Source organism: Neopelma chrysocephalum, unplaced genomic scaffold (genome assembly GCF_003984885.1).
Source record: "Neopelma chrysocephalum unplaced genomic scaffold, ASM398488v2 Primary Assembly neopelma1_74, whole genome shotgun sequence".
In the NCBI taxonomy this organism is placed as follows: Eukaryota; Metazoa; Chordata; class Aves; order Passeriformes; family Pipridae; genus Neopelma; species Neopelma chrysocephalum.
This window is the reverse complement of record NW_020897735.1, coordinates 806,260-876,150: the sequence shown is the minus strand read 5'-3', so window position 1 is coordinate 876,150 and position 69,891 is coordinate 806,260. Positions and strand designations below refer to the sequence as shown.

General features: G+C 53.7%; 3 protein-coding genes and 1 pseudogene across 7 annotated transcripts in view; all 4 read right to left on the bottom strand.

Annotated features, from left to right (window-relative positions):
- The window catches only part of ARRDC1 (arrestin domain containing 1), a 39,914-nt gene extending 31,043 nt beyond the window's left edge, over positions 1-8,871 (bottom strand). The window contains exon 1 of the mRNA XM_027687880.1: positions 8,713-8,871. Within this exon, the coding sequence (XP_027543681.1) occupies positions 8,713-8,830 (118 nt within the window). The 5' untranslated portion in view covers positions 8,831-8,871. The remainder of the gene's footprint in view (positions 1-8,712) is intronic.
- Positions 8,872-25,485: 16,614 nt separating this feature from the next.
- LOC113969797 (glutamine synthetase) lies at positions 25,486-50,974 on the bottom strand. 5 transcript variants are annotated; one of them, XM_027687970.1, is made up of 7 exons: positions 50,956-50,974; positions 31,523-31,698; positions 30,817-30,978; positions 29,022-29,168; positions 28,055-28,182; positions 26,816-27,015; positions 25,486-26,254 (listed from the first exon to the last, which is right to left on the bottom strand). In XM_027687970.1, the coding sequence occupies exons 2-7, from the start codon at positions 31,686-31,688 to the stop codon at positions 25,933-25,935; spliced, it is 1,125 nt and encodes a 374-aa protein (XP_027543771.1). In that variant the 5' UTR covers positions 31,689-31,698; positions 50,956-50,974; the 3' UTR covers positions 25,486-25,932. The 5 variants fall into 5 exon arrangements, with proteins under 5 accessions (XP_027543771.1, XP_027543770.1, XP_027543772.1 ...); XM_027687969.1 differs by lacking the exon at positions 50,956-50,974 and adding an exon at positions 33,390-33,414; XM_027687971.1 differs by lacking the exon at positions 50,956-50,974 and adding an exon at positions 31,849-31,872.
- On the bottom strand, positions 47,322-49,283 carry LOC113969763 (annotated as a pseudogene).
- Positions 50,975-69,837: 18,863 nt separating the features above from the next.
- Positions 69,838-69,891, bottom strand: part of NELFB (negative elongation factor complex member B) — an 11,956-nt gene continuing 11,902 nt past the window's right edge. The window contains exon 13 of the mRNA XM_027687680.1: positions 69,838-69,891. This exon is cut by the window's right edge and continues 353 nt beyond it. The gene's annotated coding sequence lies outside the window, so the exon portion shown is untranslated.

The window sequence follows — 69,891 nt, the reverse complement described above, 5'->3', positions numbered from 1 at the left end:
GTGACCTGTTTGGAGAGTGGAGTGCTTGTCTGCCTTCTAGATCCTCACTTTTCTTCATCTCATCCATGAGAGACGAGTCTATGGCGCTCTTGGGTGGGATGGACTGGGATGGGACCAAACTGCAGGCAGGGCCTGCAGCTGCCAGCCTGGTACAGGAACATCTCATATTTAGGATCTCAGCAAAGTCCAGAAGAGCTTTACTCGTCATCCCCTGCACAAGACAGGTCCTAATTTACTCCATTCTTCTCAGGGTACCTGGGCAACTTAAACTGAGTTTTGTGAGCCCTGAATTTAAGTAAGCTATGCTCTTCAAAGCAAAACAAGGCTGTACACACAGAAGCGGTCAGGGCATCCCTAATCTTCAGCATTTGGCCCCTAGAACAGCCCTGTGGGAAGGGAATGCAAGTCCCAGATGCCCAGTGTGCAGCCAGACAAGTGGAGTGGAGCAGAGTCAGCAGCTCACCCCAGCTCACAGGAATGCTGATGGATGCCAGGACCTGCCAGCACTCAACACTTCAGCCAGCCAGGGACCACAGCCACCCTTCCTTGGGCTCAGCAGCACTGAAATAGGAGTGAGGAACCTCTTTTTTTATAGCTTGCCCAAAGTGAAATAGGTTTCCACCCAGCACTTAGCACTACTTTAGGCCAGAGCAGTTAAGATATTCTGGTACACTCGACTTGGCTGTCTAAAAAAGGAAGAACCGGGCAAGGAGCCCCACCACGACCTACCACAGAGCACTGCAGGTCCCAGGAGGGGTGTGCTGGATGCTTTGAGACCAGTCAGGTCCTGGGTGTAACCAAACTACCCCTTCAAACTCATTAACTCCACCACTCTTTCCCAGCAAATGCGAAGCCTGGCACCCTTTCCCACCTTGCTGGCAGAACAAGCCGAGCTTCCCATGGAGCAGCCAGGGAGGCTGAGCCCTCTGATGTCCTGGGAACACACCTCTGTGAGCGACCACCGCCAGCTCCACTCTGCTCTTCCCACACCCCAGAGCAGGTTTGACCTGCTCTTTCTCCCAGACAGCCCCTCTGCCCTTGCCACAGGAGCATCACCCCTCCATCCTGGGTGGAAAAGCCACTGCAGAAGATAAACAGCCGACTGATCAGGTTTCCCTACTCACCACAAAGAGTTTGATTCACCAGAGCCTACTCCCTTTTCAGACTCTTTCTAAATAAAGGCTTCAAAGAGTTCTGGAAATTCATGCTTAACAGGCTTACAGTAATACCAGAGCACAAGGGCTCCTGTGGGCCAGACTCTGCTGCAGGACTGGGTCACGCTCATTTTCTTCTGACACTTTTAGATACCCTTTTCTAGGAGTTAAGGCTAAAACAGGTCCTGCTCATATTGGCAGATCCTCGCTGCCACCCACACCACGCTGGACACTGCTCTCCTGGTCTCAGCAGCACACAGCCCTGCAGATGCAATGCAGAAGCTCAGGAGAGGAGATCAGGTTCCTTCACCCCCTCCTGAGGCTCAAGGGATGCTCCTGGGCATGAGCTCCCCAAAACCCACTCCTCATCTCAGAGACGAGCACTTGCAAAGTCAGTTCAGTACCTGGTGGGACAGGAAAGGCCTGTCACATGCTGGGCACCCCACAGCTGTGCCTGGGGCTGGAAGGACTCAGCACAGACAATATTGCCATAACCCAGTGTCCTGAGAGAGCCTCTGCCTCCACGGCTCTGAGAAGGACAAAAGCAGCACGTTCAGGACTGTTCAGCCATCCTGGGAACAAGAGTTTCAGTGTGAGGGGCTGGAGCCCACAGACAGGGAGAGGAGACAAGAAGCATGGAGAGAAGGAACCACGTGGAATTGCACCGAGGTCCGTCCGCCCTGCTCCAGTAGCTGAACTCGCAACTCAGCAGATAGAACTGCTGAGACACCTCGGAATGATTTAGTGCTGCTGCAGCTCCCAGGCACGAGCCCGGAGCCAGCTCCCCTCCTCCCAGCAGGGGAGGTTTCAAGTGCTTTTTCCTGAAGAGCCTTATTTACGAGCAGTAAAGCAACCCTGCATTTAGTGCCTCCTCACTCCGCCCAGGTACCGGCGCAGGCAGGTTCTCCGGTGGGGAGGCAGGAAGGCACAGCGTGGGATGGGAGATCCCAGCCCCACCTGCTCCCCACTGGAGATTTCACACACCACACTGAGATCTGGAGCACTGCTTTTGCACATCTCTGTTGTCAAGAAATCCCCCAACCCCAGCATCTTTAGAGAAAACAGCCAGAATCCACTTCACTCTGCATAAGAGCTGCTTCTATGATTTCCTTTGATGCCATTCAACGCAAGCAGCTGGATTCTCTATTTATAGCAAGATCATCAGTTTGGAAAGATGACTTATGTTCTTGTTATTACCAGAGCACCAGATACATAACAAATCCTCGCTGTGCTGGGAGTGCTACAAGGGGGTAAGACAGTGCTCCCAGTCAGGCTGGGCACCTCAGAGGTCCAAGCAGACAGAAAAGAAACATCTGGGACCTGAGCTGAACCCTGCCAGTTTTATCCTGTTCTTACTGCATTTGGGAGCATTTGGGAGCATTTGGGATTCAGGTGGGTGTGTTTGGGAGGGATGAACAGTGAGCTGCTGCAGCAGTGTCACCTCTGGCCTGAGCTGCTGGAGCCAGAACCACCGAGAACATGGTGCCGTCAGCAAGAACAAAGGAGTGGAAGTCATAAGCATTAGTGCTCCAGAAATGATTCATGCTTCTTGGAAACAGCTTTTGCTAAGGATATCTGATAAGCTCCAGTTTTTAATGAAGATTAAGGTGCACAGAGATCAGGGTGTTTTCAAACTTGGTCTCCAAATAATTCCAGGTTGGCACATCTTGTCAAGGGGGTCGGAAGCAGCATCCATCCTTACCTCGGGACACCCCCATATCCTCTCTGCTGCCATCAGCCAGCACCTCAAGGTCCCGATACACCTGTGGGAGTTTGCTCAAGCCATGCAATTCAACCACACAGCCCTGAACCAGTACTTGATGCTGGGCAAAACAATACCCAGCCACAACTACCCATTTTCTGGTGAAAGGCCTCTGCCCACAAACTTACCCGCGGCAGAACACCTCGCTCACACCTCACACTGGCACTCCATCACCTAGTTTTAATTTGCCATCAGAGAGAGTTGGGCACGTGAGTTGCTGTTTAAAAGCCATCACAAGCAGACAGAAGCCTGAACATCTCTGTGGTTTGAAGCCATTTCACCTCTGTTTCAGATCCTGGACACGACCCAGGGACTCCGAGCACACACACAAGGCAAAAATCAGCTGACTGGCAGCACTCTGGTCCTTTGCTTGTTTTCTCCTCTCCTAAGCAGTTTCCATTTCTAGACAAGAGATTTGAAGAGTGACAGATTTTCAGAGCAGCACAAAGACACAATTACCTTCCATAGCAATTCCTGTTGCCAGATTCCAGAGGTCACATCAGTAGCCTAAAGACTGTAGGTTGGGTATCTCAGCAATCAGCCCTCAAGGAAAGAAGCACCAAATCAAAGCCCAGCCCCTGGCATGCTTGCCAGGCTTTCAGGAGTGGCTGCCAGGAGCAGGAGGAGGAAAAGACTTGCCCCAGTGCCTGGCAGAGCACCTTTCTCTATGCGCTGGCACAGGTCAGGTCTGCAGCAGCACAACCCAACCACCTTGCTTCCTTCTCCTCTTGGAAGAGCCTGAGCATCCCCTCTCCAGACAGCAGAGGATGGTCCACATGTCACAGAATCATGAAATATTCTGAGCTGGAAGGGATCCACAAGGATCATCAAGTCCAACTCTTAAGCCCATGTGGGGATGAAACCCACAATGATATTAGCACTATTCTCTAACCAACTGAACTTATCTCAGGCTCCATCCTACTCTTACTGGCCACAAGAGCCTCTAGCAAGTCAAGTGACATCTCTGTGTCTTCTACAGACCTACTTCTTCCCTGGGGATGACTTTCAGCACAAGATATCCCACTACACACACCAAGCAGAGCACACCCATCCCTGTACCCACATCTCCCTTGGCAGAGGGGTTGGCCAGAGCCAGCACCCTCCCTGGCTGCTCCTCCTCACCCAACCCTGCCAGGGATGGGGAGCTGCCTCAGGAGGAGAGGGATGGAAACCCACAGGCTCCTTTGTCCCAGTCAGGAGCCTCCTCTGCCGCCGACCTGACTCCAGCCCTGAAAGACAAGCTCCATCTCTGACAGCTCTGCGCTGCTCCGGGGAAGGAATAAGCGCTCACACCCCGTTTGTCACACTTGGAAGCAAATCAGACAGACACAACTCCACTCCACTTGTCCTCCCATTTTGTTAAACAAGGGATGGGAGGCCGTGGCACGTCTCCTCGCCAAGGAAAGCAGCAAACAGGTTTTCAGCTGAGCACAAGTGCTGTGCGGGCAGGGGGAGCGGCAGAGAGGCAGTGACAAGAGACACAAACCCACCTCGTGATCGGTTATTGACTCCAGAGGAGCTGGAGCTCTCTCAGCAAGCCAGCCAGGAGAGCAAAAATCCCTCTTTTGTTCCCCAGCCTCAAACAGACTTGACCACACAGCTCCCTGCTGTCTCGCTCCACACAATGAGAGAGAAAGTTAATCCACCTCTGCTATAGCAGGAGCCATCCTGGCTGCCGGAGTGATCCAGGAGCATTCCCGCACAGCAGTGCCAGCCTCGCCTCATCCTGGCACCCACCACTGCTAGTGGATACCAGACGGCTCGAGGACCTCACTGGGCACTGCCACGATTGCCAGGGATAGCAGCAGCTTTGGAGCTGCTCCTGCTTTCCAAACCCCACAGGCCCTTGCTCAGCTCTTTGGGTGCTGTGCTCCCTCCCCACACCACATCCCAAAGCAGGGACCAGCCGTGGGATCCCTCCTGCCCTGATGGTGTGCAGGTGACCTGTGCTGCCAGCACAGAGATTTCAAACCCACCTTTAAAGACAAACTTCTGGCTCAGGATAGAGCCAAGTTCAGACTGCTAAGGAGGGACTGATTCCATCCTTTCCCAGGCAGCCCAAGCCACAGCCTTTCTGCAGGAACAATATTTTCCACTGTATCAGAGGTCAAGTGGTAGGAGGAGGGTGGCCAACATAGTCCTTTGGTGTCACCCCTTCCCCTCAGGAAGGGCACAGGTTACACACACGTCAGAACTACCTTGCATGTTAGCCAAACCCAAACTTCTTCCTACTGCCCTCCTAGGGAACAAAAGTCATCTTTTAGTTTGGGCACATGACTCAGGATTCGAGTGGCCTGCTCCCCATCCCCCTTCACCACCAGCTTTCTCTGTTTTCCTTATGAGAAGTGAGAATATTTACTACATTTAAGATCAGAGAAGGAAATTATGATTCATGGGCTCTCTGCTCTGCAGAAATGGGAATTATGTATCTGTATTTCGAGAGCGTGAACAGACACAGGTACTTGCGTCTGGAGCTTTGTAGTTCAAGGGAGTGATTTTAAAGTCAAGTCATCCCTGCATAAACCTGGACAGCTAAATAACAGAGCAGGGAATAGCAAAGTGCTCAAATCTGTTCCGGAAAGCACTTGCTGTTTTTTACTCTCAGTGACCTGGCAGAGAAGGCTGTTATTTTAACATTACACTTGTTGTGGTGAGAAGCCTCACTGAACAGACAGAGGGACCGAAATAATCCCCACAGCCCCCTGGAAGCCACAGAGTTGAGAGGAAAGTGCTCCATCATCCTTGAGCAGCACAAGCCTTTGTTCCTGCACGCTCCTGCCAGCAACAGGGATTGCCTGCCCTGCTCCAAACAAACTTCCCTCCTCCCTCCCCCCAAATTAACTCCATCTCCAGCTGTCCCTGCGCAAGCTTCCTGTAAGATTAATGATTCTTTGTACACCCATGTTTGATGATTTACCCAGCAAGCCAGGCACAATGATTAGGAATTCCGAGTTTCCATCAGCGCTCTCCCCTGAGGCTCAGAAGTTTTCTGGGAAGGTCCTTCACCCTGGCACGGCCAGAGGGAGAAGTGTGCCTCCCCAGAAGGTCCATGTGGGTCACCAAGGACCAGTGACGCTGTCACAAGGTCAGCTGAAGATGATGTGCTCCTGAACAGCCTTCATTACTAGTCAGCAGGGCTGGCCCGGACGCCAGCGTAAGTGGGAGCATTTATGATCCCCAAAGGTGTGTCTCCAGCTACGCTGTCCTGTGAGCCAAGATTTCTGGTGTGTTTAGCAAGGCAGAACTGAGCTCTGTTTGTTTGCATCGTCACCTTTCAGAAGGTGCAATTTTCAAGAGCCATAAGTTACTGTGTGAAGAGTCATCTACAGGCTCGTTCTGCCTGTGATCTCACACACCAAAACCCTGACACCTCACCGGGCTTGCCTGGCTCAGGAAATGGAAAGTACCAAACCTTGGTGCTGTGGGCCAGAACTGCCAGGGGTGAGGACTCCTGGGAGCTGTTTGTTACTCTGAAAAGTCACAGCTGGTCACAGATGTGGGGGTATATAGTATGTAAGACAAGCTGATGCCACCCACCTCTCCCCACACCCCAGCAGAAAGCCAGAGGTGTCAGAGGTTGTGTGATCCCTGTGGAGCTCAAGAGGTTTGACTACTCCCTTTAAGATCTCTTCCCAGCATGTTAATTGCTGTTAAAGGGTGTTTCAGCAGCTACATGAGCCTCTTCCTCTGATAGTGAGACATTTCCTTCATCCAGAAGCAAGGAGAGGAATCCAAGGGATTTCCCAGCCCCTGTGTGGAGCATTTAAACACCAGAGACCGCAAACTACAGAGCAGGAGGGAGAACACACAGCAAAGAACCACCTTGCACTTGGCAGATATTGGTTTCATATCCCAACATCACTTAACTGGGTGAGTTCACACACAACTTATGGAAAGTTTTCGCCCCAGCTTGTGAAGCCAATGTACAGGAAATTCAGCCTAAAAGAGCTGCTCAGGTCACCTCTGCACAGCAGAAGCAACAGCCACATGGAACCCACCTCAGATTTTGGCTCCTGCCAGCTTTCTAGAGCCCTGCTCAGCTGCCCCAGCTCTAACCAAAATCTCTGCACTAGCACCAAACACCAGATCCCACAGCCAAACCCCTCCTGGGTTCAGGGACTAGACCAGACCCTGATGTTTCACAGAATCAAAGCAATAATGAAGCAGAAAGAAGGTCTAAAACAGACACCTTTCCCTCTCCCTACAACAACCGGGAAGCACACCAGGAAGCAAAGGAGAGCTGGTGTACAGCAGAATCTGGCAAGTCCTCTCCAAAGTAGGAGCTGTAGAGGCAGCAGCAAGGTGTAACTGTGGCCAGGGGCCAGCACAACCAAACTCTCCAAGGCCAAACGCTCTAATCTCTCCCAGGAAGCACCTTCAGGAACAGGGGTGGATATCAATGGGATGGGCCGTTAAGAACATCTTAGTTAAGATGTTCTTAACAAAGAAGATCGTTAAGAACATCTTTGCTGGAGGAAGTACCTCTGGGAGTACTCTCCAAGGAGATAAACGCTGGATCCACAACTGTTTTGCTCTGACAGGAATTAAACAGGCTACAAGTTTGCACTTGTCCTAGATACTTTTTTCCACCACAAGCTTTCAAAAAGCAGACAACTGGGAGAGTTGCTCGCAAAAGCAAGACACAGGCAAGCGTAGGCACCATCATCCAGGCTGACATCTCTGTTCAAGACGCATTCCGTTTTACATTATTTGGTCTTTTTTCCCCCCCCCAATAATTTGTTACAAAGGAAGAATCGCGCACACGAGAGAAGCAAGCAAGACCTCAGGGAAAACAGCAAATCGGTTCGCATTTCCACAGCACTGAGCGCAAAGCTGACTTGCAAATGCAAACGACTTCTCTAAGGCGGGGGAGGAAGCTTCCAGTTTGGAAGATCCGAGCCCAACAGCTCGTTTCCCCGCAGCCCATCCCCACCCCTCTGTCCTGATGGACTGCACCAGCCACGAGCAAGGCCTGGGTCTCACTTGGAGCAGCAGCCACCCCGCCCCACAATACCAGGAACACAGCCCCAGGAACACAGCCCAGATCACTGTGCCCGGCGGGCACTCTCTCCCCTGGCACACACAGGACCTTGTACACAGCCTGGGCATCTCCCAGACTGGTTCAGCCACAGCTAAAAGGGCCAAGTTCATCCGAGATGTTACACCACGGCTAATGGTGCCTGCGAGAGGGTGGGTAGGTGGGTGGGCAGCCCTGCTGCCGGGACACAGCATCGCCCACCTCCTCCCTCCTGCCGGGACACAGCATCGCCCACCGGGACACGGCATCGTCCACCTCCTCCCACTGCCCTGCCGGGACACATTCGCCTGCCGGGCTCCGTGCAGCCCAGCGACACCAGGACTCGGTGCCGATGCCGGAGCGATGCCGGCAGCGCGGGGAAGCCGCAGGGCTCCGGGAAGGCTGGACAGGGAAGGCAAGGACCGGGCTCCTCCACCACCTCCCGCTGCCACCTCGGGCACCCACCAGCTCCGCGGGCTGCTGTGGTTGTTTCGGGAGGGGTGAGGGGACGGCGTTTGCTTATTTACGGGACGGGAGCAAAAAAAAGTAAGAGGAAGCAGAGGAGGAAATAATTCAGCAGGTTGCTCCCATCAGCCCCTCCCGGGCCGCCGCATGGCAGGAGGGGCGGCAGCGGCTGTGCCAGCCCCGGAGCCCCCGGTACCCACGGCGGGGAGGGGGAAACCCGGCTCCTCCCGGGCTCCCACCCCACGGCAGCCCGTGACCCTCCCTGGGGCACCCGCACCGCCCCGCGGGCTGCGGGCACGGCAGGCCCGGCTCACCTCGGTACTGCAGCGAGCCCGAGAGCCGCACGGTGACGGTGCCGGCCAGCGGCTCCCCGGGGCTGTACACGACGCGGCTCTCGCCCAGGCGGATCTCGAAGAGCTGCACCTTCCCCATGGCCGCGCCGGCCCGGCCGCTGCGCTCCCTCCGCTCCGCCCGCAGCCTCGGCACCTGCGGCCCCGGCTGGCCCTGCCCCGCCGGGCGGGGCCCGCACCGCACCGCCCCCGCCGCCCGCACCGCCCCGGCCCGCCCCGGCCCGGCCGCGCTGAGGGACGGGCGGGTCAGGGGGATGGGGAGGATCTGAGAGACCGGGAGGGTCTGAGGGGAGGGGCGGACCTGAGGCAATCGGGAGGGTCTGAGGGACGGGAGGGTCTGAGGGACGGGCGGGTCTGAGGGGCGGGCAGGACTGAGGGACCGGGAGGGTCTGAGGGACGGGAGCGTTTGAGGGACGGGCGGGACTGAGGGACAGGAGGGTCTCAGGGAACCGAGTGGGCCTGAGGGACAGGAAGGTCAGAGGAGAGGGGCGGATCGGGGGGACGGGGAGGGTCTGAGGGACGGGGAGGGTCTGAGGGACCGGCAGGGTCTGAGGGACGGGGCAGCGCCGTGGCCGGGCTGTGCTGAGAGGGAAGGGCAGCTGAGGGATCCCTGACTTGTGTGAGGGAAGAGGCCGGTTGTGGGACTCGGCAGCTGATGGATCCCTGACTTCTCTGAGGCAAGGAGCTGGTTATGGAGCCAGGCTGTGAGGGAAGGAGCTGGCTGTGGGACTGGGCTGTGAGGGAAGGAACAGCTGATGGATCCCTGAGTAAAGGAGCCAGCTGAGGGGTCAGGCTTTGAGGAAAGGGGCAGCTGATGGATCCTTGACTGCTATGAGGGAAGGAGCTGGTTGTGGGTTTAGACTGTGAGAGAAGAAACAGTTGATGGGTGCCTGACATCTATGAGGGAAGGAGCCTGTTATGGAGCCAGGCTGTGAAGGAAGGAGCCAGTTGTGGGACTGGGCTGTGAGGGAAAGGGCAGCTCTGGCAGCCAGGCTGTGCTGGGAGTGAAGGGGCTGGTGGCAGGATTGAGCTGTGAGGGATGGGGCAGCTGATGGATCCCTGACTGCTATGAGAGAAGGAGCCAATTGTGGGGTCAGGCTGTGATGGAAGGAGTAGCTGATGGATCCCTGACTGCTGTGAGAGAAGGAGCTGGTTGTGGGGTCAGGCTCTGACAGAAGGAGCTGGCTGCGCAGCATGGGGCCATCTTGCCTCTTGATGATCTCTGCTCCCTCTAATCTCATTTCCTCCCTGTAATTCTCCCAGCCCAGCTGTCACCTTTCCCCCCCTCCTGTTTTTATAACCCCAATCACTTTAAGTGAGGCAAGAGGCAAATACAAGGGACCTGATGGACAACTGGGACTGGGGCTGAGGAGTCAGTGACGGCCCCAACACTCACTGTGGATCAGCAGGTGAAGGCCCAGTTGGGGTGTCCCAGGAAGCTGAGGGTGAGCAGCACTCTCCATCACACTTGCCATGTCCTCCCCTAAATGCTGCTTGATTGAATAAAAACCATCTGTAAAACCCCCACCAAAGGCAGCGCTGGGGAAAGGCACCACCCGGCCGCTGGCGAGCAGGCTGTGTACACAGGCAGAATGAATAAGTGTAAAAGGAGCTGTTTATCTGCAGAGCACACCCAGCCCGGACCATCCCACAAACCTGCAGTGACTCCAGCCTGTGGGACCCTCCTTGCTGCCTTAGAGTGGGTGACACAACATAAAACCCCTTATAAAACACCAAAGGAGTTTGTGTGCTCCGGGCACACAGGAGTCCTGCTGGGAAGCCCTTCCAGGCCCTCCCTCTGGTGTTTAAGAGCCTTGTTTCCAGCCTGCATGTAGTCACAGGCTACAGACACCCAACAGGCTTGTGCCAAGGCTTCCTGCAGCTCATCTCCTCCTGCAGGGCGTACCCTGGGATCCATCCGCACTCCGCTCTCCTTGTGCTGCCCTTAGCTTTTGTTTTCCCAGGCTGTGCACGCCAATTTGCTCCAGTCTGTTTTCTTTTTTGTAAGACGAGCCTGCAGCCTCCTTTCATCAGTGTCTGCAGCCCCTGTTTAGCTCTGCCAGCAAAACCAAACAAATTACAAGAAGGGCTGAAAGCACCGTGAGCTACAGCAGATTTCAGTAAATCCACTTCCCCCAGGGAAAGTGGGAAAAGATTCAGGGTTTGGTGGACAGTTGGGGCCACCCCATCCCTGGGATAGCACCAGGACCCTCTCCCCAGAGGAACACAGCACCTGTGACAACTCAGGGTGAAAAAAACCCCTCCACCAAAACCAAGCCCCTCGTGCTGTGCCACAGCTTCTCACAATGAGATTTATGTGCCTTGTTTGCAGAGAAGTTAATTTTAAGCCCTGCAAAGTTGCTCAGCCAAGGTCACAACGTGAATAAAAAGGATTCCTGCACCAGGAGCTGAACAAAAGTGCCCTGGGCCTGGCTGTGCACGCTGTGGTACAGCTACAGTACTGCAAGAGAGGAGATGTGTGCTTAGACAAACAGGGGCCCTTGTGCTGGCAGGGCCAGCAGTGCTGCCACAGCACTGATCCGTCCCCCAGACCATGGCTGTGCTGTGTGTAGCAGGTGTAAGGTGTAACTCCATGGAAAAAACTGGAGCTCAGGGAGAATCCATTGTGGCCTTCCAGTACCTTAAGGGGGCTTATCAAAAGGAGGGAGAGGGACTTTTTATATGGGCAAATAGTGGCAGGACGAGGGGGAAGGGTTTTACACTGACAAGGGTTAGATTAGATGTTGGGAAGAAATTCCTTTCTTAGAGGGTGGAGAGGCCCTGGCGCAGGTTGCCCAGAGAAGCTGTGGCTGCCCCATCCCTGGAAGTGTCCAAGGTCAGGTTGGATGGGGCTTGGAGCAACCTGGGCTAGTGGAAGGTGTCCCTGCCCGTGGCAGGGGGTGGATCAAGATGAGCTTTAATGTCCCTTCCAACCCAAACCAATCTGGGTTTCTGTGATTCTACAATTCAGTGTATTTGATGCCTGCAGTGCCAGAGCACACACTGTTCCTTGTACAGGCCTGGTGATGTTCAGTTCTGGAGGATTTTACTCACTGGAGTCAAAATGTGTGTTTGCATTCCTCCCTCCCTGCTCACCTGCCCGTGCCCCAGAGTCATTCCTCTTATCTGCTGTGTGTGGAGTCACTGGAGATGAAATTCAGAGAGGGGAAAAAAAAGCTGAGGATGTTTGGTAAACTGCAGTGATTTGCTTTCTGATATTTTGGGCTACTGTTTTGCTTTAAAAAAATTGTTTTGAAGAATTTTGTTGATATGGTAGAAAATTTCACTTCCTCTGCATTCTGTCTGCTCTCCCTTCCTCCTTTTTTCCTTATTAAAAGGGAAATTTAAAAAGAGAGAAGAAAAACAAATGTCAAGCCAACCTTTAGAATAAAATTTTCCTTTCAGATGTCACCACATTCCCTTAACTTCAAGGAACATGAAATTTCTTGATAAAGAACACAGTAGTTATTAAAAAAAAAATCAACAAAACTCCCCCAGCAGCACCTGAGCTGAGCTCTGCCTGCAGCACAGAGGAGCTTCAACCGTGGGCACTGGGAGAGCTGTGAGTGCTCTCCCACGGGGGCAAAATGTGCCTAAGAAGGGCTCAGCTGAGGGGGCAAGTGCTGGACTACCAATACATGTATTGTTAGATTCAGGCAAGACTCCAGCTTTAAGTCACAGGCATTGTGTTGTGACTCAAATTTGTTCCTCTATGGGCTTTCCAGATGTTTCCAGCTGTGCCTGGTGACACAGGAGGCACAGCCCCACCTGACCGTGCCTCAGTTTCCCCCCTGCCGGGGCTGAGCTGAGCGAGGGCCCCGGGACTGCTGAGGGAGAGGCGCCGCGGAAATGCCGGAGCATTCCTGGGCCGTGACTGATCCCGGCGTTAACGATGTGAGCGCTTCTGGTTGAGGCAGCGGCACGTTACCCCCGGGGCAGTTGGTATCTGGCAAGGTCATTTCCACCTGCCTCGGGGTCTGTGGCTGCAGGGGCGAGGGGTGAGCCTGGCAGGGACACCCATGGCCCCTCCTGCTCTCTTGCCCCGCTGTTACAAGGTGAGGAGTCTTTCTCTCAGCCCTCAAATTTTCTTGCTTTTGTTTTTCCAGCCTCTCCCCCATCCTACTGGGGGGGAGAGAGGGAGTGGCTTGGATGACCCCACCACACCCTGTAAGGGCAGGCACAAGAGAGCCTGTGATGGAGGAGGAAATTAAGCAATTGGCTGTTAGGTTTAAGCTTCCCGTGGACTAAAATACACAGAGTTGAACAGCAAGCCCACAGAGGGCCCATTACTGATGTCCCTGTGCTATATACACCACTGATGAGAGCTGTTCTGCAGTCCTGTGTCTGTATGTAAAATCCATAGCACTGATATGTTTAGATTACACTTAAGTTTATTACCTGCCCAAATAATTTCCCTGTTTCAGCCAGTGCCTCACAGCTTCTCAGGTGACCTGCTGACCAGTCAACTACGTCATCTGATGCCAACAGCAACAATTACTCATTTGAGTCAGGCACCTTTCAGCAGTTCAAGCAGACTTGGTACCCTTCAGCCACACCTTCCCTCACACCAGCCCTCTCCTCACAGGAGGCCACAGCCAAGGGCCTCCATCTCCCTCCTCTGGGATCACGGGCTCAGCTCTGTGCCAGTGAGGCAGATCAGGGGCAGCTTCCCCAAGGGCACAGGGTGGCATTGGAGCTGGATGTGCCACCATGGCATATGAAGCTCTGGGATCTCCATGTGACAGAATTCTAAACATAAAGAACATCTCATTCCAACCCCCTGCCATGGGCAGGGACATCTTCCACTAGCCCAGGTTGCTCCAAGCCCCGTCCAACTTGGCCTTGGACACTTCCAGGGATGGGGAGGCCACAGCTTCTCTGGGCAACTCTGGCACAATGTCCCAGGTCTCTGCTGCACCTCCTCACTGTTCCTGGAACTCCATCTGCCTGAATCACCCCATGGTCTCACCAAGCTCACCAGACATGAGAACCACCAGCCCCACCACAGCCCCTCTCCTGGGAGGATGAGAGGGGAGCAGCCAGTGATCAGAAACAACCCACAGAGCAGAGCTGGGAGGCACCGGTGCTCAGGGGCTCTGTGAGGGGGGCAGGCAGCACCTTTGGGCTTCGTCTTACGGATTCTTCATTACTCTGTCCCAGGCCTCATTCAAGGAGTAAGAAAAACCTGAAATCTAAGAGGCTCTAACAGCATAACAAATATCATTGCATTAAGTTCATACTCTGTGCCTGATTGTGGAATAATCTGGCTGAGACATCACCAGAGGGATGAGACTGCCCTTCACCGTGTGAGAGAAACCCTGTCATGTCCCCTGGCAGTTTGTTTCCGCTGCTCATCCCCCCTGTGCCAATGTACACGTCTGCTTTTCACTTGGACTTTGGCAGCCTCAGCCTCTGCTTCTTGTTCTGCCTCTCTCTGACATTGAAAGGTCCTCTGGTGCCAAACCATTCCTCCCAGTGATGGTGCTCACACACCAGAATCAAGACACCCCACAATTTCTGTGATGAACTGAGCCAGTTGAGCTCTCCAAGCCTCTCCCTGTAAAGCATTTTCTCCAACCTCCTGTTATTTGTGCTGGCTGGTGTCTGTGCAAGCCCACAGACTGGCATTTGTGTATGGATGGAAATCTGTGTGCAGGAGCAGCCTCCCACCCACAGACACGTGCACAGACAGGAGCTGATGCATTACAGCTTATTTATCCCCCTGCACACACAGAGACACACAAGCCCTTTTGCTCACATCACTGGGGACCAGATGAGCACCCATGGTAACACAGAGTACTCCTGACCTGCTCTTCTCCCCCTGCATTATCCCTCATCCCTGGGACTCCTAAGGCAGCTGCTCACTTTTAATCTTTGCTCCCCAAACCATGGAGAAAGATGAGGGCAGGGAGAGTGAGCCCCCAGCTGAGCCACTGTGGTCCCATGGCCCAGCTGGCACCCAAACCCTGCACGTGGGTGCTGTGGTTTGATTAGTTAATGCCCAGCCAGCACCTGGCGAGCCTCACTAGAAAATCCTTAGAGAGAGGCAAGGCATTAATTACTATTATTATAAATCTAATTGCACTGCCTGGATTTCTGATCTCCTCCTCTGGAAGAGTTCCCGTTCCTCAGCGTGGGCCTGGGGAGGAGGGTTGGATGGTGAGACTCCTGTCCTCCCTTCCCCATGGGGTTCAGCATCTGTGGGGACAGTGGTTTGTTTGCACTCCCCCCAGGCTCTGGGAACAGGAGGATTCACTCAGTGATCCCAGTGGGACCTCTCCTGAGGAAAGGATCAAACTGAAACCACAGGCTGGCCTCTCACACCCCCTCACCACGCAGGATTTGTGTTCCTCCCTCACTGCAAAACAACGTTTCACAGAATCAGGGAACATCCTAAATTGTAAGGGAACAAGGATCATTGAAGTCCAACTCCCAGCCCTGCACAGGACCACACCAAGGATCACATGGTGTTTATTGGGCTCAGGTTCCACAATGCCAGGGAAGGGCAGCAGTCACTGTTCAACACGTAGGAGCAGGCTGAGGGCAAGGGATATCCTCAGGGAAACACTGTGCTCTGGGAGCAGGGCAGCCCCATACCCAGGCATCTGCCATCCCAAGAGGTGCCTGGGCAGGCAGTGAGGTCACTAACCCTGCCTGACACCACCTGAGGTGCAAGACAATTGTATCCTGTATTTGACCTGGCTCTCATGCCTTCCTCCCCTTCATTGCCCAGTTCTTCTGCTTCCCTTTTCCCATGTAGCAGGTTCCTCTAACAATATCACAGCACAGCTGGCCAGGACAGTGACCCACTCTGGCCAGCAGCTCTTCCCTCACACATCCTGCAGCACTTTCACCTAAATCCACTGAATTTTCCCCAGAAACGGCTGAGGAACACACCCACATTGTTGGTTGTGGGGGAGACAACAGTGATATCCGAGACCACCACAGCTGCCAGCCAGAGCAGTGGATCTCTGTGTGGCTCAGCAGTCCTCTGCTAGGACTAATTTGCTCAAACAGCCCTGATGTCCCAATTCCAGCTGCTAAAAACCTGTGGGATGGACTCTGCCCTACATGCCAGAGACAAAAGTCACCAAGAAATCCCCCTAGAAATCCCCCAACCATCCACACAGCCCAGGAGGAGGAGATGGTGCACAAAGGTCACATCACCAGCCCAGCTTGAGAGCCCTGGGGTGGGGCCTCCCCACAACACCCCTCCTCTCCAGCACCTGGTTGCCCATGACAGCTCATGGAGAATCCCACTCCCTCTCCCAGCACACATCTCCCCACCCTGCTGCTGAGAAAAACACCTCATTTTCCTGCTCGTCATCAGTCACTTCACGTGTCCAGAGCAAAATACATCAATCCCCAGCATGGAGAAACATGTCCCAGCAGCTGCTCCTGCAGGAACGCAGAGAGCAACCCTCTTGGCACATCATGGAAGAGGATGTCTGAGCCAAACCACGGCTTGGTGCAGGAGCAGATGCACCCAGGAGACCAAGACTCAGGGTGTCACTGACCCCCCCCTCCATCTGCTGCTGCAAGCGGCTCCAGTGGAATGAACAGCCCAACACCTGGTGACACAGCTCAGGGTGCCCTTCTGAACAAACTCACCCCACCATAACTGAAGGTTAACGTGTTACAGAGCCCTTCCCCGTCACCCAGCGCCAGGGGAAGGCACAGGATGGCACCCCAGCACTGCTGACCCAGGGACACCCCCTGTGATGGACCAGAAAGCCACCTCGAGCCAGGCATGCAGGGGAAGGAGTTAATCTCTCAGCCCAAGCTGCCGCTGAAGCAGAGCTCTGCCCGAGGGCACCATCAGCCCTGCACATTTTTCTTTGTGAAGTAATGCTTTCCACAGCAGTTTGCTGGCTGGCTGCATCGGGGTGGGTGCTGGGTGGAAAAGCTGGGGGAGCACAGGCGTCTCCCACCACCACGCCTTGGCTGTTCCTACCCCTGCTCATCCCACTCCTCAGCGGGGCTGTCCCGGGGTTGTCCTTCACCAGATATTTCCCTTTCCCCACGTCATTATTTGGGTTTCCATGAGCTAATACACCAAACTCAAAGGTCGTGGGTCACCTGTCACGAGGCAGGTGAGTCACTTCTGCCAAGGCTGCCTTGGCCAGAGCAGGAGGCAGCACTGAAACGTCCTCCACTCCCAGGACATGATGCCAGTCCCAGCCACGCACGGGCACAGTGCTGGATACCACCCTCAGCCTGTGCCACTGCCACCTGAGCTGGTGGTAGGTAGAGAGGCTGAGAGTGGGTCTACAATCCATTCTCACCAAGTGACCAGGCAGCAATGATGCTTTTGCAGTGCTTTGTGGCCCTTCTGTCGAGCCAGTTGGCAAAATCAAACCCGTTCTCCCCAGGGAGGACACAAGAAAAGGACAGAGCAGCTTGTGACAGGTTCTGGGACACTGCTCCTGCCTGCAATCCCAGGTCTCTGCAAGGAGGATAACTGCTCATCCCACCTGCACAGGTCCACTGTGGGTGCAGGGTGGGGACAGAGAAAAAACAAACATGATTTTGGTGTGGCCCAGGAGTGGACCTGGGTACAAAAGTGCCTTGGGGAGGCATCCAGCATCACCATGGGGGCACTGATGGATAAAGCCATCAGTGCATCCTCACAGCCCTGCCTCCACACCTCCCACACTGGTGGGAGCTGAGTGTGATGAGCTTCTGCACATCTGTGCTGGTTTAAAGGTAAACCGGCAGGGGAAATGAACCCAACTCAAAAGAGATTATAAGTCAGAATAACAATTTAATAAAAATAATACAATAAATACAATTATACAGATGAACAATTGGTTTTAGCCCACAAAAACCCAGATGTATAACCCAGCACTCTGGGGCACGAACAGAATGTTGTTCATTGGCTCCTGTGCTGAGCCCCACGTGGTCCCCTGAGTCCAAAAAGTAAAAGGAGAGGAGAAAAACCTGTTGGTGCAAGTGGTGGTCGCAGTCCAGTCGAGAGTGGTGGTCGCAGTCTGGTTGAGAGTGGTGTCGCAGTCCAGTAGAGGTTCTGGTCCTTCTCTGGATCCCATGAGAGGTACCAGAAGTTCCAAGACCCCAAGATTATACACCCTCATGTCCAGGCAGGAATACCCAGTACCTCCCTCAGGGCAGGGAGTTCCACAATGGGTGTGAGGGCAGGAGCATCCTCCTATCTCACAGGCCTCTTAACACCCAGTTTATAGCCTGAGGGGTCAGGTGTGCTCTGGGCAGCTGCTGCAAATGGTCTGTTGATAACAGTTTCTGGAAAATGGCATGGAGGGTGTAGAATACACAGTTTTGGGTTACACCCACACAGTGATGAGCTGGTCCCAGCTGTTCTAACTAGGACAACATCCCTGTCCACTTCTCCCACACTGTCTCTGGGGGAAAACCTGCCAAGGCACTGTCACCCAGTTTTCCCACTGGGACAGTGTGAGCTGAAGACACTGTGCCACCCCAGGGGCCTGTCCCAGCACAAGGTCCCAAAGGGGCTGAGTCAAGCAGCACATCAGAGGGCCTGGCGAGAGCCTCCAGCACCCAGGGGAGGTATGAGGGTGCAGCCTGGCAGAAGGAGGCAGAGAAACACCCAGTGGGTGCAGCCAGGAAGGCCTTGAAGAGCCACATGCAGAGATGGAAGAGTTTCACACGTTGAACTGAAAGCCAAGAGCAGATCAGAGTGTTCCAATGGCACAGCGAGTCAGAAAGCACCAGGAGGCAGCTGAGGGCAGAGCAGCAGTGAGAGATAGACAAGACCCACCAGCCTTTCCCTTCCTCTAAAGGTTGGGGCAGTGGGAAAACACGTGCTGAGCACTGCAGAGCTGGTTAACAAGCCATGAGACCCTTGTCTGGGGACAAGGAGAGAAAAGACATGGAATGGCTGACTCAATACAGCCAGGATAACTGCTAACAGCATGTTTCACTTCCCTGAGAACATGTGGGTGAGGTGGAAACATCCCAGGCACAGTGTGGATCCCCTCCATGGAGCTCACTCCAGACAAGACACAGTCATCCCAGCTAAATCTCCCCAGACCGATTTTATTCCTCAGGGCTGGAGTTTGTCTTATGGATCAGCTGCTGCCAAATCTGTCAGAACTTTTACTTTCCTTGAACTACAACATCACAGTTGTATTTCCCCACCCTCCCTGTATCCTGTGAGCCGGAGACAGTTTAGGATAAAACCAGTTCTTTAACTAGCAGCTCTGTTTCCCAACAGCACCCATCCCCTTTGTACACTCCCATATTCCAAGCCCAGCAAATATTCCAAGCCCAGCCCTGCCCACAGCTATTTTTACAGAGTCCTTCTAAACCCTGTCTTGCATTGACAGTTCAGCCACTGAAAACACCTGATGGGACTCGAGGCCAACAAATGCACTTGATTTGCGTTACCACAGTTATCAGGCTGGAGCAGCACCAGGAAAAATTGCTTTGTTTGGGTTTGGATCATCTCTCCACCAGGCACCTGCCTGACTGCAGCTACAGCTCAACCTCTCCCTCCTTCTGGGCAGCTCTGCTGACATAATTTCACCACTGGCCTGCCCTGCTGCAACTCGAGCACCTGCAGGAGCTGCAGAAAAGCTTCAGTGAAATGGGCTTGAAAAAGAGAGAGACATTATGGCAACTGCATCTCACCACCCTCTGCAGATACAGCCCTGCTCGTGGCCTCCCACCACTGGCATCGCTTCTCAGCAGCTGCAGGAAGTAAGGACTGAGGAAGAAATTAAATTCCCCACACCCAACACTTTATTTTCTCATGTAGCCCTTTTTGTAACCCCTCCCATCCCACCCATCAGGTTAAAGCAAGGGCCAGAGGCGCCCAAAAGGCCAGAAAGCCAGAAGAGACACCTCAGATACAGGGCAGAGTCTCACCAGCAAAGGCCTGTCCCTCTCTTCCCAAGGAGGGCACATCCAGGGATGGTAGGAATATTCATCTGGGAGTCCAGATTGTCAGGAAACTTCCCTCAATAAGGCAAGACTGAGATCGAGCCAGAAAAATCAACCTACAGTTGAGGATGAGGCTTGGTGAGGGCAATCAGGGTGAGACACAGCCTGGTGATCTTCTGGCAGGGCTGCAGTCCTGGGTTAAGGTCTGGATGACCAACACTGGATGAGCAACACTCCTCAGTACAAGTCAAGAATTGGTGGACCTGGCAGAAGATTGGTGGTCCTGGCAGAGCTTAAATAAACCCCTCAAGGCCCATGGGCTGGAGCTCCATATGAGGCTGGTCAGGGCCCTGACACCCCGTGTAGCTCCTGCCCCCCACCCAGCTCCCCCGTAATCCCCAGCCTGATGGGTGCTTGTGTGGTGGCTCCTCTGGCCCTGTTCACCCACCACTAGGGCTGGGGGCTCAGGAGGGTGAGCAGAGGGGCTGCTGCAGCTCATTAAGGACTCATTTTGAGGAGGCTGTTCTAGGAGCACCTGGGGGAGCTGGATTCTTTGCAGACCTTTCTCAAGCCAACCCGCTGTGACCCTCACAGGGACTCCGCCCATCCCAGCGAGACTGAGACGAGCAGGGGCTGTGGTGGGGATGTGGGGCTGATCTGCCCTGCACTGCCACAGCTTCTGCTGCCTTCTCTTCCAGGAGCAGGAGGGCAGACCCAGTGGCTCCTCTTACACCCAGGTGCAAGCCCCAGCTTACCCCAAAGCCAAGCTTGCCCCTACAAACACCTCCCAGGCTGTGAGTGCTGCCACGGGGCACTGCATTGCTCAGGGTTGCTCAGCTTTGCACCATCTAGATGCTTTTTTTTTCTTTCTTTTTTTTTTTCCCTCCCCAGCTGCTGGGCCCTGCCATGGTAACAGGCTTTCCTGGAAAGTCTAATTGCTGTACATTCCCAGCAGTGAGGGAAGTGAGGGAGGGCAGGTCTCAGACCTCTTCCCCACAGCACCTGTGCCCGAGCCCCACACTCAGATGTGGAGAGGGGTCGTAGCAGCAGCAATACCATGTGGGTTGGTCATATAGAAGAGAAAAGGGTGCTTTGCCAAGTCTCTGGACAGATCACCCTCTCAGCAAGACACTGCTGTCACCCAGGGTGTCCCCGAGGACTCCTCGAACAGCCCACGTGGGGCTCAGGTTGGGCTGATGGGGCTCTTTCATCCCACATTTTTGGGGACCAAACCCAGCTGGAAGCAGCTGCCTGCAAACCCAGCACCAGCCTGGGAGCCAGGCTCTGTCCAGGAGAGCCACACAGGGCTAGTGGGTGACCAGGGCCAAGCACTCCCTGGCCAAACCTCTCCCTGACTCCTGTCCTGGCACATTGGGTCCCACTCCATGGTGCCAATCTCCCCCTCAGCTGCATTTCAGCAGCAGCTCATTGCTGGTAATGAGCCACAACTCCCTGTGAGCCGAGAGCCCTCGAGATCAAAGATGCTCTTACACAAACCCAAAGTACGATCGGTGGCCTTTAAAGGCCAGACTGAGCTTCTGAGGGGAAAAAAAAATTCAATTTTCTGTAGATCTAATTTGAAACCGTTTTAATGCTCATTAAGATAGAGAGACCCAAGCAGATTGTGAGGGCTGGAAGAGAGGGAGGGGGAAAAAGGAGTGATTATTGACATTTTAGTTTAGGTCTTTATTCTGCCCACACCTCTCCACTTCTGGGCAGTGGCTTTGAGTGATGCTATTGTTAGCACTGGAATTATGATTCCAAAGTCATTTTTATAACTGGCTTGGAAAAAAAAATCCTGAAAGCCTTGACTGAAATCAAAGTAGTAGAATTTACAGTGGTAAAAAGAGATCTGAAGGTGGAGAAAAGGGCAAACCCCAGTGCTGTCCTTCCTTATCATGGGGTGGCCACGGTGCTCCCCCACCCTGGGTGGCCCCTCTGCAGCACCTCCCTGGGGTGGTGGGAAAGGATTCCCAGTGGACACCTGGATGAGGCTGTGTCCCAGCTTGGCCACCCTGTGGCACCTGAGCCTTGAGCCCAGAGGGCAGCAGAGCCCCTGCCTTCAGTGGGACCTCGGGCACGGGGGAAGGGACACCTGTAATTAGACTGAGTGGCCCATCAGGGAGCACTGCTGGTCCCAGACCTCTTTGTGCTCATTACCAAGGGGTAATTAGTGACTTTGCAGCCTCGTGAGGCCACAGGGTGGAAGAGGGGGTTGATTTAAGCTGTGAGGAGAGCCTTGCCCTGGCTGTGGGAAGCAGCACAACAGCCTGGGAGATGCCAGGTGAGAGGGGCAGCAGAGACAGACCTGTTCCTTGCAAGGGGAATTTTGCTGGCAAGCTTTGGGAAGCTGAAGAGAAAGGTGCTGGAGTGGTGTTTTACCCCATCCTGGGGAGGGAAACAGGGGAAGGGGTCGGGGCTGCAGAGAGGGGTGGGGGTGGCACAGGGCGATGGGTGGGCTCAGGATGGCTGTGCCCCCTGCTCCAGCTGGCACAGGGAGGCTCCCAGGGACCAGCTCTGGATGTGTTGGGGTATCTCCAGCCATTTTGGGGTGTTGGAGCCTTGCTGGCCGGGCTGGAGACTCAGATTTGGGGGTGCTGTGCCTGGCTGTGCCCACTCTGGCCTCGGGGCTCTCCTGCCTCGTGCCACCGGTTTGGCATTTTGGATTTGGCTGCTGCTTGGATAAGGAAGGGTAAATCCAGAGGCACTATAATGTCCCTGGTCATTACAGGGATGGATGATCATCCATCTGCTGGGTCACAGCCCTGGGGACAACTGTCCTGAGGGGAAATGTGCCCCTTGGCAGCACCCAGCTCTGTACCTTCAGCCAAGGGCTAGGATGGGAACTGGAACAGCCCCAAAGGGGATTTGTTTGTTTGTTTGTTTGTTTATTGTATTTCTTTTTATTTTTATTCTATTTTATTTTATATATTAATTATATCACTCTCTGTGAGTGCTTGTGTGGAAATACAAGATTTAGTGAAGGTGGCTGCATCTGCACTGTGGGTGCAGGGTGGTCTTGTGGGCAGGTGGGCACGGTCAGAGCCTAAACCAAAAGAGCCTGATGCCTTGGCTTGCTGAGGTGCTCTGCTCCCTAACACTATAGCTGACAGTTTTGCTTGATGCAGGCAAAGGTTCTGGTTTTGTTTCCCAACTAACTTCCTTGAATTTTGCTTTACAGCGTGAAATGAAGTGTGTTAAGCAGATTTGTTTTCCTTTGCTCCCTGGTATTGAATTATGCTTTTGTAAGGGTGCAAGAAAGCAAGTTCATATCTGGGATCAGTTTGTCTGCTAGTTATAGTCACTTCTCTTGCACCCAGCAGCTGCTGGACTTCTGGATCTCAAATATCTTAATTAGAGAGTAAAAAATATGTGAGGCAGGAATCGATACCTCACATAATGCCTTTTACAACAGCCTGACAGGAGGTTGGAGCCAGGTGGGGAGCAGTCCCTTCTCCCAGGTAACAAGAGACAGGATGAGAGGAAACAGCCTCAAATTGCACCAGGGGGACGTTTAGGTTGGATACTGGGGAAAATTTCCTCACTGGAAGGGTTGTGGAGCCACCATCCCTGGAGGGATTTAACGGACGTGTAGATGTGGCACTTGGGGACATGGGTTAGTGGTGAGCACGGCGGTGCTGAATCAGGGGTTGGACTCGATGATCCCAGAGGATTTTCCCTGCTCCCTGCGATTCGTGCCGATGCCTGCAGAGGGCAGCAAACCCTCAAAATGTCCCTCTCGCCCCCCGGGTACCTCGGGATGCTCCTTTGGGAAAGCCCTGGATAACACTGATCCACTCCCCAGCAGGATGGGAACGGGGTCCTCGGAACCCCACCGCGGCCTCAAGCCCGAGGTCTGACTCCATCCCCAGCTCCTGCCCCGCTCGCTGAACCCAAACCCCCCCCTCCCACCGCAGCAAATACAGCAAAACTGTCAGAGAAAGTCTTGTGGGAATGTGCTGTTGTCCTTGTTTCCCCTGTGCTGCCGGCCCTGTGGGTGGGAGTCACTTCTGCTTTAGGAAAAAAACAAACCTTGACATGTGGTTTCTGGCCTGTTTTGACCTCAAAAAGCACAAGCAAGAAGATCTGTGTGTTGGCAAAGGATAGAGTGGAAGTGTCCAAGCATGCAGTGGCTCCAGCCATGTGGGGACAGGACTGATCCCAGCTCAGGGAAAAGCCCCCAGTAGTGGTTTTGGGAGAGTCCCTGGATCTCCCCTGGAGTCCCACTGGCCTTCCCTGGAGAGGACAGGCCTCTGTTGCAGGGGAATAGCAGGGTGACACCCAGGAACAGGTACAAAGTGTTTGGAAGCACCACAGTGCTGCATCCAGCCAGAGGGGTTTGCATGTTGGCAATGGGAATTCACATAATTCCCCAAATTTCACAGCATGTGATGATGAAAGCTGAAGCCCTTCAGCCACTGGCACAGCCAGGGAAACAAACAGGAGTCTTCCCACTCCAGATTTAGCTCTTTATTGATTTTCCAGCTGCATCCATCAGTCACTGTCCCAGGGCTCAAATTACTCATTAAAGGCATCATAGAAAGAGAGGAAAACAAGACAGGGTTGTGGTTTTGATGAAAAACGTTAAACATCCCAAACAGGAATTTCTGGAAGGAAAATTTGTCCTTTTAAGTGTTGAGTCTGGGTTACATTTATTCTTGAACAGCTCAGAGGCACCAGAGGCTGCTGGTGGTCTGGGGCTTGGCCACCTCCAGCTCCTGTGGCCCTCCTTCCCTGTGCCACTGGCAGTGCTGTCACCTGCAGGAGGGACTTGGGAGCCTCCAGTCCAGCTTGTCACCTGCGTCACACTCAAGGATAAACACAAAACCTGTTCCAAACTCCACCTGACTGCCCTGCACTGGACATGCTGTCCCGTCTGCTCATGCTGCTGCTTTCCCTCATCTACAGGCAACGTGCCTGTTGGTGAGTGAGGATGGGTCACATCCTGCAGGTCTGTCCCAGGGAGCCCCTCTGCTCTGGAGCCAGGCAGGGAGAGCTGGGGGCGTTCAGCTGGGAGAAGAGAAGGCTCCAGGGAGACCTGAGAGCCCCTTCCAGGGCCTAAAGAAGCTCCAAGAGAGCTGGAGAGAGACTTTGGACAAGGGCCTGGAGGGACAGGACAAGGTGGAATGGCTTCCCCCTGCCAGAGGACAAATTTCAGTTAGATACAAGGAAAAAATTCTTCACTTTGAGAGTGTTGAGGCCCTGGCACAGGTTGCCCAGACAAGCTGTGGCTGCCCCTGGATCCCTGGAAGTGTCCAAAGCCAGGCTGGACGGGGCTTGGAGTAACCTGTTCTAGTGGAAGGTGTCCCTGCCCCTGGCAGGGGGTGAGACAGGATGAGCTTTAGGGTCCCTTCCACCCAAATTGTTCTGTGATTCTATGAATAAAATCTGTGTCCTCCCCCTTGCAGAGCAATCCCACCCCAAGGAGCTGCACCGTGTCCCTGTGGTTCAGCAGGACATGGCCCAGGGGTGCAGTGGATGTGCCTCCAGGCTCCTCTCCTGCCCCCAAAGCATCCCCAGAGGGGAGGGCTCTGCTCCCCGTGCCCGGGGCCGGGCTGGCTTTGCTGACTCAGCAGCACACACCCTGTGTAAACGCCCGCCAGCTGCTGCCCCAGCCACTGTTTGCTCAGCCCACATCGCTCTGTTTGCCTTTCAGGATCACGATGGAAGGAGATGGCCTCTGGGCCACCAGAAAACGAAGCAAGGCAGCTCCAGACACCTGTCCCACGGATCCTGCAGCATCTCCAGCCCCTGTCCAGGGCCAGTGCAGGCTGCTCTGTGACTGTGATCCACCAGCATCACCCAAATTAAAACCTCCACGGAGCTCCAGGGGCTACAGAAAAACGCACCCACCGCAGCATAACCCGGCTGCCACCCAGCCAGGAAAATTATTTATTATCATTTCCTTGCAACAGAGATATGGGGAAAAAAAGCAGCCACCCTCCCCAGGCTCAAACAGCAGCAGCTGCAGCGTCCACGTAGGGATCTATGTACATCACAGTGTAAAGTCCATCGGGCAAAAAAAGTCAATCCAAGTTTAAAAAAAAAAAAAAAAAAATAAAAAAAAACCCTCATGACCAAAAACCAGGAACCAGAAAAAAAAAAAAAAAAGAAAAAGTGGTTGAGAAAATAGGTTGGGCCCCTCCCTGTTACTATAAAATATATATGTACTTCTAAGGCGACGTTTCACAAGACCAGAAGCGAGGTTCCTAAAGAGTCTGAGCTTGCAGCCGAGGACACCACACAGGCACAAATCCCACGTGAGAAGCTAGTGCAGACACCGACACCTCCACCCACCCCGCGGCCTCAGTGGTCAGCGTAGTCCTTGGTCTCCACCCCGGTCTCGTTGAGCACCGTCGTCCTCATGATGGCCTCGGTGACCGCGTAGGGGTCGCAGTTGGCCGCCGGCCGCCGGTCCTCGAAGTACCCGCAGCCGTCCTGGCCCACCTGGCGCGGGATGCGGATGCTGGCGCCGCGGTTGGCCACGCCGGCGGAGAACTCGAAGATGTTGGAGGTCTCGTGGTGGCCCGTGAGCCGCCGGGAGTTGTCCCTGCCGCCCCGCGGGTCGTACACGCAGATGTGGTAGTCGTGCCGCTTGCTCAGCTTCTCGATGGCGGCTTCGATGTGTCTGTGGGGCGGGAGGGGGGGGTTTGTCAGCTGGGCCATTTCACAGAATCACAGAATCAACCAGGTTGGAAAAGACCTCTGAGATCATCGAGTCCAACCTGTGACCCAACCTCACCTTGTCACCCAGACCACGGCACTGATGCCACATCCAGGCTCTGCTTCAACACCTCCAGGGACGAGGACTCCACCCCCTCCCTGGGCAGCCCATTCCAAGGGCTGATCCCTCTCTCTGCAAACAACTTCTTCCCAATGGCCAACCTAAACCTCCCCTGGGGCAGCTCCAGGCTGTGCCCTCTTGTCCTGCTGCTGGTTCCTGGCAGAAGAGACTGATACCTGCCCTTTGGGGAGTGTTCCTATGGTCAGGAAGGCTGTCACCCCCTCCTCCTGTGCAGGGACAAGGACAGCCCAGGGGACACTCTCATACCACCAGCTGCTTTTAAAATAATGAGCTGGGACAGCTCCAACCCAGGTGCAGCCACCCAGGTAGGGAGACACACATTTCCACACGGCCAAGGACACCCCAACCTCCCAGGCACATCCCAGGGGACCCCTCAGGACTCACTTGAGACCCCCTTCTCTCCGCATCTCCTCGGTGCTGTAGTTGGTGTGACACCCGGCACCGTTCCAGTTGCCGGTCATCGGTTTGGGGTCCAGCGTAGCCACAACCCCAAAATCCTCACAGACTCGGTGGAGGATGAACCGAGCCATCCACAGGTGATCCCCCATCTCAATGCCTTCACACGGGCCCACCTGGAATTCCCACTGGAAGGGGAGAGCAGATGCACGGGTAAGGATGGGCAGGTTGGTGTCCCTGCCACCCCCAGCGAGGGCTGCCAGCCTGGGCTATGGCTGATTGCTATCCCTTGGGAATCAGCAACAAGGATGGGGAGCGCTGAATTAAGCAACAGAACAGCTTTGGCAAGCAAAAAAAATGGGAATAAACTGCTCGTGACTATATAGAGCAAATCAGAGGAGTTTTTAATCAAATCAGAGGTAAATAAGCACCACGCCTGACTGAGGCTGTTGCTGGAGCTGCTGGTGTGCAGGACCCCCAGCCCAGACTGCAAACAGGGCAGAGGACTAACGAGGAGCCTGTTAGTCCTTCCCAGGGCTGCTCCCTGCCCGGCTGGAGCCGGGGTTGCACCACCCCTGGTGACTAAGCAGAGGGTGACGTATTTACAGCTGCTGGTGCGGCCAGAGCCTGAGCCCAGGATGCAGAAGCAGCCAAGAAGGACCCTGAAGAAGTCAGGGCAAACAGCAGGGTGGTTAAAAGTCCTGCCTCAGCCCTGCTGCAGACAAGACCCCGCTTATCTCCACCACATCAGCAGCAGGAGTCAACGATTCACAGTCGGTCAGTCTGGCCACCTGCCTAAGGCAATCAGGGACTCCCTCCTGCTAACCCCCAAAAAACCCCAAATCCCTCCCAACCACTCCCCAAAGCCATATCCCACCCCAGATTCCCAGTTCCCAGGAAGCAGAACAGGACTCAGACACCCATCACTCCACGTGGTGCTCCCACAGCCTGTCCTGGCTCCCTCCATCCCTGCTCCACCGGGGAGGGGAGGCACAGGGGGAGCTCCCAGCTCTACACCAGCTCTGCAAGGAGCTCAGGGTGAGTTAGGAGAAAATCAAACACACACTTTCATCCTGGCAGTGCTACTGCTCCCATCTAGGCAAAACCCACGTGGGGAGTCACTGCATTCAGTGTTCCAGATGAGCTGGGAGTTGCTGGGTTGTTCCAGCCTCATGATAACTTGTATCCATCGTGGGAAATGGGCTGCATGGGGCCACCCACACGTACCTGGGAGGGCATCACCTCTGCATTGGTGCCACAGATCTTCACCCCCGCGTACAGACATGCCTTGTAGTGAGACTCCACGATATCGCGCCCGTACACCTTATCTGCTCCAACCCCACAGTAGTAGGGGCCTGGAAAGGAACAAGGAATCACCACCCAAGCAAGGCTCTTGGGAGCAACAACACCATTGCAGCATAATCCTACACTCCCGGGTACTTGCTGCCATGGGCAGAGGATTTATGGGAATTAAAATGCTGTTGCACTCCAGGGGACATCAAGCCACTGACCCAAACCCCAGGAGCAGCAGCTGAGCAGTTCATCAGAGCAACCACCTCAGCCTTATCTGGGCACTTAAACAGGAATTGTAATGCATCAACCTGGAGGTGGCCAGGAGATAAGGAAAGCTCGGCTTGGTCTGCCCCGAGGCACCTCACTGACCCTCTGAGATTGTTCTGACAACAGCCAGCATTGTTCATAGCTAGAAAATTCAGCTTGCCAGGGTTTGTTCTACAGCTCTTCCTCATTCAAGCAGGTCAGGAGAAGATCTCCCCCCTGGGGGAAGGGGGATGTTGCTAGCAGCTGGTCCAAACAAAAGCCAGGTTGGGAAACCCCCTTCCCTCTGCCAGGAGGCATCTGAGGAGCTGGCTTGCTGCTGTGCCAGGCCAAGCCCTTTCCCCAACAGCCATGGGGAGGAGGCTTTTCCAGCCCAGTTCTCCAGCCCTTGCCAAACAAGTCATGCAGCTGAGCTGTTTGTGCAACCCGGGTCTGGCCGCTGATGAGCTCACGTGAGCCACGGGGCACCAGGTGCTCTCCCAGCTCCCAACCCCATCCCAGATCCTGCCCCGTGTCAGCTGCAATGGGAAAGCAGCACACAAGGTCCACGGTCTGATGCCTACCAGTGGCAGCACCCCTGAGCAGCACGGTGGGAAGGGAGGGAGCATTTGGGCCGGGGCAGGGAGGGGGCACTCACCCTGCGGGCCGGGGAAGCCGTTGTCGGGCCAGCCGTAGGGGTGGCCATTGATTCCCAGCAGTGTGTACTCCTGCTCCATCCCAAACCAGGGGTGGCTGTCCTTCACCAAGTCCATGACTTTCTTGCACGTGTGTCTCAGGTTGGTCTCTGGGAGCAGAGAGGTCCAGGTTAGACCCAGCTGTGAGCAGGTGTCGCCCACGCTCTGCTCCATCCCCACTCAGAGATGGAGGCTCCACCACTGCCAAGTGCTTCCCACAGAAGCCTCAAGGAAACCTCCTTCCTGCTCATTGGTTTCCTCCTCACAGTTAGTCCATCACCAGAGCATCAGGCCACAGGCCAAGAGGGTTTAATTAGCCTATTCCCCAAACCACTGTCAATGCTCCATGAACATCCTCCTCCTCTTATGCTCTCATTCTCTCTCTCTGAGATCAGCAGCCATATCCCAGCCCCATGCTACAGGCATCCAGCAGACCTGGGAACAGGGACTGTGTATCTTCCATCACTAACTCACCCCCATCCTCTTCCTACCAGCCTCATCTTAATTATCCTTATCTTTTCCAGCTCCATGGCTTTGGTTGGCATCCAAGCTGGCTGGCCCTGCCTCGTCCCTTCGAGGTGCTCAGGGCAACTGGGGCTTTGCCAGGAAAACACAGATATCAAGGAACCATCCCGACATGAGACAACGTGCCAGGCCAGTGGAATGAGAGCTTGGACGGAGACAGAGGGGGGAAAAGAAGGCTGGAAAACTTCTGTCACGTGGGCAGGCAGCCTCCAGGCTGCACATTCTGCCTTAACTTGCAATAAAAGCCCCAGAGCAGCTACAACACATGCCCGGAGTGTGGGGCTGGAGGAAAGCAGGGGCATCTCCCTCCCACTGACGGGAGGAGGGGGAAAGGTCCCGGGTCCACACAGCCCTTAATATCCACAGAAACCCATCCTGGGAAAGCCTGGAGGGTGCGCCCCTCTCGCCTGTGGGGCTCTGGGCTGAGCTCTCTGCCCCAGCTTCAACTCCAGGGCTTTAAAAATTGCTCCAGCAGAGGAGCTGCCGGGCAGGAATCTCGACCGAGACGCTTCCCCCGTGGCCGACAGGCTGTCTGAGGAGGAACCAGCCCCGTCTTTCGCCGTCGCCGCCCGCAGGATCCCCCCTCCCGGCAGATGTGTGCATCACCCTCCCCCTCACGCTGAGCGGGGCCGCAGCCCTGCTGGACTGGCAAAAAACCGGTTATTTGCTGGCAAACAACCCCCCTGGGAGCCCCTCAGCGCGTCCTGCAAACCGGCTCCCCTTCCTGTGTCTGGGGCTTTATCAGAGGGACAGGACGGACTCGGCACTGCAGGCTCCTGCTCGCCGTGATAAGCCCAGAGCCGGCGCGCTCGGGGGCTGCTTGAAAAGGTCACCCCGAGCCAGCCCGGCACATTCTTCCTCCTTTTCCGCAGCCTCCCACCAACGAGGAGAGCAACCGCGAACCCGGCATGTGAAAACCCAGCTCCTGCTCCCCCGCGGTAACCCCCCACCCCCGGGCTGGGTGTGCTCAGCTCAAAACCCGGGCGACGCCTTTGGCCTTGAGCTCCACGTCTCGCTGCTCTCCTCCTCAACCCGCGCCGCTAAAACAAGTTCCTGCAAACAACCGCCGCCACCAGCACTTGGATTTCAGAGCCCGGGGCCAAGTGCTCGGGGTCGAGCTGTGCCCCGGGGCCAGTGGTCCATGGCAAGTGGCCCCTCGGGGATACGGCACCCTAAATAAATAATACATGGGTGACCCTCGGGAGCCGGGGGGTGCACGCTGGAGGTGCTCACCTGCGGGTTTCCTGTTGTACTTGAGCACTTCACAGAGCACCAGCTTGTTGGGGTCCAGGCAAAAAGGGTCCCTGAACATGCAGACGGGCACCAGGAACATGTCGCTGTTGGAGCCCTCTGCCTGTGCCGTGCTGGAGCCGTCGAAATTCCACTCGGGGACGTCTGCGAGGCAGGAGGGGACAGAGGGGGGAGCAGGGTTGGGAAGAGGTACATCACATGTGGATTGAGCCGAGTGCTGGTGGCTCAGACTCAGGATGGAGCACCCAAAGGGCACCGAGGGCCACGGGGTGACGGCCACAAAGGTTTCCCTGCACATCCCCGGAGCTCCCTGAGCACCAGTGTGTTCTTTTCCCCCAGCACCATCAAGCACAGGCAGGATCAGTCCCAGCCCCTTCACCTCCCTCTGCCAAACCCCATCCAGATGCCGACACGTCCCCGTGCCTGTTTGCCGGGTGGGAAGGGGCGAGGAACTCCTCCTCCCCGTCATTAACGGATTAAGGAAACCGCAGCGACGCAGGTTGGGTGTTTACCCTGCCACTTGCTGTAACCCCACGAGACAACTGCGACAGGTATCACCCGTGCCACGCAACCAGGGAGAGCAAGTGCCAACTCCCCCCGCCCAAAGCACCCCAGAACTTTTCCCAGGCGATGCTCAGGGCCCTCTAGGATGCCACCCATCACCCAGAGGGATAAGCAGCGGCGTTACCTTCGATGCTCTTGGGCTCCTTGTCGAGGGTCCTGCTCTTGCAGCGCACGCCCTCGCCGCTGCCGTCGACCCAGACGTAGGTGACCTGCACCTTCCCATCCTGGGGCAGCCTCATGTACTGCTCCCGCACCAGCTTGTTCAGCCTGGAGCTGTGTGACACCGACATGGCGACGGCCCTGCGAGGGTGACAGCACATCACTCCCGGCCCGTTTCCTTCGCAAACCAACCTTCCGCCCCAAAATAAGCCACCCCAGCCCCTCTCCCCCCCAACTCCAAGCTGAGTGTCCCCCCCCGGCGGGACTCGAACCCGCGGTCCCGGCGCTCACCGGCCCCAGCGGTGCCCGCGCCCGCTCCGCCCGCGCTTTATACGCGCCCGCGGTCGGGGCGGGGGCGGAGGCGGCTCCTCCCCCGGGGCGGCAGCGCCGGGACCCGGCCCCCACCCCCAGGGACACCCTCTAAACACGTTTAGCATTGTTTTCTTTCTCAAACTGAAATATGACTTACTGAAAGCAACGATTATCCTACGGCTAAAACATCGCTTTATTTTAAAAAATTGCGAGTTATTGGCTAAATAACTTAATATTTATTTTAAAATAACGAGTAATAATCACTGAAAATCCTGTTTTCCACCTCCTGCCCCCTCGCTGCCTGTGTCCCCTGGCGCTTTGTTCATATAGGGTTGCCTGCTTACACATGGGCAGGTATTTTTCCCCCCAGCCCTGCTACGGTGCTGTGGGGTGGGAGTTGGGGAAGCTGCTCCCCCCAGCACCCCAAAAGCCTCTCTGGGACTGTGCCCTGTGCAGGTGGGATGCCTGAGAATGGATCTGGGTGCCTGGGTGGTCCTGGAGATACCAGGACCAGCCAGATCCCCAAGGACAAGGGCAGCCAAATCCCTGGGGATAGGAGTAGCCAAATCCCTGGGGATAGGGGCAGAGAGATGCCCGGCAGCCCTACCACTGCCTCTCCCCCCATCCTGCCCTGGACACCCCAGGGACAACTCCTGCCCACCCGGTTTCAGCCCCCCGTGGCTGCAGGGCCGTGTTTGCCCCCCAGGCTTTCCTTCAAAGGAAGGAAAGGCTGAGGGCTCCAGGGAGAACTACTGGGAAAACACTGAAATCTCCCACTTTAGCCCTTCTCAACTATAAACCATTGAGCTTAAGTACAATTTTTAAGCACGAGAGCGTAGTAAAGTACCTTTAAACCCCCAAACCATCCCCGCGCCGCAGTGGCCCTGATGTGATTTACAGTCAGCTAAAAATCCCCAGCCAACAGGTGTGTGAATTTGAGTCGATTATTTCAATATAGCAGCAATTTCCAGCTATCGAGCCGAACGCAGATCCAATTAGAATGAATTAAACGCGCCGCTGTCTTCCCGGTTTTCCATAGATCCTGCGTTGGAGGCTCCCACGTGTCAGGGCAGACAGACCCCAAAGGTGCCAGCGCACAACCGGCACAGACACAAACAGCCCGTGCCGGCGCCTCCGGGCGTTATCTCAAATACTCCGGTATTTTTTTTCTGGGAGGAGAGCAGGATTTCGAACAACCCCCCAGCAAACCCAGAGGGGTGAGGGCACCGCGACTCTCCAGCCTCGGTTTTTAAGTAGTTTTTCGTGGCTCTCCACCTTCGGGTTTTAAGCAGTTTTTCGATGTTACAAAAGGAGAAAAGGCTTTAAAGCATGACTGGGCTCCAAAGCAGTTGGGTTTTTGCTAATTCCCCCGGTCCTTAAGGCAGACTCATGCTTGAGTCTGAATCACCCCCAGGAATGTTTTTCTGCAAGACAATGAAACATCTGCACCAGAGCAGCTAAAAAAAACCCCTTTACGGTTGATTGCCCCCCCCCAGGACGTCTCCTCCCCGGGCACTGACCCAAAACCCCAGCTCTGTTTTTCTTCTGAAGGTGTTTTGGTCCCGCAGGCAGATAAAGAACCGGGAAGAAACCTGAAAGCATTTGGGATTGCACAAGAACCAGGAAATGAGATTGGCAGCCAGAGAAGCAGAACTTAATTAGCAATTTTGGTGCCCGGGCAGTGACATCAGTGACAGAGGGCTGCGGGCGGGCCAGACGTCACCCACCCCACTGCCCACGGGCACAGCCCCAAGCAGAGCTCCTGGGAAGGAGGTTGGCACCCAGGGATGTGCCCGAGGTCCCCGGGAGCAGCAGAGCCACACGGGTCTCCTCTGTGTCACTCCTGTCCTGGGTGACATGCAGGGCCTCCTGCAGCTGAAACTGGGGTGCAGCTCGAAAGCAGCCGCCTCCCTCCACGGGGTATTTTAGGGACACATCCACGAGAGTGCTTGCAAAGCTCAGCACTTCCTCATTCCTGTTTGGAGATCGTCCCAGGGCAGGAGGAAATGTACCCCTGGGTGTGCAGCAGCGTTTCCCGGAGCCGCTGCAACACGTGCCCGAGCCCGAGCGGGGGTGGAGGGACCGGCGGCTCTGCCGGGTCCTGGGCTCCCTGTTCCCATCTCTGTCCTGCCTGGGAACCTGGAGCCCACGGGACTGCCCTCATCAGGGTCTGATGCTGAGCTTTCATGCAATCAGGAAGCACAGAGATGGATCTGCATCCTTTGGGAAGCAACTCAAACCCATCCCAGGGAGAGGTGAGATGCCTCGCCAGAGCCTGATGTGCTGCATCCTTCACAGCAGACAGCAGGACCAGCAACAGTGTGTCCATGTGCCAAATCCCCACACCTCCCTGAGGAAAGGTATGGGACAGCCTCATTTTATTCCCAGAGAAAGCCCTGGATGTGCCCTCCTGTGCAATAACACCCCAAAGCTTGAGTGGGCTCAGGACAATGGAAAAATGAAATGAAATCCAGGCAGTGTTAATGCTCACCAGTAACCTGGATCAGGGAGCAGAGCTCCTCCGTGGATGGCTGCAACCATGGAGCACCAAAGCACCCAAACAGGGGAGGCAGAACAAACACCACTAATCCCTCACCTGGTCAAAGCCCACCCAGCCCTGGGAGGACAAACACTGTGTGTTTGTGGCTGTTTGGGGGCAGCAGGGCTGACAGCAGCCTGTGGATGCACAGCTGTGGAATCACTGAACCATTTAGGCTGGAAGAGACCTCTGGGATCATCAAGTCCAACCATTCCCTGGCACTGCCAAGGCCCCCACTAACCCATCTTTCCAAGTGCCTTGGTCCCACCCCTGCCCAAACACCACACCCGAGGCAGCTTGACAAATATACAAAATTATTTCCTACCAAAAAGGGTTTTAGTAAGCAGGAAAAAGTGTTTCTGCCATACAGTGGTGGGCACCTGCTTAGTCAGTTTTTCTTGGGATCAAGTCTTACCTCACCGCAGTCTAATTCCAACCATTTCTGTAGCATCAACTCTGTTACACTGGCAACGCCAAAGACAATTCACACCTGAATCCTCGAGCCTCTTGGACAACATTTTACCCCCAAACAATCCCACACTCCTCACAATCAGCAGGTTCCCTCTGCCCCAGGTACAGCAAATATTAACCACCACGAGGCTCCCGGCTCAGGGAATCAGTGACTGGCCCAAGGTCGGAGCTGAGGGCAGGAAGGGAGCAGGGGTGTCCTTGTGGAAGGAAAAGGTCACAGATTAAACCTCCAGAGGACTTTGCTGAAGCCCTTTCAGAGCTGTGGCACAGCACAGAGGGGTTTCTGGAGATAAAGGACAGAAGGAAGAGAAGCCAACCATCACTTCCACGGTGGCAGCTGGGACACCATCCCAGTATCCACAGGGATCACCCAGCAGCTGCAGGCCATGCAGGAGGCAGCAACTTTCCCAGCACCTATTTTTTTGGGGTGATGGCCATCAATCTGCAGGCAGCAATGCCTGGAGAACCCTCCTGGGGAGACCTGGCCAAGGCCTAAATACTTTTAATATAATGCATTACTTATAATAGATCAATAACAGAGCTTTTATCTCTCTGACTTTGAGGCTTTATCAGCCCAAGAGTTTTCCAGCCTTGCCAAGATACACCAAAGATTATTTGGTCTAACAGGAATAATAAATCCTTAGCAAAATTTCCAGATTGAAAATCTTCAGTCACACAACAAGTTACAGAGGGGTAAAACATGGACTAATTTACCTCCTGGGGTGACTTTTAACACCTTCACCCCAGCTACAAGCTGGTGCTACAGCGGGGCAGGGGACTGTCAGATCCCTCCCCACCCTTGCCCAAGAGGGATCATCCCTGGGCACCCTGGAAAGCAGGGATATCGGCTGGAGACTTTGCTTTTCACTCTGAATTATCCTCCAGGATTCAGGATGCTGCTCAGAACCGAGGGGGGTTGTCCCTGGTTGTTAAACCCCCAAAGCATCTCCTGGAGCCCTGGACCAGGGAGCCCCATGTGGGAACGTTCCCTCTCCCTGGGTTTGATCCGAACAGCCCACGGTGTGGTTTGTGTCCTGCCAAACAGCTGGGTGGGGAGATTAGAGGGAAGGCAAAGAGCAGGATCCGCACAAACACCATAAAGGGATTAGAGGGGCTGGGGGCAGAGCAGGTGGGGATTTTCCTGTGTGCTCTGCGCTGGAAGAAACAGCTTTTTTTAGCCGAGGAAATGAGGGGGATGCTGTGGGAAAGGCTGGGGGTGGGTGGCCCAGCCCAGGCCTGCAGGAACTGCCTGGGACATGCAGGGTGCTGGGATGTGGCAGGAGGTGGCCAAGGTGGGCCAGATCCACACTGAAGGGTTTAGCAGAGACCACCCAGCACCGTGTTCAGGGGGCTGTGCTGGCACTCCCCTGTCCCAATACACACTCAGTTCCCCAGGTGAAGTTTGCTGTGATGCACCTAAAGATCTTACTAAGGTAGTGTCTATCTTAGAGAGTTTGTGGAGGATGGGAAGAAGGGAGGGGGTCCTCAGATGGTTGAAAATGGCCGGCCCCTTGCCTCTTTCCATTTTCTAAACCTCAAAACCTTCAAGGAGAGCTGAATCCTCAGTTCTTCTGTACATAACTCACAGTGAAATCACCACAAACTTATTAACAGCACTGTTAAATTTATGCTGTTGCACAAACGGTTCATAAATCTTCTGAAGGGCACAAATTTCGGGTATAAAGTGCCTTTCATCCACAGGCAGCTCTAGGTGTGTCCGTGATAGTTCAGTGTAACGACACCAGCAGACTCCCAATACACACTCACTTTTACACTTTTTCCCACAAAACAGCTGAACTGACAGTTTCCCTTTACAGCTGCAACACATTTAAGCGATGGCAAATCTCCTGATGTGTGGATGTTTGCACCCAAACCACCTTCCCTTCACTCAGGCAGTGCTGCCACACCTTTTGCTGTCCATACACACATATATCCACATGCATACACCTAATTCTTTATGTCCTAGCTGAACGTGCCACAGTCCCAGCTCAAACAGCACTTTGGTGGCCACCAAAGCACCTGGCACCAACCTGTGCCCCTCCTGTAAAGGTGGGATCCTCCCACTCAGACTCATCCCACCCATTTCCCCCGTGGTGGGAGAGCCCATCCAGTGCACTCACTGCTCCATGAGGGAAGCCCACGAGCCCCCAAACTATGATTTTCCTCCTCTATCCCCCTGGGAAGGCTTCAACCCACTTGTGGCTCCAGATCCAGCAGTGCCAGCCCAGTGCAGGCAGGGAAAGTCTCTGGCAGGGGATCTCCCTGGGCATAGTGGAGGCTTCAAACCCTGCTCTGAGCAAAGTGAGGAGGGATTCAAGCAGGTCCCTGCTGTCCCTCAGCCTTCACACACACACACAAGGGGGTATTTGGCCTGGGGTGAGTGTAGCTGCCTCTCCACCCTCACAGCCAGGGATAAAGCCCTCAATGGAGCCTCCTGGAGCAGCTCAGTGCCAAGGTGCTGGAGCTTTGCCCCCTCCTCCACGTGCCACCCAGGCTGGGTTTGGCAGCTCCTGGCTCAGCTGGTTGGGGAGGATACCCCCCCTCCCACACTCACACCTCTGCTGGGTGACCACTGTGGGATGCTGGGTGTCCCCTCAGCGATGGGGAGACAACACCCTGCAACACCCACCGACCTGGAGGCACGAGGAACTTGCTTGAGGTCACAGAGGAACCCTGTGGAGGGGCCAGTGACTCCCCTCCAGCCCCATGGGGCTGGTGTGAGCTGCCAGTACAAGCCCAAGCTTGCTCACAGCACAGACAGTGCATTAGGGTCTGTTTGCAGAAAACTCTTACAAATTATTTCCCCAGAATCACTGAGATTAGGAAAGAACCTCAAAGGTCATCAAGTCCAACCTGTGCCATCCTCTCCTTGTCCCCCAGCCCAGAGCACTGAGTGCCACGTCCAGTCCTTCCTTGGACACCCCCACCTCACTGGGCAGCCCCTTCCAATGCCTGACCACCCTTTCTGTGCAGAAATTCTTCCTGAAGTCCAACCTGACCCTCCCCTGGCACAGCTTGAGGCCATTTCCTCTTGTCCTGTGACTTGTTTCCTGGGAGCAGAGCCTGACCCCCCCCTTGCCACAACTCCTGTCTGGCAGCTGTAGAGTGCAATGAGGTCTCCCTTGAGCCTCCTTTTCCTCAGGCTAAATAACATTTTGGAGGTTATTTCCAGCTTCAGGGACGTGTGTGCATTTGTCTCTGCTCCCCACAGGCAGCAGAAAGGGCTCAGGGCAGGGGCACAGGGCTGCCCTGAGCACCCTCATGCAGCCCCTGAGCACCCCCCAGACAGAATAAACCCCAGGTATAAACCCCAAGCAGTTTCCCCCTGCCAGGCTTTCATTTGAATTTACTTTTTAAACCTCTGGAAGTCACTTCAGGCTGTAGGAAAAGAAACTGGGGGGGCACGGGGCAGTGGCACAAGCCCAGGAAGCCAAAGTGAAAGGAGCTTGTTCTCTGGCCAAGCAGCTACAATTTGCAGGTTGCTGAGGCAGGAAAAGCAGCACAGGCACGAGTAGGAACACAAAACCTGTTAGATGGATGAACAGCTGGGCTGAATCTCACCTGAGCCTTCCCTGGGTCACCCACAGTCGGGAAGGAAAGGCTGCCTGGGGAGCCACAAACCAGGGTTTCCCCAGCTCATGAAGGGGCAGGTGTGGGGCCAGGGCACCCCATGGTTTCTTGGCCAACAAGGATAAATTCCCCTGTGATCTCTGCCAAAACCAATCCAATTTCCAAGGGGGAAACTTCCTTCTCATCTCTTTAGGGAGAAAGTTGATGCTCCTCAGCCGGGAGCCCATCAGGGCTCACCCACCTCCCAGCTCTTTGCTTCAGGGAAAGGACAAGTGACAGGAGGAGAGGAAATGGCCTCAAATTGCACCAGGTTATGTTTAGATTGGATATTAGGAAACATTTTTCCATGGAAGGGGTTGTAAAGCACTAGAACAGACCGCCCAGGGAACTGGTGGAGTCACCATCCCTGGAAGTGTTCAGAAAACATGTGGATGTAGCACTTGAGGACATGGTTTACTGGTGAACATTGTGGTGGTACTGGGTTGACAGCTGGACTTGATGAACTTAAAGGTCTTTTCCAACCTTAATGATTGTTCCTTCCATGATTCCTGCCCTGTGACATCCCCCCCCCAGAAGCCTCCCAGGATGCAAACCCAGGGATTTTTGACCAACAGCATTTATGTCAGCAAAACTAAACATAAAAAAAAATCAAGGTGCATCAAAATTCCCATGGCAACAAAGTGCTAAATAAGCAGCAAACCACCAAAAAGATTATCTACCTTTTATCATAAATAGAATTATCATAACACAATTATCATCACCCGGGTGAGGCAGCAGTCACCGCAACCTCCTTGCCCAGCTTGTTTCCCAGCCTGGATCCCGTTTGGCAACCCCCCTTTTGCAGCCTTTACACAAATGCAAAGCCTTTTTCACTTCCCTCCCTGCTGCCAGTCGGGTGTTCAAACTGGTGTCACGTTGTCTGTCCCTGTCATGAGGGTTTTTTCCAAGGAAAAGAGCAGGAGGCTCTTTGTTGGTGGTTTTGTAATGTCAGTGCTTACCCAAAACCAGTGCTTTTCTCTGCCACCTCCTTGCCATCACATGCTTTCAGGAGCTGAGACTTTAAAGGGGTGACAGGAAGTTAATTAAGCACTTTAAAGGCAATTCTTTCAGCAGGATTTGGCCTTGGATACACAGAGCAAGGCTGTCTCGATAGGTGCTGTGTTGTGTCTGAGGCCACTAGTGCAGATATGGTAGTGGGTAGATATCTGGGGGGGGAAAGCTTTGTTTTTTGAACCAAACCACCTTGCTGCCAGCTTTTTGCAGGCTTTTGCACCAAGGAAAGGTAAAATCTGGCAGGTTAACACAGAGCAAAGCAGCTGGGTGCACCTGAGTGCTCTGGGCAGTGGGGTTTGAACTCCAGTCTGTAACTCAATGCAGATCCCACACAGGTAAAACCAGAAACCTCCCCTGATGGGGTTTTAGTGTGAATTTAACCCAAACCCAGAGCCCGAGAAACTCTCATGTCTGGGGGGAAAACACTCACTAAGCACTTCATTTTGGCCTTGTTTAACCCCTTTCACCAGTAGATCGGTTCAAAAGGAGTTCATTTCACTCCCCAGCAGAACATCCCCATCCACACTGGCTCTCATCCCCCTCCCAGACATTAGGCTGATGCAGGTTTGCTCTTTTGCAACACCAACAACCACCCCAGAGTTATTTTATCACCCCATCTGGGTGCTCATCCCAAGCCTCCAACATGATGCCCCACTGGAATCCACTGAGGCCCAAATGCAGCTTCTGTCATTGCCCAAATCTTGGGGATCTCCCTCCCAGCACCAGTCTGGGGTGAGCTGGTGATTCAGCCCCCCATTGTCACCTGTCCCCAGCATGACCAGGGACATTATAGTGCCTCTGGATTTACCCTTCCTTATCCAAGCAGCAGCCAAATCCAAAATGCCAAACCGGTGGCACGAGGCAGGAGAGCCCCGAGGCCAGAGCGGGCACAGCCAGGCACAGCACCCCCAAATCTGAGTCTCCTGCCCGGCCAGCAAGGCTCCAACACCCCAAAATGGCTGGAGATACCCCAACACATCCAGAGCCAGTTCCTGGGAGCCTCCCTGTGCCAGCTGGAGCAGGGGGCACAGCCGTCCTGAGCCCACCCATCGCCCTGTGCCACCCCCACCCCTCTCTGCAGCCCCGACCCCTTCCCCTGTTTCACTCCCCAGGATGGGGTAAAACGTCACTCCAGCACCTTTCTCTTCAGCTTCCCAAAGCTTGCCAGCAAAATTCCCTTGCAAGGAACAGGTCTGTCTCTGCTGCCCCTCTCACCTGGCATCTCCCAGGCTGTTGTGCCGCTTCCCACAGCCAGGGCAAGGCTCTCCTCACAGCTTAAATCAACCCCCTCTTCCACCCTGCGGCCTCACGAGGCTGCAAAGTCACTAATTACCCCTTGGTAATGAGCACAAAGAGGTCTGGGACCAGCAGTGCTCCCTGATGGGCCGCTCAGTCTAATTACAGGTGTCTCTTCCCCCGTGCCCGAGGTGCCACTGAAGGCAGGGGCTCTGCTTCCCTCTGGGCTCAAGGCTCAGGTGCCTTGAGCAGCAACAGTCACCAAGGAAAGTCAAATTTAGTGTCCTGTGGGACAGAGAGCCTGTTTCAGCTCTGGGCAAACCCCTGGGGGTGTTCTCTGCCCCTTCTAGCCAGACCTGACCCCCCTTCCTGCACTCACAGTCCCTTTGATGAGCCTTCTCCAGCTGCTCCATCTCCTGCTTTGGCTGATGGCACATGGGGGGCTTCAGGGGACCAACAGTCCCCTGGGAGAACAACAGTGATGCTGCCCCAGGAGCAGCTCTGGATGAGGATGGAAGGGCCCCATCTCCCCCCCACAGCACCCAGGGGAGCCTCCATCCCCCAGAGCCAGGGACATCCTGACTCATCCTCAATCTTCAGCCTCCTTCTGCCTGAGGATCCATCCACCCCACTGCACCTTCAGGGGAATCATTCCTGGTTTCCCATGCTGCAAAGGCAAAGAGAATTCCTGGTGATATTAAAGCAGCCCCTGACACAGGGGGGGTCACTGCCCACGGGTGACACCCACTGCCATGGGAGCAGGGACAGGCAGAGGGAGGAGGGACAGGCACTCCCTGGCTCCAGGAGAAGCTTTGCTCTGCACCAGTTTTCTTTCCAGCACTTGCCAGGTGGGCAACAGAAAGTCCTGCCCATGGCCAAGTGCTGGCCCAGGAACAGCATCAGGGACCAGAGGGGAAGGAGAGAAGCAGCACAGCCAAAGCTTCAGCTTCAGCAGCAAGGCCAGAGGGGAAGGAGAGGCCTGGATGGGGATCCTGCCCTCGGTCCCTCACCCAGGTGACATCCACTTTCTGTCCCTGGTGGCCTCACCAGCCCCCACCTGAGAGTGGACCTGGAAAAGTAACAGAGGCTGGAAGCCAGGGACCAGCACATGGCTGCAGGTTGTGCTGGGTGGCCCTGGGGACCTCATTCACCCCCTGGAGCTACTGGTGGGGCAGTGCTGGTCCCCTGGGCACTGCTGGCCAAGTCCTGCTGCCCCACAGGTCCCCCTGTGACCCTCCCCCATCACCCACCGCTGCAGAAAGCTAAAGGAACACCACATTTAGCCCTTACCAGGCAGGTCCTGGTGCTCCCAGCAAGGGTCCCACAGCCCTGGCCAGCTCCAGGATGCTGCCTGCAGCTGGCCAGGGCTGCTCCCTCCTCTGGGGCTCAGTGTCCCTGGACACCTCCCACCTCCAGCTGCAGCTGCAGGTGATGATCACCCTCCATCCCTCACCCACACCTCCCCCAGCAGCAGCATGGAGGTTTGATACAGCCTTTGGATGTGGGGAATGGTCTGGGATGGGATAAGCACCCCCAAACCCCAAATATTCCCTAAGCAGAGGGAGAAATCCCTCACCCAGCTCTCCATCCTCAGTGACAACCTTCAGCAGACGAGGGCAGGGAGGGAATCTGAGACCCAGCACTGTGGGGCCTTCCCAGGCAGGTGCAGGGGGCCCTGGGGCCATGGTGGTGTTCCTCTGGTGGTCTCTGAGCTGGATTTCCCCTGGCTGGGACGAGCAGATGGCACTAAACAGAGCCCTGGGAGCTGCACAGCACCAGCTTGGCCTTCACCCCCCTCCACCTCCCTGCAGTGGTTGCAAAAACCTATTTTTTTGTTATTTTCTCCTTAAGCAGACAAATTGCTCCCTCCAGGTACAGACCCAGCTGCAGCTGATCCCCTGATTTCCCTTTCCACGGGCACCACCTGTGTTCTCTCCAGCTGTGCAGGGATCACAGGGCTGGGCTTGGGCGTGGGATGCCCTGAGCTGCTCCCTGGGGCAGGCAAGAAGCAGCAGGACTCTGCCCAGTACTGGTGCTCCAGTTCCCCCAGGAGGGACATCCCTCAGGGGCCTGTGTCCCTGAGCCACCAATCCTGGTGGCTGGAACTGGTTTTTTTTGACTAAGCTTTTTTTATCTGGGCTGGGCTTGGAAAGGCTGGTCCTTAGGCCAGTGATGTGGTGGGGACTAAGGAAACATCATCATCATCTTCTAGGTAGGAACTGAGAACTGAGGTGCAAAGCAAGCAGTGACCACTCCTTCCCCAGCAGAAGTGGATTTGGGTTGGTTTTTGTGAGTTTTGGGGGGACTGACCCCAGCAGCCAGCTCAGTGTGTGGCTGAACACGGGCCAGTGGGGCAGCTTTCAATGAATGTGGCGTTTTCTAACCAAAAATGGTGCCTGGGAGGTTCAAAGGCACCTTTTCACACAAATCCCTCTTGTAAATATTTATCCTGCAGGAGCCTCCATCAGCAAGCAGCCCTGCAGGTGCTGGCAGGCTCCAGCAACCTCTTGTGCCAGGACTAGGGAGCTTTAAAAACTGCTTTTGTTCCTGTTTGGAGCAGGAAAATCCACCAAGGTCCTGGCTGGCAGGTCTCAGGGGACATGGGGCCTTTCAGTGTCCAGCCTCTGCTCCCTGAAAGTCACCCCTGATGAGTGACCAACCTGCAGGTTTCCCCACGTCCATTTTCCAGCTGTTTTGGGTGCAAAAGCAAACTTGAAAATGCAGCCTGTCCCCTCCACCATTGCAAAATGGGAAAACCCCAACCACCAACACAGGCAGGGAAGCAGCTGGGTCCTGGTGGACACCAACCTGAGCACGAGCCACCAACAAACTTCCCTTTCCATCTATAAATCACCAACAAAGAATCAAACAAAACAGCAGCTTAAGTGCTTTTCCTTTCACGAGGGGAATAATTCCTATTATTCTCATTATTCTGAATATACTCACTAAATATTTTGGGGTGAATATGTGCACTTGTCCAAACAACTGGAACAAATATTCGGGGTGGAGTGGCCATCCCACCGGATTCCTTGGAGATATTTGTCCAGAGGCACAGAGGGGCTGAGATTGGAGGTGCCTCTGAAGACCGTGCAGTCAAATCATGTGATTTTGAACCCCCCTGAAAAACCCCATCATTTTTCCCCAAAACCTCCCTGTTTTTTTTCCTTGAAAACCATCACTTGGTTCCTCAAAAATTGGGATTTCTCCCCCCAAAGCCAATTTTGTTCCTCAGAAATGCAGTTTTCTCAAAAAAAACCCATTTTGCCCCCAAACCCCACCATTTTCTGTCCTGAAAAAAATTTCCAAAAAAACCCCATTTTCCCAAAACCCCCCCAGTTTTTCAACAAAAGTCCCATATTTTTTCTAAAACCCCCCATATTCCAAAAAAAATCAATTTTGCCCCCCCCACCTCTATATTTTTTAAAAAACATGGTTTTACCCCATTTGTTTCTCAAGAATCCACAATTCCCCCCCTCAAAAAAAAAAATTCCCAAAACCTCACAATTTCTCCAAAGATATTCTCAAACTTTTCCCCAAAACCCACCATTTTTTTCCAACACCCCTCATTTTTTCCCAAACCCACTGATTTCTTTCCCATAATACTGTGAGAAATACTTTTTCTCACAATACCCACCATTTTTTCCTAATAAAACCCTTTTCCTTCCTAAAAACCTCCATTTTTTATCTAATAAAACCCTTTTCCTTCCTAAAAAACTCCATTTTTTTCTCTCAAAGCCCCATTTTTTCCCCAAAAAACTCTTTTAACCCCCGGAACACCACTGACATCCTAAACATGCACATGGAGCCAACTGGGGGTCCCTGTGAAGAGGGTGACGGCACCTTGGGCTGCCTTAGACAAAGTGTTGCCACTGAGTTGAGGTGATGCTCCATCCTTGGAGATGCTCAAAAGCCATGTGGGCGTGGGGAGGACATGTGACCCTGCTTGAGCAGGGGTTTGACACCTCCTGAGGTGCCTTCCCAGCTCCACAGCTCATCCCTGCCCGTGCTGAGGCTTTGGCAGCTCACCCACAGGAAGCACGTTTGCCAGTCACCACCTGGAAATGCGGGCGAGTGGCCGCGGTTCCTGCTGGGCAGGAGGCTCTGGCAGCACCCACACGCCAGGCTGGCACTGCTGGCATCCCAAAGAAACGCTGGAACAAACCCTCAGCCCTGCCAAGGGCTTTCCCAACCCTGCAGCAGCAGCACCGGGAGTCACGGAATCACAGAAGTATAGAATCACAGAATCAGCTGGGTTTGAAAGGACCTCCAAGATCATCAAGTCCAACCCTTGATCCACTACCACCGTGGTTCCCAGACCATGGCACTGATGCCACATCCAGTCTCATCTTAAAAACCTCCAGGGATGGAGAATCCACCACTTCCCTGGTCCTCCCCATGGCGGGTGACCACTGGAAATAGCAGGGCTCTGACATCACAAGGAACCTCCCAGTCACTCATCGTCCAGCTTGATTAATATGCAAATGGAGTGATGTTTCCTGGGGGAGGAAGGGTTTCTTCCTGTGGGGGGAACCAGGGTATCTGCAGAATGAAGTGTTTGCACCCAAAGTGTGACTTTCTGCTGAAACACTGAGCTGTGGCTCTCCAGCCTCTGGGTAGGAGCTGCTCATGAAGCCTTAACAGCAGTGATAATCTGGATTAACCCAGGACTAGTTACTGGTTATTAACCAAGGAGTAGTATGGCCATGCCCCTTACAAGCTCAGAAATTCACCTCACAAAGGTCTAAGAAAATCACCTTAAAATATTACAAGCTTAAAACCTCATAGGTTTTTTTTTTCCTCATAGGAAGTGAATAGGAACCATATTCCCAAAAGTTCCTTTAAATCAAACACGGAATCGAATGGCTTTACTTGAGTTACTAAATACTGAGTAACTGCTCAAACTGAGGAGAGACAATAAGATTTGTGGGGGTGCTCAGGGCAGGATTTGGGTTTCAATGTAGCTACAGCCGTTTGCAGGATTGCAGATACATTTAAATTCCTGGTTATTTGCCATCCCTGTACTTGCCCAAACAAGTCTGGGTTTGTTTGACAGTTGGCTGTCCAGAGGGAATCACTAATGGACAGTTACTTAAGAATAAAAAGGTGAATGTTGACCTGCAGAAGCGTTTTGCATCAAAATCATTAGAGTTATGCTCCCTGGTGGAATAAAAAGGGATTATCCTGATTCAGCCCTTCCCCATCCCTTGCTCAGCTGCATGTTGAAATATGAAGCTTCATCTGTTTGCTGGGCACTGTGGCAAAGGCTGTGAGGAGACAGGGACAGTCACCTTTTCCACAGGCGTGTACAAACATCCCTTTGTTTGTTCGTCAAATCACAAACACAGAAGTATTTCCTCCTCTAGGAAAGAGCCCGAAGCCAAGGTGCTGTTTTCTGCCACCCAGGTGCCTTAGGCAGGGCTCTGGAGCCTGCCTGGCTTTGGCAACAGGATTTATCCAACAACAGTGTTCTAACAGCAGGAACAACACCTTTCCTCTGAGTTTGCCAGGTGTGTGATAGACACAAATTCAATGAGGCCTCACAGCAGCCCCGGTGAGGCAGGTGGGGATTAATCAAGGAATTAATCAGCAGAGAGAAACCAAGTCAGAAAACGAGTCTCTCAGTCACTTCTACCCTGCCCTTGACACTGGTTTCTAGGATAAACAGGTTATTTCATAGAATCATAGAATCATAGAATAGGTTGGGTTGGAAAAGACCTCCAAGATCATCAAGTCCAACCCCTGATCCAACTCCAATTACTATATCATGGCACTAAGGGCCACATCCAATCTCTTTTTAAAAACCTCCAGGGATGGTGAATCCACCACCTCTCTGGGTAGGCCGTTCCAATGCCTGATAACCCTCTCTGTAAAGAGCTGGGTTACATTAGAGCAGACCTCTGCAAGCCACCTTTCTGCACCTCCCAGCTCCTGCTTTGGTGCTGGGGGAGGTCACTGCACCCTCCTCACAGGTGGGCACCCACTTCACCTGCCCTGAGGGCACTGCCAGCAAAGGCTGTGTCTGCAGAGGTGGCCAGAGGTGGCCACAGGGCAGAGCCAATAGCCACCATACCCAAACCCAAACCTAAGTGGAGCACTGGGAACAAAAACCCTGTTGAAAATCCTGACTTACTGCCCAGCTCCTCTTAGGAGATGAGGACTCTTCTCCTCTCCTTCTCTCACAGCAGCACCTCCTGCAGTGTTTTCCAGAAACCCTGGCTTTCCTGGTACAAAAAGCAGGTCACAGTTACTTTGTTAACTGTAGGTTTTCCATTGGAAGAGACAAGACAGAAAGGGGAAGGACAGCTAGGATCAATTTGAGGGATGGGGAAGTGAAACGTGGATCCTGTGTCATGTTCAGAGAATAAGTTTACAGCGAAGCCTAAAAATAAACCCTGAACTTCCAAGTTGTTGCCTTATCTAGAGGAGCATCTCCTCTCTCTGACTCCTGCCCTAGTACTCATTTCATTCCCATCTTTCCCAAAGTTTGGATCACTACAACACGAGCTGCTGACTTCTGGGTGGTCGAGGGACAACCAGGTGCCTGCACACGGGTTATTGTCCCCTGTGTTTTGGGGTGCTGGACTCAGACCTGCACAGACCCTGCTCCTGACGGAAAAGAAAAAGCACAAAACACTCCTGAGCAGGAGATTCATGGCAATTTTCACTGGACCTTCTCATGGTTTATGACTGTGGTTGGAAATTCTTCCCCTACTTCCCCCTTGCACCCAACAAGGTCTGGCCACAGTAAAAAAGCCCACATTTGGGCGATCCAGCCACCAGTAGTGGCAGGAATGGTGCCCAGTTGGAGCTTCCTTACAGCCCAGGGAGTCCTTGCCCAAAGGAACAGCCCTTGATAGCACTGGAGGAACACAAAGAAATCCTGGAACTCCTGCAGTGCTGCTACAATAGCTCTGGGAACCTGGGACAGAGCAGGAGGAGGAAGTTCAGGGTCTGGATCTCCAGCAGCCACCCCATGGGATCTCCCAGGAATGTCCTGGGTGGTTCCTGGACCTTTCACACTCACTTGGTGCCCAGCATTTGCAAAATGAGTCAGAAAGGTTCCCTTGGCATTGGCAAACATTGGCAAACACATAAATCAGGGGATCCAGGCAGGTGTTTGCCATGAACACCCAGCTGATGTTGGAGGCAACTGCTCCTCTGTGCAAGAGGTGCCAAGACATGCCACAGGACTTCACAAGGATGCCAGTGGTCCTGCAGATGTGCAGGGAGCCAAAGCAGGTGGCAAAAACCACCAGAGACCTGCAGTCATCTGCAGAGACCTGCAATCATCTGCAGAGACCTGCTCTTCCTCTGCTGCCTCTGGAGCTTTCCTTGCTGCTGCAGCAGTGGCAGCTCCCAACAGAGCTCCACAAGTCAGGGAAATGGCAAAGGACAGGAGGAAAGAGAGCAAAACAAGAGCCATGGAGTGGAAGAAGAAAATAGATGAATATCCAGACATTTTGTTGATCCTGAGACTGAAGCCTTGAGGAGGAAGAAGAAAGGCAATGCTGGGACAAAGAGGATGAGCCAGATGAGCAAGCACAGGTTTTCCAGATTTCTTGCAGAGGGACTTGCTCTTGTACCACACAACACCAAAGTACCGGTGGATGCAGATGAACAACAGGAAATAGATGCTGCAGTGCAGGAAAACTTGAACTGGCAGAGGAACTGCCCAAATGGCCACTGGTTGCCAAGGCTGAGGTAGGAAATCCTGAGTGGAGCAATGGGGATGATCAGGACACCTCCCAGGACCAGGCTGAACTGCAGGATCGTGCCTGAATCCCACTGCTTGATCCAGAAGCTGCTCAGCAGGAAAAGGGTGCCCAGGGCAGGGACAGTGGGTGCAGCCCATGGACACTCAGTCCACACTGGGGTTCATGAAGGTGAGAGAGGACTCAGGAGAACCCTCAGTGCTGACCTGCAAGGGGTGGGGTGGGAGAGAGAAGCCCCTGAGCTCATCACCTTTAGGCTGAGCTGAGTCAGAGGCAACAGGGGCTGAAGCAGCAGAGGGAGGTTTTCCAGTGATCCCTGATCCTGAAGATCTGTGGCCAAAAGTCGATCACAATTCATCCTGGCCTCCACATATTATCCTGGCAGCTTCAAAGTCCCAAAGTCTTGCTTTGGTTTTCCAATGATCACTGATACTGGTTTCCACAGGTTCAAGGAGCCAAAGTCTTGCTTCTCACACACAAATATACAACCTCGTGAGAATGAGATTCCAACCTGCCACACTCAGCCTGACATCCTCCAACTGTGCCACAAAGGGAGGAGAAAGGGCTACACGGGAACAATGGGAGGAGCTTAAATGTTCACCACCACTAACTGCTGATGGAGGAAGATGACACAGATGCTGCTGTTGCTGCTTGGCTCCAAAAGTCCCTGCATTTCAAATGCCTGGTGAGACCCCAGCATTCCCCACACTCCATGATTCCAGCTTTGGTTACAGCACACTCAGCCAGTGCCTGACTGACCTGCTCCCTTCTCCTGCTGCCAGACTTTCCAGCAGTAAAACATTTCCCTGGCCTTTTGGCAGCCTCACATCCATCTGGGGATGATCCTGAAATCAGATCCCTGTGATTACATTCAGGCACTTGGATTTACGCTCTGGCTCTTGTGCCAGTCACTGCTCACTCTGCCTCTGGGGTATGACCACGTCCCACCCCAGCACGTCCCCAAAATGCTCAGGGCACTTTGGGGTATCAGCTCCATGGAATGATGCTCTCAGCCTGTCCTGCTGCAGCCACAGCTCTGCACCACATCCCAAGGGATGAGGGGCAGATCCCAGGGAGGAAACAGGCCCGAAGGCATTGTCACAGCTGATCTGTTTTTAGACAGAGTCATCTTCAGCCAGCAACAAAACTGCCCCTTCCTGTGTGCTCTGAGGGGGCTGAGGAAGGAATGGGGCTTGAACAGCTCAGGAGGTGTTGAGAACCAGTTTGTCCTCACCAGGGCTTTCCCAAGCCTGGCTGAAACAGGGTGTCAATTCCTTAATCCAGCCTTTAACCCCCATTTTGGTAAATTTGGGAGTCTAAACCACGGGGGCAGGGAAGGCTGATTATTATTTGCTAAGTCATCAGCTTCTAACACAGAGGGGGCTAAGGCAGACGTTACATGTTTGCTTTCCTCTGTCTTTCACTATTTTTCCTAAAAAGTGAACCTTTCTGAATTAAAGACTTTTTGATAATGTTTTGTTGCTGCCTTCTGGCACCATCACCCACAGAGCTGCAGAAATCCCACCCCATTCCAGAGAGGAGCCACGCTGGCAACAAGGGGATCCTTTCTTTTCTGCCCAAAACAGACCCACTGTGGTGGCAACAACCAGCTCAGGGTGACAAGAATCCACAGGGTCATGGGTTTCATTTAAATCCAGCAGGTTTGGGTGCTGTTTACTCTTTAGGTTCAGTAAAAGCTGCAGATTGCTGGGATCATAAGCTGTGGATGGGGAGGTGTGTCCCCAAGTCACAGCAAACAGTCCAAACAAGCATCATTCTGCAGGTCAGAAAATGGGAACTTCTGAAACTGCCCTCCTGCTTCTTTCCCAGGCAAAAGGACCTTCCTTCCTCCCCAGTAGCCATGGTCTGGATTAAATGCCCACTCTGTAGAAAACAAGTTTTAATAGATGTAATAATTTTGTAATGAAGGAGACAGAGGATCTGTACTGTGAGTGAGAGGAGGAATTTTGAGAGGTAAGAAGAAAACACTTAAGAATTATTCCAAAATTTGAAATGTGCTTTAACTTAACAAGGCAAAGCAAGGGGGGAAAAAGTTAATTTTCATGTAACTTGAAGGCAAATCACACAAACCATTAGCCACAAACTTGCCTGGAGAACAGCAGGAGAAATGCCTCATCCCTGGAAGTGTCCAAGGCCAGGTTGGACGGGGCTTGGAGCAACCTGGGCTAGTGGAAGGTGTCCCTGCCCATGGCAGGGACTTGGAACAAGACGGGGTTTAAGGTCCCTTCCAACCCAGCCCAGCCCGTGATGCTGTGAGTCCATAATTGAAGCTAATCTGGATGTGAAAGGGAGGAATCAGGACCCACACCCAGCCCTGCAGCTCTGAGCCCTTCATGTATAAAACCCCCTCACCTGTCTCAGCCCTTACAAACCCCAGCAGCGTTTCATGGGGTCACGCCCATGGAGAGCTTCACCTTTAGAAGCTGATTCCCGTTACAACATAACACCAATAAAGCCTCACAAACAGCCACGGGGGAGACTTACCCCGTCCTCCCACGAGGGTCAGGCCGGTGGCAGAGTAGCAGAAGCACTGGAGCTCCTTCAGACTCCCCAGGGAAGAGCTGATGGGCAGGAGGAGCCTCCGGTGACCCCCTGGCTGGATGGTGGGAAGGAGAACTGGGCAGTGAAACTCCAGCAGCTCAGAGAACTGCAGGCAGCAAAAGCAGCAGCTGATTCATGAGAACAGCTGGACTTTTTGCTCAAAATCCTCCAAAAGCAGGAGATTCTGGGGTTGCTCTCCCCAGGGGAAGGTCGGGAGGTGCTGGGGAGTGGAGCACAGACCCTGCAGGGATGCAGGGGAAGTGGTTGTGCGGCCCCACCCGGCACAGTGAGCAGGGTCCGGCCCCTGCAGGAAGCATCGAGGGGTGCAGAGCTCAGCAGGGCTGGGGTGACATCACTTCCCAAACCACTGTGTTATATGTGAAGAAAACTAGGCTGGAATATAATAATAATAAATTTATTAAAGATTCATATAAAAAGCAGATAAGCAAAACAGCGCGCTGGGCGGCCGGGGAGACCCCTGCTCCACACACGGCACGTGAAAACAGTAAGCAAAACCAGCATCTTTTATTCTTTCATCAGTTCCCCTCCCATAATCACTTGTTATTCTTCTATTGGATCTGAGTTTGCAGGTTTGGTTCTGGTTGGCTTCCCTGCAGGCTCATTTCAGTTGCCAGGTGCTTTCCATTCCATAGTTCTAATTAGCTCTTAGTCCTTGAGGCCCAGTGTGTAGGTATCTCCAGATGTCCATCTTGGATACTCTGTATCGTTCTCGTGGTGGATCTTTTGATCTTTATCCTTCTCTTCGTTACCTTATGCGTGTGCTATGAGACAATAAGCTTTCAGAAAAATAAAATACTAAAATACTTATTCAGCAAGGCACAATAGTTTGTCTGTCCAGCTCAAGGACTGCAAACTGCATGACTATCAGCTTACAATGTTGACAGATTAATGAACCATTCTACAACTACTTACAGTCTCCTAAACTTAACAGAACATTGATTATATCAACATATATGTGTATATAAGAATAGAATATAACTTATAATATAATTTAATAAGTAAACTACTACTACTAATTTGATGAGTAAATTAAACTACTACTGCTAATTTATTACAACTGGAACACCAGCAGGGGGGTGGCAGGGCCGGGTGGGGTGAGCTGGGCAGTCAGTGGGGGTTTCCAGGTACTGCAGACTCTAATCTTGAGTAGCTGTAACCTCACAGGCAGAGTTTGACACCAACTCCCCTGTTTGTAGCTCCCCCACTTGCCCCAGCCTGAGATCTCAGCTGCACCATTTCAATCCAGCAGGTTTGGGTGCTGTTTACTCTTTTGGCTCAGTAAAAGCTGCAGACTGATGGGATCATAAGCTGTGGATGGGGGGGTGTGTCCCCAAGTCACAGCAAACAGTCCAAACAAGCATCATCCTGCAGGTCAGAAAATGGGAACTTCTGAAACTGCCTTCCTGCTTCTTTCCCAGGCAAAAGAAAACCCCCAAAGGGCTTCACTGAGATGTTCAGATGATCTCTGGTGTGTTGGTGCAGAAGTGTTCTGGTCCAAGCCCAACCTCGAAACTGCCACCACCTTTGCTTTGTAAGGCAGGACACATCCATGGCTGAGAGTAAAAGCCCAGAGGGTGAAATCCCAATGCTGCATCACAAAGAACTCTTTGGGACCTGATGGAAACAGTCCCTGAAGGAAAGTTAATCCATGGATGGTCAAAACTTGATGCTTCCAAGCCCCCCCTGGGTGCTCCTGTGGGCAGCCAGCTCTGGGGTGAGTGGGGCTTTCACTGGCTCTGTGGAAGGGCTGCAAACTGAATTTTGAGCTAAAAAGGAAGTTTCTACACCAAGTGTGTTTTAGTCTGTGTGCCACCCACAGAGACTATTTTGAGCAGAGCCAACAGCCCCCACAGCCTCCTGGCCCTGAAGCCACACGAGGTGACTCCCTGCCATGGGGGGCTTTAGGGGAAGCTGCACTGGGGCAGGGGCTGCACAGGGCACCCAGAAAGTGCTGCTTCATGTCCCTTTTTAGGCTTTTGGGGGTGTTTGTCTTCTTCTGTAATAAATAGCCCGGCTCAGTGCAGAGGCTGTGCTGGTTCTGTGCCTCAGACATCGCTGGTTACAGCACACGGGGGGTGTCTGCTTGGGAATTCCTGTCTGGAGTCATTCCTTGTGTATCGTGATGTCACAGCACAGCCCTCCCTGGGGAGGAAGTCACCCACCTGCCCTGCAAGGGGAATAAATGTGTGACAAAGGGTGCTGAGGGGTGAGAGTGCACGGAATGAGACCCAAACCCGCAGGGGCTGGAGTTACCTCAGCACATGGGCCACCCTTGGCTGTGCCCTCCTCACCCCGGGCCCTCAGTCAGCCCAGACCATTGTGCAAATACCAGAGTGAAGGTGAGACTCTGCAGGGTCTGGACTCTGGGGGTCCACACCACTGAAGCCTGGTGGATCCCAAGGCCTCTGCCACCTCCTGGGCAGGACTTTCTCCGACAGAGCTCAGAGCGCCCTGAACATTTGCAAAAAAACCAAAGCAAACCCACAACCACCTGAAACAAGACTCTGGTTTGCAATCAAGGGTTCCTCTGCATAACGGATGAGAGAACAAACATTTGTGCCATAAATTCAGCATGGAAGATGCTCCCAGCCGTGCTGGATCACCCCTTACAGCAGCAGCTCCCAGCCGGCGCCTTCGCTGGCTCCCAGAATGGGAAAAGCAAAACCAGCAGAGAGATGCAAGGGCTGAATGAGGACAGAGACAACCTGGACACCACGTGTGGAAAAGAGTTTATTGGAAGGAAACATGATGATATTTACAGGGGTAAACCCAGCGTGTGATCAGCAGAGCAAGGCAGTCCTGGCCCTTCATCCTTCCTGCCCAGTCAGGTCCATCTGTCCCTGCTCAGGTCTGTCTGTCCCATTGAGGACAGAGGAGCCCAGCATGTCAGTGATCCAGCATGCCAGTCCCATCCTGTCCCACTGGAGTAATTAATTTAAACCCTTTTTCTATAGCAAACTCACACAGGCTCTGGCAGAAGAGCAGGGAGAACATCCAGCTACGCATCTGCCATCACACTCAACTCCAGGGCAGCAAAGTCCCCCAGCCCCCAGAAACACTTTCTGAATGTTCTTCCTCCTGCCACCTTCTCCCTCTGTTGCTGTCACCTCTGGCTGTACCTGCAGGGATCAGGACAGGCCGTGGAGGCCTCAGGGACAGCCACAGTGTCACAGTGTCACAGAGCTGAGGCACAACTTTGCAGGGAGTTTATGCTTTGAAATGTGCAGAAAACATTAACTGCCACTTCTTGCTCCTTTTTCAAACACATCTGAACACGAGGCATCAACTTCAAGGTAGAAACTTCATCTCCCCCATGTGAAAGTAGAGGTTTACATCCGAGTTATTATCCTACTTGGGATAGAGGATTGGGAAGTTCAAGAGCACAGTTCAGGCAGCTTCCTTGTGAGGTTTAACTTCGGAGGAGTCACTTCACACCCCCTCCCATTCCCCTCTTTGCAGCACCTGGGTCTGGGTGCTGAGCTCAGGTGACTCCAGCCCTGGGTGACTGAACAAACACAGTGTCAACCAACAGGAATGATTTGCAAACAACTGAGCAGCAGACAAATGTGCAAATGTATCTGGTGGCTACTTCTGGATAATGAATGCATAATCTATCCCGACTCCCTTCCCTATCTGCTTCTGGATAATGCGTCTGTGAGCCTGAGTCAGGTTTATAAATGGTTGGCAACGAGAAAAACAGGCTGTGTTTGAGCCAAACATTATGTTCAGCAAATAAGGAGCAGTTTTGCCATGGACAGCTGCTGTGAGAGCCCAGTGTCAGAATCCCTCCAGTGCTCCAAGATTCCCATCCTGCCTTTGTGAGGTGCAGGATGCAACAGCAGACTTTTGCCTCTAAAATTTAATTTTATGCCTCAACTGCAGGCTCAAAAAGAGCAATATTGTATTCCTTCCCCATCTATCTGCTCATTAGAAAGTGGCTCTTACATTTATTTGGCTCAACTGCTGGGAATGCTCCAAGGAAAGCTAATTACAAGGTCATTGCAGTAAATTGCATTTGGTGGCATAACTCTGAGTCACCGGTTCAGGGCGTTTTCCCCCTTCCACCCCAGAGTAACTCATTCAACAAGCAGAAAAGTGAAGGAAAGCAGAAAAAAATTTAGGGATTCTCAGTGCATGAGACCTAATGGGGAGCCAGCATTCCCAAAGTGCCATGAGTTCTGTGTGTCCCAGTAAAGGCAAATTCTCCTGGGAGCAGTGACAAACTGGACACCAGAGATTTTCCAGTCAGTTTGGGAAATGAGGCTTACTGGCCACACAGTCCTGGAGCAGAGGAAGAGGAGCCTGAAACCATTTGGAGGCTTCCCAGGGCCACCCCTGCAGGAGCAGATTTGATTCTTCCCCCCAGGAAATCTGCTCTCCATCCACTCAACCCTTTGGGGAGCAGAGGAGTCACTTCACTGTGTTGGGTGGCGAAGGTGCCTCTTGGAGTGATCCTGCTGCTGGCTGAGGTGTCCCCACTGCAGCTCCTCACCCTGCAGGGACGAATTCCCAGGAGGAAGGGGCTCATTCCTCCTCAGTTGTGTGTTCTCAGTGAGGAAAGCTGCAGGTTGCAGTGCCTGGAGGATGCTTCTGTGTGGGCTGGTGAGGTGGTGCAGACCCTGAGGGGTGGCTCCTCCAGCTCAGCCATCTCTCCCCACGCTCCCAACAGATCCATCCTCACGCCTTCCGGATGATCCTTCCCGGTTTCCTCCAGTCCCTGTACCTCTCCCTGCGCACCGAGTGGACCAGGGGCCTGGAGAAGCTGGAGGGGCTGGATCTGGTGGCATTGCTGTGGAGGAACAAAGTGAGACATGGTTACTGGGGTGGGACAGAGCTGGGGCACAGCTGCTGCCTCCAGGGGAAGGACAGGAATTTTGGTTCACCACCACTGGTGCTAAGAGAAGGGCCAGTGCTGGATCCTGCTGCAGATCCTGATGCTCAAGGTGCCTGAGCTGCAGCCCCAGGACTGAACCTCCCCTGTGCACCCGAAGTGGTGGCAGGAACCTTCCCTGTCCCTGCTACTGGAGGTCTTGGGAAGAGCTGCTGAACTTCAAGTGCACAAATGTGAGCTCAGAACCCCCCAGACAGCCCATGAGAGCCCCAAGGTCTGTCCCCTCTCTCCAGGTGGGTCACTGAAAACAAACCCCTCCAAAACTTCAGATGCCTTTGAGCAGTTTTCCTTAAACCCCCTAAAGCAAACAACGTGCAGTCCTGGCTTTTCTTTGGGATTTTGCCACCCTTGTTTCAGTCCATGTTCTCTCAGGGGGGGTTATTCTGGATGTGAACCAACCACTCCATGAACCAAACACGCCATGAACCAACCACAGCTGTGCAGGGATGCCCAGGACAGTCTCGTGGAGCTGCCTGGGCTGCAGGACCAGCAGGGCTGTGTTCACCCCAGGCTCTTCTGGGGCGACTGAACACTCCAGCCCACTTGCCCTGGGCATTTCTCCTCTCTCCAGGCACTGTGTCCCAAGCTCTTCTTTCCTTCAGCCCTCCTGGCTGACACCTTCACTCCCCATTTTCATATCTAGATTTGCAAAGACTGCAAAAGACTGGCACAGCAAACATGCACAGTGTGCTGCCAGTGCTGGGGGTGAGGTGGGGCACAACAGTTCTGGAGGAATTTGGAGTGACATTCATGTGGAGTCCTGCCCCCACCCCTGCAGGAAGGGCTGTGCCTTGGTGATCTCTGGGTTTGGTGACTGGAGATCTCTCCTCTTTCCAGATCCTGCTCAGAGACCTTCCTCCTGTGATTCCCAGTGACTTTGTCAATAAACATTGTCCAGAGGAGCCAGAGGGTACTCTGAGGGCTGAAGAAGAGCTGGAGGTGTTCAGCCTGGAGAGGAGAAAGCTCCAGGGAGACCTGAGAGCCCCTTCCAGGGCCTAAAGGGGCTCCAGGAGAGCTGGAGAGGGACTTGGGATAAGGCAGTGGAATGACAGGACAAGGGGGAATGGCTTCCCACTGCCAGAGGGCAGGGTTAGATGGGATATTGGGTAGAAATGCTTCCCTGTGAGGGTGGTGAGGCCCTGGCACAGGTTGCCCAGAGAAGCTGTGGCTGCCCCTGGATCCCTGGAAGTGTCCAAGGCCAGGTTGGACGGGGCTTGGAGCAACCTGGGCTAGTGGAAGGTGTCCCTGCCCACGGCAGGGGGTGGAACCAGATGAGCTTTAAGGGCCTTTCCAACCCAAACCAGTCTGTCATTCTGTGATCTAAGCACTGGAGGAAGGGAGAGCAGGGAGCAGAAGTGCCTTGGGATGCCAGAGGAGGCTGATGAATGGAGGCAGGGGCGGGGGAGCCGCCAGCCACTCCAGGAGCGGAGGAAGAGGGAGCTGTGGAAAAGCTGTGAATGTGAGAAAAAGCTGCCTCACAACAGAGCCTGTTACTATCCAACGGCCACAAAAGGATCTGCCTGGGCTGAGGCTGCGGCCAAGAGAGAGCACACTCATGTCCTAATTAGCCTGCTGCTTTATAACTTAATTTCCTAATTGGTTTTCACGTTAATTAGTTCTAACAGGCCGGGGAGGTGGCAGCTCAGGCCCTGTGGCAGGAGATGGAGCTTCACCTCCACAGCACTGGCCCAGCTCCAGGCTGTGCCCTCACTTCCATCTCATCCAAGGAGCTCTGCCTTGCTGCTGCCTCAGGGTTAAGCTCTTACAGGAAGGTTTTGAGTGGCTGCCTTGGCAATGCCTGTAAATCCTTCCTAAAATACCCCTCAGGTCACAGACCACACCAGTGCCCTCCCGGCTGGAGGTGGCACCCAGCAGTGCCAGGGCCCCACAGCCACTGCCACCAGGGCTGAGCTGGGCCAGGATGGGTGTCCCAGGTCCCTGCTCTCACCCTGGTGCAGGTGCTGTGCTGCTCCTGACCTGATGTGAGGCATCAGGAACCTTTATCCCGCTGCTGAGCCAAGGCTTGGACTCTACGGACAGCCAGGCTACAGATGTGGCAACCATTTCTGAGCACTTTCCAAGGCCAAGACTAGACTGAAGGGTGAACATCTGGCTCCAGCTGTGCTCTCCAAGCACTGGAAACCTGGTCTTGTGGGCTCACCAGTCAAGAAACCTCAGCATTATTAATTCATTGGGGGGGTGTGAGCCCAGGCTACACCAGAATCAGGGTGTCCACTCAGGACAATCTTAATTCCACTGAAAGGATCCCAGTTCATCCCGTAATTTTCCAGTTCTCTGGGTCACAGAGCTTCACCTGTTTATGGAGCAACATGTGAAGGATTCATGTGACAAGGGCAGACCTGGTGGCTCTGCTTTCCCAGGCTGGCTGAGGTCAGCCAGAGGAGCAGCAGGAGCAGGGACAGCTCAGATGGAGAGGGCTGGGATGCCTCCAGGGGCTGGGGCTCTGCACAACTCATCTGGCTTGGTCTCACCTCCCCAAATGAGGTGGCAGCCCTTAGAGATTTTTGGGTTTGGTGGGATACCTAATTCCCTTAGGTTCCCTATAAAAAAAACCCAGTTCTATGACATTTTCCTGGCTGCTTGACGCAAGTTTTTTGGTGGCTTCTAGTAAATCAAATAAGTCCATTTGGTTTTCTCTCTTGCATCAGGGTGCCCCAGAGCTCAGTGCAAGTTGTGTCCCAAGTCCTCCCTGCACTCTGCCTTGAAGACAGTGACGAAATCTGCCTCTGACCTCAATCAGAATCCAGCCAGCCCCTTCTCTTTCAAGCTATTTCTGCACTGTCTCCACCCATGGCAGTGTTCCCAGTGCTAATCATTTCACTTGTACAAGGTGCAGCTCAGCTTTGCTGGTCTGGAAATCCAGCCAGGGAATGTTATCCCTGAACTGCAGATGAAGAGGTTGGGAGCTGCTGGCTACTGATTTCCATCAGCCCCGGGAGCTTCCTCACTCCACTGCTTTCCCTGGGGGGGTCTTGTCTGTGGAGACACCTTTGGGGGGTGTTTGTGCAGCACCAGGCACAGGAATTGCTGCTGGGAATGAAGTCTGCCAGAGGATTAGGATGAGGAGTGAGCTGTGAGCTCACTCGAGCTGCAGCCGTCAGACCTGGAGCAAACTGGGTCACTGGCATCTTTTCAGGTCCAAGGCTATGAGGTGTTGGTGTGCCACGGCCTGAAATCTGGCAGGAGGTGAATTTTGGGTCCTGGGGTGCAAGTCTGTAATCACACAGCTGATGGAAGCTGTCAGGAGATCTTTCATTACAGGACCCCAGCACTGCTGACCCAACCACTGCCCCAGACACTGTTACGTGTGAGCGAGATGTGAACAGAAGCAGAGCTGAATTTTAAGGACATGCAGCATTTTTTGTTTATGTCCTTATTTCTCCAGCTCATTTTTGTTGTTGGGCAGAAAACAAGGGATTGGTGTAGTGGGCACAGCCCAGAGAGTGGGAGGAGACGGAGAGATAGTGACATGCACAGTAGTGATTTAACATGAAATACTCTGATTGCAGGAGTCTCTGGAGGTTTGTGCCTCATTGATGAATATCATGCATGAAGTGTAGCTCCTCTGCTGCCCACATTTTTCTCTTCCAGGTGAGGTGTTTGGGAACCTGAGTCACGGCAAATATGCTGAGTTACAGCCCATTTCCACAGGAAAAAACCCCAGTTACAGGCATGTTTATCTGCAAGTGTGTCAAATGCACGGGATGCTCAGACAATACAGGCTCAAAGGATTAACAGACCTTAATCCTCACCCTGTGCATTAATGCCCAGCAGAGGAGACAGACACACACACATCTATAAAGACTGACACAAACACACACAAAAGACAACGTTTCCCCCCAAAACATCCCCGGGCTGTGCCCCTTTGGGACCAGAATAAGCATCAACTCACCTCGAGGACCAAACTGGACCCGCCTGCTTCTTTGGCTTGGCCATCTGCTTCTGGTACTCCATCCAGCCACTCACCAGCTCGTGGAGGATCATCACGTAGAGAAGGAAAATAAGAATCCTGGGATCCATGCGTGGCACCTCGGGGTCTGCTTCATTGGGTACAGGTGACATTGGCTCGGGAGCAGCCGGGGGGGAGCAGCTCCTGCGGCTCGGGCTCGGGGGGAGCCGGAGGGATGCAAAGGTTGCTGCTGGAGAGCAGCCCGGCAGGCTGGGCTTTGTGCGGAGTGAATTAGCGCCGGAGAAATCCCCGGGGGGATCCGAGCCCGGCGTCTATCGCGGTGAGGCAGCACAAACACGGCTCGGAGGCTACGGACGCGTCCTCCCGCGGGGTGGGTCACATCTCCGGGGGCTCCGTCCCTCTGTGTCCCTCTCCCTCGTGCTGTGTCTGCATTACTCCGCAGCCATGAGCTTCCCACACTTTTATTGCGGGAGCAGCCCCCCCCCTTTGGTTGGTGGAGGGGGAGAGGTGGCTGCTGTGCCCGCACACCGGAGAGGGAGGGGAGAGGGGGAGAGAAGGAGAGAGGGAGAGAGCACTGTCTGGCTGCAAAGAATAAATCAAAACCCCAGTCAGTGATTCGGGATTCTCCGAACTGTTTCTTCCCAATGTCTCAGGATTTTGGGATGCACCGAGCCAGTGCTGGACTGAGAGTGCTGCTGAGTATTTTTTTTTCTCCTCCTCGGTTTTCTCACACTCTTATTTTGTTTTCCTCGTTGTTGTTATTCCTTACCTAAATATTCAGCTGCTGTTTCCCCCCGTGGTGAGGCTCTGACTGGCATCTGACGTGCAGGAAACCTGATTCCACATCATCCAGTCTTTCCACACCAGGGCTCCTCTCCCGGCCCCTCCAGCTCTTTTGGTTTAGAGGATTTTGATAACTGAGATCTGATTGTGCCTTCAGATCACGGAATCATGGAATGGTGTGGGTGGAAAAGGCCTTAAAGCTCATCCAGTCCCACCCCCTGCCATGGGCAGGGACACCTTCCACTAGCCCAGGTTGCTTCAAGCCCCGTCCAACCTGGCCTTGGACACTTCCAGGGATGGGGCAGCCACAGCTTCTCTGGGCAACCTGGGCCAGGGCCTCCCCATCCCCTCAGCCTCTCCCTTCCTTCCCCCATGGACCTGTGCCTGGAATTTCTAGCTGGATAAAAGCAAAACCCAGCCTTGTTTAGACATTTGTATAAACCAAGCAAAGAAAATACCCCCAGGAACGTGTTTCTAAGACCATCTTACTCAAAATTCATGTTATTCCAGTGCAATCTTCCCGTAAGTGAAACAATAAGCTCTCAATAAATAACTATCAGGAGAAAACCTACCTGTGCTTAACAGAGCTGTGCCAATTGGGTGCAAAAAAATTGCCCAGGGGAGGGACAAACCCAGTGACCCTCATGATCCTCCACAGCTCCTGCATAAACACCGGGACCACTGGGCTTGCTCTCCAACAGGGAATGGGGTTGCACATGCTGGGGAGTGGGATCCAAGGGCAGGTGTGACACCCCATCACACACCATCCCACAACAAACTCACCACCAGGAAGCTGCTTCTCCCCCAACCCAGGTTACATCACTTGGGGGTTTAACACTTGAGGTCGGAGGTTTCTCAGACACTTCTGCCCTTTGTAAGTGCAGAAAAGTGTGAAGAAGTCAGACAGTTTATAGTTATGAAGTACAAATCTGATACACATTAAATGCTGATTACATGATACATCTGCACAGGAAATAAACCCAAGGGCAGCACCAACATCCCAGATAAAGCTGCGCCTCAAAGTGCTGTGTGACAAAGTGCCAACTCCTCATGAGTCCCAGAAGTGCTGAGTAACTCTCTAAACTGGGAGGGGAAGATCTCATGGATGGGAGTGAGCGAGTGAATGAAACGAGCCAGGACTGGAGGTGTTCTAAAAGCTCCGAAAATGGGAATTCTTGAGGTTCTCCATGGAAGGATAGTGGAGCTGTTCCCATGGCAACGGAGGCAGTTGCCAGGCTGCAGGCAATGGGTTCCAGTGGATGGTACAAGTCCTACGTGGGGAGGGATTTCAGGCTAAGGACAACACTGAGATTTTATACATATGCAATTTTTGATGAGTAAAGCCAACGTGACTCCTTTGTTCCAGGGGGAGCAGCTTCTCACACAGAATCAAAAGAGAGACATTACCAGGGTAAGAGCAGCAGAATAACTCAAAACAACTCACTCAGGCTTGTGAGAGATGCTCCATCTTTCAAATAAAAATAATACTTAATACTACACAGGGCAGAAAAGCCAAAACTCGTGAGTTACTGTCAGAGCCCACAACACAGCAGCTGTTTCCAAACTGTGACTAGTCACGAGCAATAAGTTCTTTGACAAATGAGTCACAAAAATTTAGAATTTGGAGCCATTACAGCCCGTTTTGGGAGGGCAGAGAGCAGGGTGGGACTGGCCATGCTGCTGAGGGACCCCTGTGGTGGCCGTACAGGGGGTACAGGACCCCTGTCACAGCTGTGGGGTGCCCTGAGGTCCCTCACAAAGCTGTTGGTGTTTCCCCTCTGCTCCCCAGCCTGGAGGTAGATTTAGATCAGATACTGGGAAGAAATCCTCCCCTGTGAGGGTGGGCAGATTGCCCAGAGAAGCTGTGGCTGCCCCATCCCTGGAAGTGTCCAAGGCCAGGTTGGATGGGGCTTGGAGCAACCTGGGCTAGTGGAAGGTGTCCCTGCCCATGGCAGGGGGTGGGACTGGATGAGTTTTAATGTCCCTTCCAACCCAAACCAGTCTGGGACTCTGTGATTCCATAACTTCACCCCAGGGGCACAGCCTTGGTGTTGTGCTGGAGAAGTCTGGTGGGAGCAGAAGCACCTCTGCAGATCCTCCACTTGCTCAGATCCTCTCAGTGGAGCCCAGCAGCATTTTGCAAACTCACCGTGGCTTCCTGAGCTGGGAGCAATCAACAGCTGGGTTGCTGCCCTGTTTGATAACCATCAGTACACCACAGATAAGCCAATAAAATGTGTATACAGGGTTATCACATAACAGGCACCTGCTGAAACAGAGCTCACCTGCAGAGCAGAGCCTTGATCTGCTTCTCCAGTTGTCCATTGCTGTAATGGAGAGCCAGGACTCCTCAGGGACATCCCCTCCCTCTCCTGCTGCTTTCAGACAATTCCACAGAAACCACAAGTAGGTCAAACCTGGCTGAAGGCCGAGTGAAAGGAGTGGCGTGGAATAAAGTTCCCCAAGCCTGAAAGGAGGGGGAAGCAGGACCTGAGGTGGTGTCAGAGAGCCTGGAATTCAAGCAGGCTCTGAAGAACAGGGAAGGAAAAGCAGGCTCTGGGATACAAAACATTTGGTGGGGCAGAAACCCACAGAGAGGACAACTGTGGCAACTCCCAGTGTGAGCTGACACAAAGGGGATGGGGCAGAGGGGAGCACTGACAAAATCTCTTTCCTAAGCAGCAGCATGTCAGGTTTGCAATTCCTTTGTGAAACCAGGGTGGAAATGAGGCCAAGCTCCTTTGTCCAGGGCTCAGTCCAGCTGGTTGGGCTGGAAGAGAAACCCAGAATAATTGTGTAGTCACCGAGCCCTTCATTCCTTGCAAACCTGGCTGCTGCAGCATTCCCATTCCTTTGGGCTGCACTGTTGGAGCAAGGACACTGAGGAACAGGACTGTGTCACTCTGCTCCTCAGGGCCTGTTTCCTTTGGTGTTGGGTGACAATCTAAGCCTCTTTACTGCTAAAGAGCTTTCCAGAAACAGAGGTAGTAGGTGCCAGTCAGTATTTATATCCATTGCAGCTCCAAGGACACACTCCAGCACCAAAGATCACCTTCCTCCAGGCTCCTGGGAAGCACCCATTGCCTCATTCTTCCACTTGGAATGTGGTGTCATCACTAAAAAATGGGAAACCCCACCTCCCTAAGGCTCAGCATCGACCCAGAGCTCTCCCAATCTCCAAGGTGCATCACAAAAAGGCAGCAATAATTGTTTTGTTGCAGCAAGTCAGGGTTGACCTAAACTGTGTGTTTGACTTATTCCAATTATTGGCTTTTCAGAAGGAACTCCTGATTTTCACTGGAAAGACAGAGATCTGGGTTCCTGTTGTTTGGGGCCCTCCAGACAGCAGGATAGCTCTGGGAACATCAAACCTCCCACACACAGGCTGAACTGAGAGATCAGGACAAGCAGCTCCTGCAACAGGCCATGGGGTCATGGTCCAAAATTCCTGTGGGATCTAGAAGGTGCAGTGACCCCCCCCCAGGCAGAGTCAGGCCACAAACACCTGCAACTGCAAGTCCCTCTGCTTAGATACAGCACTGGCCAGGGTGGATTGGAGGTCTGGGGTCTTCAAACCCCCCAAGCAGGACCCTGTTATTTGCAGGGGTGCTTCCTGCATCCCCCCCCACTCTGGTGCTCAGCCAAAGCCCTTGAGTGTTGTCCTGTTGGGATGGGTGAGATGGAAAACAAACTCCCTTTGGCCGCTCTTCAAGGAACCCGCCTGCAAAAATCCCTCTGCAATTATGGGATTGTTCAGCAGAGATTAAACAGCCCACGGTGCTCATTGGGAGGGGAACAAACTGGGAACTGGCTGTGACCTACTGGACCAAATGCTTTGCTGTTGCTACCCAGGCTTTGTTGCACAAGCAACCAACCAGTGACATTTCCAAGGAGGCCTCGTGAGCAGCTCAGGGGAACAAACATCACCTGCACACACAGCCCTGCCTCTCCCAGCACACCAGTGCTCCCTTCCCCAGCTCGGAAGTCAAACAGATCTGGAAGGAGGGAGGAAAGTGGACACAGAACTGCCAACAGATCCAGGAGAGAGAGCAGCTCTCAGCCTTCCCAGCAGGCAGGAAAATGGAGTTTCAGAGTTAAAAGGCAAAAGAGGCATTGCAGAGTCTGTCAGCACCTTCCATTAGCTCACAGGAGTCAACAGTTAACAAAAGACAAAGAACAGATGCCATGAGACACGTTTCTTCTGAGGATTTTCACTTGTTTCTGCTTACAAATGTGGTTGAAAAAATGGCAATATGAAACTTGTACTCTTAATCATCCGATTGCTTTGTATCAGAGTGCTAGTGACTCACCCCCAGGATTTTATACACATTTCACCACTTTTGTGTTGTTAACCCTCATCAGGCAACACAGCTTGGGCACAGCAAATTGATGCTGGTCTGAGGGCAAGAAATAATATTAAAACTACAAGTAATAATAATTGTCTTCTGAGTTCTGGATTGGGTTTTATGATAACAGAACAAGAACTAGCACGGGTTTAGTCCGACTCAAACTGGATGGCTGGTTACAGGAATTACCACAGAAATATCTGTGAGGGTGGGGAGGCCCTGGCACAGGTTGCCCAGAGAAGCTGTGGCTGCCCCATCCCTGCAAGTGTCCAAGACCAGGTTGGACGGGACTTGGAGCAACCTGGGCTAGTGGAAGGTGTCCCTGCCCGTGGCAGGGGGTTGGAACTGGATGGGCTTTAAGGTCCTTTCCAACCCAAACCAGGCTGGGAGTTGATCTTTCCCACTTTCTTGCCACACAGAACTTCCATTCACAGGACCTGCAGAAGGAGGAGAGACACCAACCCTCCCTGCTGGGCTGCCTCTCACCCAGGCAGAGGTGGAGCTGTGCTCTAACACTGATGCTTTCCCCCTTTCCTGAGCACAGGCCCTGCTGAGGAGGAGAAGCAGCACAAGGACTCAGCCCAGGTGAGACACCTTTGCCCCTTGTGCAAGTGTTTTGCAAGAAAAGGAAGCTGGTTTCACTGCATCCAGTCGTTCAGCTTTGTCCTTCTCCTCAAACTCCCCTGGCAGGTCCAGCAGGCCAAAATCCACCCACACAGATGGTTTGGCTGCTTTCTGAGAGGTTACCCTTCCTGCTGGACCGACCTCCTTATCTGCAGTGTGCTCTCCACGTGCTAAATGGATTCTCCTCGAATGGAATCTCCTCTCCTGCTGATGGTCCTTCTTGCACTACAGGGGGCAAGAACAGAGAAGGGACCTGGGAAGGAGCAGGGAATGCAGAGGATATCCAGGAATGGCAAAGCCTGGAGCAACCACAGGGCCGCAGCCCTGTCTGGTGTGTCCTCAACACTGAGTGACCTTGAGTGCAGCTGCTCTCAGTCCATGTTTTACACCCACCTGAACCTCCAAGGAGCTGATTTGCCCTTGTTTTTAAGGCTGAGCCTGGCTCTGGTGCTGGCAAGGATAACCAGAGCATGCCTGAGACATGAGGATGGAGCTTGGACTGATACACAAGCCCTGCAGAGCTCAGTCCTGACTCACACAACAGCCTGGATGGGAAACAAAGGTCAGAAAGAAGGTGGAGAGTGCAGAGAGCTCTGAGGTCACAGCAGGATCTATCAGAGCTGCAAAGACAGTTGCAGAAACACTTCCTCCTCCTGAAAAGCTGCTCCACCAGGACATGTCTCCAGGGATACAGATGTATTCACAGGGGCATTTGTATGCCAGGACCACTGTACAAAAGGAAGCATGGAACAGTATCTGTGTGCCATCCATCAGAACTGGGTTGCAGAGGCCATGAACTCTGAATTGCCCCACGTGCTCAGTCCCCTCTGCTTCTGGAGAGACTCAGAGCACGAGGGCACAGCTCCTGCCCCACACAGCCCTGCTGCTGGGCACCTCCAAACACCACCTCCCTTCAACTGAGACAACCCCAACATAAGCAGAGCTAAAACAGCATTTACGGCAGCTGCAAATACCCTTGTACCCACCCACAGGCAAAATCGGGGCTGTTCTCCACCCTCAAATGGCTGAACTAGTCTGCAAAAGGAGTTAAGAAGAAAATAAAGATATAGAAAAAAAATTAACTCTATCCCAGCTGAAACCAGGACGGGAAGTAACAAGATTTTTCGTGTCACTTCATTTTCTGGGCTACATGCAACTCTTCCAAAGTGAAAGACAGACATTCACTCTGAGAAGCTGGGAAAAAAGGGATCCTCATTTAGAGGAAAAGTCCCAAACCCAACCCCCCACCACGCACAACTCACCAGAATTACCCCAAAGCCTGAAGCTTGCAGCAGCTCTGCCAGAAAAATCTCTTGGAGAGGGATAACTCAGTTTTCTGCTGTGCAGCATCTGCTCCAGCCTTTGTCAGACACTCCTTTCCATGTCCACCTTCCCTCCAGCCATCTGCACCACAACCCATCCATTGTTCCCAACCGCTTTTCCAAGGGATCCAGCACCCACAGCACTAAGAACAGGGTGTTCTGCCAAGAAGCAGATGCTTTTGAGCATTCACGAGTGTGAGGGTGCCTGACAGTGCCTTCAGCTGTCCCATTCCCACCTCTTGTCACCCTGTAAGTGCCAGTCTCACAGAGCCTGAAGCACCTCGCTGGGCTCTGGGTTACTCTGATCTCCCAGCAAAGCCCTCAGTGAGGACCAGGCTGCTCAAACTGATTAGAATTCATTGTAAAAATTCACTCCCCGGTCAGGCATGGCAGGTTTGGAGAGAATACACAGTTTGTTCACGTCACAGGCATCACACCCCTGTTGCAAAGACACACTGCGACCTGAGTGTGAGTAGGGAGCGATCCCAGCTCCCTGCCAGGGATCCCAGGGCAGGCAGGGCTGCACCACCCTCTAGTGCACACCCACAGCAGTGCCTGCCCGCACTGCAGCCCTGCCAGCCCCGGGAGCACGGCCAGGACAGGGCAGCGGGGAAAAGATTAGGCAAAAGGAATTCCCTCGCCCAGCCCGGCTGTCCCTCACCCACAGCTGTGCCGCAGGACGGAGCCATCCCACACCACGGCAGCTGTGGGAGCAGAAGGGAGCGGGATCCTCCCAGGGGGAGCCCCAGAGCAGAACACAGAGGGGTCCTGGCCCTGGCACAGGTGACAGACACTGTCCTGCATCCCACACTCCACACCTCCGCACCCTGCACCCCTGGCACTCCAGACCCTGCACCCCTGGCACCCCAGACCCTGCACCCCAGCACCCTGCATGCCAAGCACCCAGCACCCCACACTCTGACCCCCAGCACCCTTCACCCCACACCCTGACACTCTGAACTTTGCACCCCCAGCACCCTGCACATCCTCACCCTGCACCCCACACCCTCAGCACCCCAGACCCTGCATCCTCCATACCCTGAAATCCCAGCACCCTGAATGCCCAGATCCCTGCACACCCAGCACCCTACACTCCTGGCACCCCAGACCTGGACCCCCAGCCCCCTTTCCTGGCACCCGACACCCCCAGCAACCTGCATCCCCAGCACCCTGCACACCTGGCACCCCACAACCCCAGCACCCCACACCCCAAGCCCCCTGACACCCCACACCCTCGGCATCCCACACCCCTGGCACCTCAGACCTGGAACCCCTGGCCCCCCACACCCCTGGCCCCCCACACCCCTGGCACCACAGTTTGAAACCAAAATTTTGCAAGAAAGACCCAACTGTTATCCCCAGGTCCTGCTTCCAAACGAGCCCAGTATCAGAACTGCCCAGAGCCTCCCAAAGGAGGGTCCTCCCGACCCCGGGAGCTGGAGCAGAGGCAGGGGACACAAAGGCACCCTGGGCCACAGGACAGTGCACCTGTGCCACCCACAAACCCACCCCACCTTCCCTGTTCTCCCACAGGGTATCACAAGTTGCTGCATCAAAGGAGAAATAAAGCAGCCAGGTGATGGACAGAGGGGTCAGTCACATTCCTCACACAGCACTTCTGAGCTCAGGAGGAAGAAAACCACACAAGGAGGGAGAGAGCAGCTCTGGGGAGGGAGCTCCACCTCTACTTAACTACCATGTTTGTTTGGGTTTTTTGGACACAGCTTCAGGAAACAGAAGTCTCTTGAGCATGACTTGGCACTGGGAGTGCTTAAGTATCAGGAATTGGGGGGAAAAAAGAAAAGGGAGGAGGTTTAGGCTGGGTATCAGGCTGATCTGAGTTACTCTGAGATTTGGAGTAATTCCTGCAGACAGATTCCTGCTTACAGGGACAGACAGGTTCTCTTCAGGCATGTTGTACCTGCTGGAATCAGTGAATTCCACTGTAAACTCCCACAAGTCATTCTTCTCCCATGCCCACTTTCCTGCACACTCCACCTGAGGCAGCAACAAAAGCAGCACTGGAATCAGGTGGAACAGCACAGACAGTGACCCAAGTGACCCAAGGACAGGCTTCTCAGCCTGCAGGAGAGAAGCTTCAGGGTGATCCAACTGCAGCCTGCCCGTGCCTGAAGGCAGCTACAAGAAACATGGAGAGAGGAGGGAGGGACAGGACAAGGGGCAATGGCTTCACACCAAAAGACAGTAAGTTTGGATTGGATATTGGGAAGAAATCCTTCCCTGGGAGGGTGGGGAGGCCCTGGCACAGGTTGCCCAGAGGAGCTGTGGCTGCCCCATCCCTGGAAGTGTCCAAGGCCAGGTTGGACGGGGCTTGGAGCAACCTGGGCTAGTGGGAGGTGTCCCTGCCCATGGCAGGGGTTGGAACTGGATGAGCTTTAAGGTCCCTTCCAACCCAGACTATTCTATGATTCTCTTTCTTCAAAACCAGAATTTCACTGCCCCTACACTCAAACCCCACTGTCACTGAGGAACATGCCAGTCTTGCTCTTTCTCACCTGCTCCAGGACTCATTCCAAGCTACTCCTTTGGAGAAAAGTGGGGACAAAAGGGGAGGGAATGATTCCATTTCTGGCCTTCTTTGTCAAAGCCTGTCTGAGAAGAGGCTGTTACTGCTGCTTGGGCTGTGACAGCAGTGGACATGTCTGACTAGTGCAGCATGTCTTACCATCTACCAGAAGAGTTAAAACCTCAAACAGGAAATGGTATCAGTGGAGCTTATCTCCTCTGACACCTCCTCTTGTTGAGCATCTTCTCAAAGACCCCCAAGAGCAGACCAAGGCCAAGGAAAGCCAGGATAAGCCTCAGGAGCCCACACCACCTGCTCAACCACACTGGGGTTCCACACTCACTGAGCAGTTCTTACAGCAGTTTAAAAACACAAGATGCCAAGCTTAAAAATACACATTTTCTTTTGGAAAAAACACTGTACAGTCAGATTTT

What these genes read in the sequence shown, in the direction of transcription:
- LOC113969797 (XM_027687967.1), bottom strand. Translation starts at nt 31,718, where the DNA reads ATGTGCTGTCACCCTCGCAGGGCCGTCGCCATGTCGGTGTCACACAGC. An exon ending in GTACAACAGGAAACCCGCAG is followed by an intron (nt 29,169 to 30,816) that starts GTGAGCACCTCC and finishes CTCTGCTCCCAG; the next exon opens with AGACCAACCTGAGACACACG. An exon ending in CGGAGAGAAGGGGGTCTCAA is followed by an intron (nt 26,255 to 26,815) that starts GTGAGTCCTGAG and finishes CCCGCCCCACAG; the next exon opens with ACACATCGAAGCCGCCATCG.